The sequence below is a fragment of the Apium graveolens genome, chromosome 11 (assembly GCF_009905375.1).
Source record: "Apium graveolens cultivar Ventura chromosome 11, ASM990537v1, whole genome shotgun sequence".
In the NCBI taxonomy this organism is placed as follows: Eukaryota; Viridiplantae; Streptophyta; class Magnoliopsida; order Apiales; family Apiaceae; genus Apium; species Apium graveolens.
In genome coordinates, this window is record NC_133657.1 from 83610083 (window position 1) to 83682171 (window position 72089).

General features: G+C 35.4%; 1 pseudogene; it reads right to left on the bottom strand.

Annotated features, from left to right (window-relative positions):
• Window positions 1–9839: 9839 nt before the first annotated feature.
• LOC141695646 (pyrophosphate-energized vacuolar membrane proton pump 1-like) lies at window positions 9840–24634 on the bottom strand (annotated as a pseudogene).
• Between the last annotated feature and the right edge of the window lie 47455 nt (window positions 24635–72089).

A 72089-nucleotide genomic window follows, 5' to 3' on the forward strand; every position in this document is an offset into this window, starting at 1 on the left:
TGATTGGGTGTCATGAATAAGCTTGAATAATGTGGATTGGAGAGGTGAATATGAACACTCTTTGGTTAGCATCCAGGAAGGAATGTATGTATCTCCCCCTATGTTCATGCTGTCATCCTCATCATCCCCACCATCATCCCCAAAAGAGTCTTCAGCCAGTTCAAACTCACTGCTAGTTCTAGATGGAATAGCAGTGATTGCATCATTTGCCCTTTGTAGAGAAGCAGTTGTATGCACTAAGTTCAACATCTTCTCAGCATCCTCATTGCCCTGTTCAGCTAGAGTTTGATAAGCTGAAACAGGATGAGTAAATGTCTCAGCATCCAGGGAGATAGAATTTATGACAGCTTGATATTCTTGCTAAAATAGTCTCTTCCTTTCTGTATCATTGACATTCATTGGCTCACTAGCAATGGTGTCCACCCTTATAACTCTTGTACCTGTATTTCTCTCATGATCTCTCTTTTGTTGCATCAAGGGCTCCCCTTGGCTCACCACCCTAACACCCTCACCTTCACCTTCTAAGGTGGGACTCCTCTCACTCACTTTTGCCAGGCTGGAAGAAATAACCTGTATGAGTTCACTCTCTTCCTCTCCTTTTGCCTGGAAGCAACCCATCCTCTCACTCATTTCACTCCCTTCCCTCAGTCCTAAGAGTGATTGTACAACTACTAACTCATCTACACTAGTCACAGTTGTTGAATTTTCAGTGTACGTAGAAAGGATAGTAGTTAGGCTTGCCGACGGATGACTGCTGTTAGGCACATCCGTCAGGATACAATCACTAACCGATGGATGAACAATATCATTCAGAATTGAAGAAATTAATGAGTTTAGAGTGGAGACTATTGTAGACTCTGTGCAGATTGATGAAAATTTAGGCACATATGTCTCAATAGATCCTGAAAGAATTGGCAAGTGAGCCAACAAATCATCTAAAAGATGATGCTCACTTGTACTAGATTTTGGCTTCCCCAACAAAGTTAAAGAAGGGGAATCAGGAATTGATGTGTTAATCATATCCACATCCAGAGAATTTATGGGAGAGTTTGGTGTTTGAGGTGCTTCTATCACTAAAGATTTTGGCTGTGACTCCACATTTATTGGAGCCATATCAAACTGAATTTGAGATGATGCAGTGGCCGAGTCTTTTGCTCCAGTTTGCACTTTATGTGTTCCCTGTGCATCCCCTAGGGTTTTAGATATTTTCTTTCTGGTATAGGTTTGAGGTGAACTTGTGTCCCTTGCCCTCTTGGCCTGTGCTCCTGGTTGGAAGCTTGTTTCAATAGTGACATCCTTTTAAGAGGATAAAACTAGAGTTGTGCTAATTTTCTTATTAATCACCATAGTTTGTTGGGAAACTGTGGTGTGGCTAGGCTTGGGTGCACTCACCTCTCCAACCTTATCCTTAGGATTTATTTGATTTTCATCCTGTCCCTCACCCAACTCACTACCTTGCACACTCCCCTCTTTAGGTTTGGTAGATTTTGCAACTGGTTTCTTTTGAGAGAAACTAGAGGGGGCTTGCTTTGTTTTGGATATTGAAGATTTTGTTTTGGTAGCTTGGGTAGGCATCTGTTAGGTCATTGACACAGATGCCATGGCTACACTTAGAGGCAAAGAAATTTGTGAGGTTGGAAGAGTAGAGACAGTGGTGTTTACCTCACTTACCTGAGGGCCCTCCATGATTGGAAAGTAGCAGAGGGGCACCTCTTTGTGGTGACTTGTGCTGTTGAGATCTGTAATGATTCTCCTTTCTTGAACCCAACAATTCAGTTTGTTGGTTGGGTTCTCAATAGAAATGTTCTCAATAAGATGGTTAGCAAGCATCATAAAGAATCTAGCATAATGGACACTTTTACCTCTCTTATTAACTTCCACTAACTTATAACCTAACTCAAACATAATCACGTCACTGAAATTAAAGAACTTATCAATAACTAGCATATAAAGCATGTTAAGCATGGCAATATTAACAGAATCAAAATTACTCACTTTACCAGAAAACACTTTGGTAACTACATCACACAAATAACTCCACTCTTTCTAAGACCTAACCTCCTAATCTCACTTAACTTAGAGGTAGGGAGAGCATAACCAATAGAATTAAGCATGGTAACTAAATTAGCATCTCTGGGTGGAACAGTAGTAGTGTTATCTGGAATTTTAAAGCATGCTTTGATAATGTCACTATTAATGCAAAACTGCTGACCTTTAAGAGTGAAAGTTATGGTCTTTTCAGTAGAATGATACACAACTGTTGTTCATATCTCTCCTCCACAACTTTACAGTAGATTGTGGGTGATTCCAACATAGTATAACTGAGTTTGCATTCCTTCACTAAGTTCATCATTTTGTGAAAATCTGCAGATTGTGGAATCTCCTTATTCACAAGTGCTACGAAGTTGTTCTTTTCATAGATGAATCCAGACTGAGACATGATTTTGACAACTGGTGCCATTGTTGAAGTAGGGAAATTTGCAGAGAGAAAGAAAGTATTTGCTTTGGAGAAGAATAGAGTTAGAGCAATTGATTCGAGAATGATAAAAGAAAAGAATGAAAATGAATTTTGCTTTTATACTATCTCAGAAATAAACTGTCAAAAGTAATAAAGTGATATAAAGTGACCAATCAAAATAGCCCAAAATAGCCATTTAAAATAAATAAACTGTCAAAATTCTGTCAATTATCTATCGTGTTATACTTACAGACTGTAAGTATATCCGATGGATAATGTTCAGAGTTCCAACGGCTAAGATTGAGAAAATTCGATGGATGAGAATAAAACAATTATCTGTTAGGTATAAAGTAATCCAAAAAAGTAATTGATTTTTATTAAGAAATTCTATTCCGACGGATGATCAATCTCGATGGATAATGAGCATCTATCGGGATGTAAATTTTGACTTAGCCAAAATTTCATCTAATCAGAAAAATTAATTAAGTTTCTGGTTGCATAATAACTTGCAAAAAAATATCTGAAATGATCTAAGAATAATTAAGCATACCTAACTCACTTACTAACCTAGAAAAGGTGGATTCATCAAGTGGCTTGGTAAAGATATCTACAAGCTGCTTTTCACTTGGAACAAAATGAAGTTCCACAGTACCATTCATCACATGTTCCCTAATGAAGTGGTACTTGATGTCTATGTGTGTTCTTGAATGTTGTACTGGATTTTCAATGATGGTAATTGCACTTGTGTTATCACGGAAACTAGGAATTTTATCCACTTGTAGACCATAGTCCAACAATTGGTTTTTCATCCATAAATCTGTGCACAACAACTACCAGCAGCAATGTATTCAGCTTCAGCTATAGAAGTAGAAACTGAATTTTGCTTTTTATTGAACCAGGATACAAGCTTGTTTCCTAGAAATTGACAGGTTCCTGTTGTACTTTTTCTATTAATTTTACATCTTGCATAATCTGCATCTGAATAACTAGTTAGATCAAAGCAAGAATCTCTAGGGTACCAAATGCCAAGTTTTGGTGTTCTCTTGAGATATCTGAAAATTCTCTTAATAGCTACTAAGTGAGATTCTCTAGGATCAGCCTGAAATCTAGCACAAAGACAAGTAGCAAACATTATATCTGGCCTACTAGTTGTTAAGTACAGAAGTGAACCAACCATGCCCCTATAGCTTGAAATACCCACAGACTTTTCAGTAGTGTTTAATTCAAGTTTAGTTGCAGTGGCCATGGGAGTTTTTGCAGATGTGCAATCCATTAGATCAAACTTCTTTAAGAGATCATATATCTATTTGGTTTGACTAATGAATATTTCATCACGAACTTGCTTAACTTGTAAACCAAGAAAGTAATTTAGTTCCTTCATCATGCTCATTTCATACTTACTTTGCATCAATTTGGCAAACTTTTTGCAAACTTTTTCATCTGTAGAGCCAAATATAATATCATCTACATAAATTTAAACAAGTATACTAGAGCCATTAAATTTCTAAAGAATAAATTTTTATCAACAGTACCTATTGTGAAGTGATTTTCCAAAAGAAACTTTGATAAAGTGTCATACCAGGCTCTAGGTGCTTGCTTCAATCCATAAAGTTCTTTCAAAAGATACTAGACATGTTCTGGAAAATTTGGATCTTCAAAACCAGGAGGCTGACTAACATAGACTTCCTCCTCCAAATCTCCATTCATAAAGGCATCTTCGACATCCATTTGATAGACCTTGAAATTGGTATGGGCTGTATAGGCTAACAAAATTCCGATGACTTCAAGTCTTGCAACAGGAGCAAAAGTTTCATCAAAATCTATTCCTTCTTGTTGACAGTAGCCCTTAGCAACCAATATAGCTTTGTTCTTGACCACTATGCCATTTTCATCCATCTTGTTTCTAAATACCCACTTGGTGTCAATTGGATTCTTTCCTTTAGGTTTGGGTACTAGCTTCTATACCTTGTTTCTTTCAAATTGGTTTAGCTCATCTTGCATAGATAAGACCCAATCAGGATCCAACAAAGCTTCTTCTACCCTCTTTGGTTCTTCCTTAGAAAGAAAGCTGTTATATAGACATTCTTCTTGAGTTTCTTTCCTTGTTTGAACTCTAGAAGATGCATCACCAATGATGAGCTCAAAAGGGTGATCTCTAGTCCATTTTCTTTGTTGAGGTAGAATAACTCTAGATGAAGATGCCTCATTGTTGTCTTAATATGTGAATGAGTTTTGATTGTGAGAAACTCCCCCTGAGTTTATGAATTTTTGATTTGAGAAAGGAGTACTTTCTGTACATGATCTATTCTGACTCTTAGCTTCTCTCATTATTTCAACGTATGATGCACTTTGTATTCTGACAGATGAAGTTGATTGTCTCCCGACGGATGAGGCAGATTGTCTACTGACGGATGAAGCATTTTGTAACTCGACAGATGTTGAATTATGTGTTTCATTAGTTGTAGATTTTTCTGCATTATCCTTAGCCAATGTCTCTTGATCACTTTCATCATCACTGTCATCACTAACCATCTCCACATTATCAAACTTGAGGCTTTCATAGAAATCTCCATCTTCAATCCTTCAATCTTTTTATCATCAAAGACAACATGTATAGATTCCATAACAATGTTGGTTCATATGTAGACTCTATATGCTTTTCCAACAGCATATCCAACAAAGATTCCTTCATCTGCTTTAGCATCAAACTTTCCATATTGGTCAGTTTGATTCCTTAAAATACAACATTTGCAACCAAAGACATGAAGAAAATTCAGAGTTGGCTTCCTGTTCTTGAACAATTGGTAGGGTGTCATGCACTTTGCTTGATTAACCAAAGAGATATTCTGAGTGTAGCAGGCAGTATTCATAGCTTCAGCCCAGAAATATGTTGGTAACTTTGATTCTTCAACCATAGTCCTTGCAGCTTCAATAAGAGATCTGTTCTTCCTTTCCACTACTCTATTTTTTTGTGGAGTTCTTGCTGCAGAAAACTCATGCATAATCCCACTTTCTTCATAAAATGATCTCATCATAGAATTCTTGAACTCAGTTCCATTGTCACTTCTGATTCTTCTAACCTTGAAGTCAAGATGATTATTGACTTGCCTTATATGATTGATGATAATTTCACTAGCTTCATTTTTGGACTTTAGAAAATATGTCCAAGAGAACTTTGAGAAATCATCCACAATTACGAGGCAAAATCTTTTTTTTGAAATAGACAATACATTAACTGGTCCAAACAAATCCATATGCAACAGTTGCAAAGGTTCTTCAATTGTTGAATCAAGCTTCTTTCTGAATAATGCTTTGATCTGCTTTCCTTTCTGGCAGGCATCACACAATCCATCCTTAGTAAACTCCACTTGAGGAATACTTCTAACCAAATGTTTCTTGACAAGCTCATTCATGGTCTTGAAGTTTAGATGGGACAGCTTCTTGTGCCATAGCCAACTTTCATCTTGACTTGCTTTACTAAGAAGACAAGTGACAGATTCAGCATTTGATGAGTTGAAGTCAACTAAGTACACATTTCCTTTTCTCACTCCAGTGAGAACCACTTTGTTGCTCTTTGTGTTAGTCACAACACATGCTTCTGAATTGAAAGTAACTGAGTTGCCCTTATCACAAAACTAGTTGATACTCAACAGATTATGCTTGAGACCATCCACTAGGGCAACCTCTTCAATGATGATATTGTCCTTTGAATCAAGCCATATCCCACAATATAATCCTTGCTGTCATCTCCAAAAGTAATACTTCGGCCAACTCTTTCCTTGAACTCAGTGAGCAGGGTAGAATCTCCAGTCATGTACCTTGAGCAACCACTCACTACTAGAAATATGGGATCAGACATCGGTTCAGAACCGATGTTAAAAAAAATCTGAACCGATGTCTTCGCGTGTGATGTTAAATGTCATTAGTCTTTGACATCGGTTAACAGCTGATGTCTATTACAGTGCTATATATCGGTTAGATTAGTTGACCGATGTGAAATGTTTGATCAAACATCGGTTAGATTAGTTGACCGATGTGAAGTGTTTGATCAGACATCGGTTAAATTAGCCCCCCGATGTGAAATGATAGATAAGACATGGGTGTTCTTCACGAAACCGATGTTAAATCTTTTTGTTTAACATCGGCCAATTTCTCAGAACCGATGTCAAATGATTATTTCACATCGGTTTTTTTAGTTCTTTTTTGTTTAATATTATTTTACATGATGTCTTTTGTACATTTTTTACATCGGTTTACATTTACCATTGTGATGTTAATGTGGTATAAATTACATGCCATCTTGGACAGCCACATGAACCAATTGCATTTACACAACCAAAAAAATACCAAACATTGAAACATCCAACCAAAAACATCCAACAGAAACATAAAGCTACATTGATACCAAATATCTTAACATATAATATTCCAACAGTCAATTCGGACATACATTCCAAGTCTAAAATAAACATCCCAACCAATAACAAAAATATAACTTAGTTATCCAAACTCTTTTAACTAAGGACTTGTCAAGAGTTTATACATTGGCGGTCATCGTCAAATCCTTTCCACGCATCACAAAAAGCATTTCATCAACTGGATCACCTTCACACATAGCATTCAACAATTGTTCATCCATGCTTGCACACATTGGCGCCTACAATCCAGGATTGAGGGTCAGGGGAGCCAAAATACAAGCACTGTAAAATATTTGGCAACTTCATATAATTTCATTATCTAGTTCAGATCTATATTTTTTTTATATTTCAACATTATGTAATCCAATTCTGCAGCATAGTATAGTATTCAAATAAAATGCAGTTATCTAAAAATCAGGCCACGCGGTAAGTACTGAATAGCACCGCCTTTGTCTAGGCTAGAAAATGTTTTGCATCCAAAGAGACCGTGCCAACAGAAATGTAAATATAGTACTAGCAGGAGACATAAGATATGCAACACAAATGTATCAAATGAAAACATAAATGAGACCTTCTCAGAGACCTCGTCAATGCTACCATGTAGAAGCTCTGGGGCCATCCAAGGAAGTGTTCCCCGCATCCGACCTGAGATCAGTGTCTGCCTTTTAAACTTGGAGAGCCCTAAATCACCAACCTGATAAAAACTAAAATGAGGAACAACGAACTATTTACATTGAAGAATTATGCATGTTAAAGTCATTATTCTAACCAACACAGTATCTCCCAAAATAACACAAGGACTGGTCTAATAATATCAATGTTTCATGACATTAATGTCCACTGGCGTATACCAGTTCATAAGATCACCAACAATGCTCGTTACAAGGAGAAGTTAGCTTTTAGGTTCCTTCTGAAATACTCTCAGTAAACTAAACTACCATTGAAGTACTTGAATTGAACAAGCAACACACAGACAAAAAGAAAGAGTTCCATTTGACGTTATTAAAGATGTAAATTTTAAGGTCAAGAAAAATTTGATGCAGAAATATCATAACTTAAAGGTGTATCTTTTCTAAAAGACTGACCTGCATAATCTAGTACATCTATGATCTATCTAGACCATATCAGACAATAACTAGGGAAACTGTCTTCTATATATGTATTAACTAAAAGGTACATGTCAATACAAACATGTCTATAATGAATTAATATGATTCAGTAAATTAAATTTATATCACGATTCTGTTCAATGAACCTAAGAATCAGTTTTTGATACCTAAAATGCTCTACGACTGATCATTGATAAAAGGCCCATGGCCCCTAATTGTCAATTCTTTTTGATAAAATTCTTAGATGCTCCCATGCAAGTCAGTATATAAGCGACAATACAAGAAATAATCACTATGCACTAGTGTGTCATCTTCGAAAGAAGCTGTGGTAAACAAAAGTGAGAGCACTAGGACTGAAGCACATATTTTCTATGAAAATTTATAAAATTAAACTTAACTCGAAGATAAATCAAGTCACGTAAAGTAGCACTTCCTAATACTGTGTAAAGATGTTTTCCAAATGACAAATGCATTTAATTAATGAACAATGCACAAAATTGATTGTGGAAGTTTCATGTAAGTAACTTTGCATATAGGCCGCTGTGGATTAAGAAGATTGACAAGCAAGTTGTCACTTTTCAAGTCGAAATGTACAATATTCTTTCCATGCAAGTACTCCATTCCATATGCAATATCCTTAGCAATCAAGAGACGCTTTCCCATATCAAGGTTCCTGAAATAGAGGTTCAGATGTTAAGTTTAGCATGTCTATCTTGCAAAAAGTGAAGTAATTGAAAGGGCTTAGAATACTAGCTGGACACGTTACTTGTACTCTTTCTGAAGCACAGTTTTTAAAGAACCATTAACCATGAATTATGTCACAGTTGCCCAAGAACCGCTGGTATCATCACGTGCTACCCCATAAAGCGCCACTACATTTGGATGATGCAGGTCTGCAAGCTTAATTACCTCATTCCAGAAGTCAGCTCTCTACATATATGTTACCAACAGTTGGAGGGAACTTCAGAAATAAAATATCTAAATCTTATCAAATACAAAGGAAGAAATCATACCATCCTTTCTTGCTCTGAAGGTTTTCCAGCAAAGCACCTATCATTAATCCGTTTGATGGCAATATCGGAACCTCTCCATTTACCATAGTAGACAGTGCCAACAGTACCGGAATCTAGTTCTTGAAGCTCTTCGAGATCACTATATTCTATTTTCTAACACATGGACACATAAAAAAGATAATTGTTAGCTTGCTAGATGAAAAGTGATGTAAAATGAGGGCTAAAAAAGTCTCCAACTTGCAAGCCACCAACTTTATCTAATACAGGAATTTCAGACTTCACCCTCTCTGGCAGTTTTAATTTCAAATCCTGGATATTAATTAGCTCCAAAAATGTAAGTACTATAGAATACATGCAGCACCTCATCATTATTCTGAAATTTTCTATTCTAAACACAATAGCTATCTGTTGGCAAAAAGTTTAAGTAATGAACTACAATTTCTAGTGTCCGGATTTGAAAAACAGACTCATAGTGATCTAGCAAGAAAATCTACGGATCCAGCATTCCAAAGGGTTAAAAATAAAATAATTTTTGGACATGCAGATAATTCATTCTATCCTAATTCTGGCTAGTAAAAATTACCTGAACACCGGAAACAAGAGAACCAGCAAGAACACCAGAAAAGGTCTCCACTCCAAATAGGATTCCAACAATGAGGGGTGTAAGCATCATAAGGGCACCAGGAGAAATCATTTCCTTGAGAGACGCATCAGTTGAAATAGAAAATAGAAAACTAGATCAATGCATGGGTAAGAAGAGATTGTAGTGCTCTCACATAGAAATAGAAAATTTAATAATCTAACGATTACAGCATGCATTGTAATAAAAATATGGCAGAACTTACAACACTCTGTCTAATTGCATATGTCTAGAGATAAGAAGTAAAGTCACTATGTAGGAAGAGAGGATCATTGTACCTTTCCAATGGCAGCGGTTGTGTTCCCGGCAGCATCAAGGGCATCAGTTCTTTCACGAATCCTGTGACTCATGCCTGCCATCTCAGCTATGCCTCCAGCATTATCACTGATAGGACCATATGCATCAATAGCCAGTCCAGTGGCAATTGTACTCAGCATACCAAGTGCAGCCACGACAATACCATACATGGCAACAAAGCTAAAACTAACAAAAATACTGACTGCAATGGCAAAAATGGGAATAATGACAGATTTGTATCCTAGTGCAAGGCCAAAAATAACATTTGTTGCAGCTCCAGTCCTGCAGGAATCAGCTACATCTTGCATAGGGCTGCCATGAGAAGAAAAAATCAATTCAGATATACAAGGAAATGATAGCAAATTTGACATATAAATTTGCATAACATTATTTTATCAATAATTGGACAATTACCTGTAAGCATTGCTCGTGTAGTACTCAGTAACAAAACCAATAATAAGCCATGCCCAGAGCCCAACGCACACACATAAAAACAACTGCCTGAAAACACAAGTTAAAAAAATTATCAAGTTTTAGCTAGTATCGATTGTATATGAGAAACTTTAACGACAAGATTTATAATGATATCACAATCTCAATAACGGAGGATAAAAGCAAATCTCGATATCATACACATGATGAACAACACCTGTAAAAAACTAGTAACCTATGATCATCCTCGCAGCAATAACCAAACAACATGACCAGATTCAGATGCCTTAGCTCACCTAGAAAATTCACAGTATATGAAACAAACCAAAAGTCAATTACATCACAATACATAATAATTAGACTAACAACAAGTAATATGAATTTGAAGACTCACAAGCCACTCACAATGACCCTGGAGCCCTTCCTTATAAGAATCTTAAACGCAACTGGAAGATATTTGAAACCAACTCTAAGATTCTCATCAATATTTCCCTTGTAAACAGTACCAAAACCGTCTTGTCCAAGTATATAATCCGACCGAAAACTCCCAAAAACCACCCAAAAAAACCGAACATAAAACCCAAAAAAAAATGTTTCTTATATACATGCACAAAAGAGGGAGATAGAAGAATATACCTCAAAGTTCCAAACCTCCAAACTGTGAACCTCCAGATGCTCCAAAACCTGAAAGTTCCAAAGCATCAATATGTGAACCTCTGGATGCTCCAAAGCTTCTACTAGTTTATAATCTTACTAGTCTGAAGCTCAATTTGAAACTCCAAAGCTTAAATTTGAATTGGGGCTGAAATTAGGGTTTCGCCAAAAAGAGAAAAAGAGATGATAGATGAGCGGGAGTTTCAAGGTAAGAGAAAAAGAGGAGAGAGATGAGAGAGAGATGAGAGGTGAGAGAGACAAGAAAAAGACGGTGAGAGAGACGAGGGTCTCGGGAGAGACGAGGGAAGCCGGTGAGGTATATTTTGGAAAAGGGGGAATAAGAATAAAGTGAATATTTGTCAAAATTAAAGGGGGGGAATTACTGAAACCGGGGGAAAAAGATAAGTGAAATTTTAATTTTTTTTTAACATGGTCATAGACAACGGTTAACAAAATCAGCCGATGTCAAAATTAAAAATATATATTTGGCCTTTTTAATTTTTGAATATAGATAACGGCTACTATATGAAACCGATGTCAGCATTTATAATCAACATCGCTTATTTTTAAACTGATGTTAAACAGACTTTTAACATCGGGTGCATTACATGCCGATGTCTAAACACCGATGTTGTATCTACTATTTCTAGTAGTGACTATCCGGATACCAGAGACTTTTTCTGTTTCCCTACACACATCAAAATCAAATTAAGTTGATTTTGGTACCCAAGTTTCCTTGGGTCCTGCCTTGTTAGCTTTCTGCTTTGGTTTCTTAGGTTTGATCTCATTTGACTTGGGAATTTCTGATTCATCCTTAGTCATTAGAGTTAGACCTTTGAAACCAGTCATTAAAATAAAATTATCATGCACATTTTGATTAACAGGAAAATTCATGCTATTTACGAACATGTTATTTCAGTAAAGCATGCTAAATGGCATTTGAGGCATACTAAATGCAGCATAATAAGGATTATGTGCAAATGGCATATTAGAAAATTGTGCATTCATATTCTGAGTAGACATAGCATTCATAGGCATGGTAGTAATGTTGGGAAAAGAAGAGGATGCAGACATGAGAGTAGGAATGACAAGCTTGCAATTAACAGACAAATGATTAACACCACCACACTTAACACATATTTTTCTTGGTGCATATTTATCAGGTGTGTAGTTGTTATGTTTGTTAATTCCTACTTTCCCATTTCTATTATTTTTCTTTTTAGTTTCTATTTTAACCTCAATCTTTTCTAATATGTCATTCAATTGCTTGATAGACAGATGACCAACATTTACTTTCTTTTCTTTTCTAGCTTGACTTGATTCCCCTGTAATAAAGTTCTTAGAAACTGATCCATATTTTTTATTAAGCTTAGATAGCTTAGCTTTGCTAACTGGTTTACTCACAGCCGACGGATGTGGCTCCTTGTCACTCGACGGATAATCCTTTTGATTATCCGATGGATGATTTTCATCATCCTTCGAGTCCACATCTATAAATAATCCTTCAACCAAATTGGACTCAAGCTTCTCTTTACTCTTCTTCCAGGATGCATCACAAAAGGACTCAATATCTTGAACTTTAGTGATTTGAGCATGAACATCTCTAGATGATTTCCATGCCTTAATCACTTCCTGTTCTCATTCAAGCTGCTTCTTTAAAATCTCTTCTTTCTTCAAGGACTCGGTTAATTCATCCTTAGCAATCTTACACTCAATTCTCAATTTCTCAAATTCAATAAATTGAGATTCTAGCACATTATTCCTCTCACTTAAAAATATATTGTTTTATTTAATTTTAGCATTTTCCTTAGTGAGGGACTTAAGTGTAACACGCAAGTGATATAATTCCGTGGACATGTTATTTATTGCATCATTACACTCAGCATTAGATAAATGTGCTAGGTTAATGGTGATTACATGATTGCTTGAAGAACTTGTTTCTGTTTCATCAGATTTGGCCATTAGGGCTAGATTGACATAGCTTGTTTCTTCATCTTCATCAAATCCATCTGTAGCCCAGTCATTCTCCTGTGTGATGAAAGCCCTTTCCTTTTGTTTGAGAAACTCAAAGTATTTATGTTTATAATCAACAGGCTCAAACTTCTTTTTGCTGGAATCATACTTTCTACATTCACTAGCAAAATGACCCGCCAAGCCACATTTGAAACACTTGAATTTTGACTTATTAACCATGTTTTTGTTTGGCTTAGCTGCTAAAAAATTCTTCTTGAATTTGAGCTTGGCAAATCTTCTGGATAAAAATTCTAGATATTCATCAATATCATCCATATCATCTTGGCTCAATTGATCTTTATTTTCAGCTACCAGCCCTTTACCCTTGCTCTCACAAACTTTTGATGTAGACTCAACAGTTTCTACCTTCATCTCTTTCTCCTTCTCTAACTCAGCAACCAGTGTTATGGACCCTCCTTTCTTCCTTCCTTTCTCCATCCTTTCATCTTGCTCTATTTCAAGATCATAGTTTTTTAGGATTCCATACAGTCTCTCCAAGGTGAACTCCTTGTAATCCTGTGAATTTCTCAATAAGATTGTCATTGGCTTCCACTCATTTGGAAGAGATCTAAGGAACTTGAGGTTAGAGTCTTTTGTTTGATAGACTCTTTCATGCAACTTTAGAGCATTTAGTAGCTTTTGAAATCTACTAAATATATCAGTAAGAGACTCACTTTCTTTACAGTGGAAATGCTCATATTACTGAATCAGTAGCTGCATCTTGTTCTCCCTTACTTGCTCAGTACCATCACATATAATTTGTATTGTGTCCCAAACCTATTTGGCTATTTTACAAGTAATGATGTTATCAAACATATCACCATCAACTCCATTGAACAATATATTCATGTCCTTCTTATCCTTCCTGACTTGCTCAATATCAGGGTCTGGCCATTCATGCCTAGGTTTTGGAACAGATGGCTCATTGCCAGTTGCAGCTCTCATTGGTACATGTGGACCTCTCTCTATGCAGTCCACATAGGCCTCATCTTGGGAAAGAAGATGTAGGTGCATCTTCCCTTCCAGTGGTGATAATTGTCTTTGTCCAGAAATGGAATTTTAACTCCAACATCCTTTTTGTTCATCTTGTTGTTTGTTGTGATCTTTACAATCTTTGTACTTTAAGAGCTTACTCTGATACCAATTGTTACTCCATAAAAATACAACAAGAATTACAGAAGGGGGGTTGAATGTAATTCTGGCTACTTTTTCTTGATTTTAAAATGTTCTAACTTAATACATATAACAATATTTGATTGGCAATGGTGCGGAATAAAAGAGTGATATAAATCAAAACACTAAGTAATAAAAACACAAGCTTTTAAAACTTTCTGATGGATTTGAAAGTATCCACTAGATATATATATATATATATCAGTTTGAGAACTCTATGAAGCTTTGAATGGCTCACAACTGCTTTTATAAGTTGAACAAACAAACTACAACGAAATGCTTACAGAATACACCTTGATATGTTTCTCTGGAAAAAAGTATTTGCTTAGTTAATTATTCTACTTGTTACACTTGGTTTATATATCACCAAGTTTACATGACAGTAAGACAAGATAATAAAACAAAACATATCTAGTCTAACCATATACTGCTTCACTACTCTATTCCAGCATCTTTGAATATCTTCATATTTGCATAAAAATGGTAATGCTTATTTGTTCTAAAAGTCCTGCTTAACATGATGCCACATTCCCTTTGCAAACACCCAACGCATGTGACTGTGTTGTCACTGTCAACAGCTATTTTGAATTTGATCATCCGTCGAGACTATGTTTGTCATCCATCGGGAACTTTGTTGATCATCCATCGGGAGTCTTGTAGATCATCCATCGGGAGACTTGTAGATCATCCATCAGGAGTCTATTTGCCACTTGACTCTATTTCACTTATACGGAATTACAAGACATCTCATATTTACAATTAGTCAAGCTATTCTGCATATCAATCTAGTAGTCAACATGACTTATACACTCCTACAGAATCTACACATTGTTGCTTGCAGAAATGCGCTACAATCTTATTGTTACATAAGCTACACTCTTGATGGATGTCAAATTATCATCCGTCGGGACTATAAAGTTCATCCGTCGGGACTATATTAGATCATCCGTCGAGAGCTACAAAATTTCGCTAATGTGACACCCCCAAATCCGGGGTCAGGATTGGGTGTTACTACACAACTTTAAATAATAAAAACTTGTATATTAAAATAAATATACAGATTACCCCTCATTATTTACATTGTCTAAATAAAATTTCATTACCTCATTACTAATTTCCTTGTATTGATACTCTAACACCTCCAAATTTCTTCAGCTAGAATCTCACCACTTTTGTTGTCTATTAAAAGCTATTCACTTTTGTCCTCCTTTGATACTGAAAGAAATAAGAGTTCACAGAGCAAGAGTGAGCCAAAAATGCCTAGCAAGTATCATAAATAGTTTCCAGGTATCGGATCAGAAAAACTCCTGGAAATGATTGTTCAATGATTTTAAAAATATCTTTACATATTTAAATAGTTGAGCGAACAAAACTTCGGCCCTCATTGGCCTTTATTCACAAATCACATTTGATTCTGTAATTATGAACTATTCAAGAAGGAATGCCGTTAATGGCGATCAACAATAAATTAGACTGGACACTAGAAACCAACATATGCACTATAACCTGCTGATCAGTCAGGAGATAGTACGGATCTATACCCAACTGCATAGACCCAACCAACATATGGGGTACCCAGGCAACTATGGCCTAAGGGTCTGGTCCATCTCCGGCTCATAGGATCCAGCTCATCACTGGTCCTCATAATAATCATCTAGCCCGTAGAGTATTTTGATGTCAAATCATTTTGATTTCAAAACATCCTAAATCAGGGTTCACAAATAACCCGAACGAATGGGTATTTTCTCAAGAGAGCAATCGATAATATAGGAACAATAATAAAAAGAACTGGCATAATAAGAGTAATTGCAGTGAAATATAAAACAGTTAACTATTCTGAACTTAGAATAGGAGAGAATAAATATTTGCAGTATTTTAGGAGAAAGGTTAGGAATACTTGCCTCAATTGATAAATCTCTGATCTTTAACTATCTGCCATCTCACTAAGTCTTGTTGCTTCTGCATTTCCCTTGACAGGCTACTTGACCTTTCTTATCATTTACCCTCTTAGGATTACCTTTATTCTGAATCCACTCGTTTCATTACTACATGCAATCAGGCTTTACTTCTACAATCTCTATCTGACTTTGAACGTCTCGCACTATACGGATCTATCACAAATAATACTATTCAATTAACTGATAATATATAATGGTCTAGTCTATACGCTTATCTTTACCGTCTACCCACCCAATAATAACAGATAAGGATCATTTTTAATCATATAAAATTTAGTCGACACGTGGACTCATAGTCCACATAACACACATAAACACACAAGGCATGTATCACATATTTCATATAACATATAGTCATATAATTCATATAGCACATGAGTTGAATCGTCAAAAGATAGGTCTCGATATGTTTAGAATTGAAATCGGGTCAAAAGAATATTTTATTTATCAATAATTAACTTAAAATGATTCATAAAACAAATGACTCTTCAATACAAAAGAATTTAGGTCTCGAAAGTATTTTTAGTGAAAGCAGAATATTTTTCTGAGTCTAGAGGCGTTCGTTCCATATTAAACGGACGAACGATTGATTTATTATGAATAAAATAAGAAGAATTTAATTAATAATAATATTAATTGAATTTTATAAATACCTTTATATAAATTTTAAAAGCTCAAAATGATTTTTAAATCATTATTTGGCTTATTTATATATAATTACATTTTATTTAACCGTTTATAGATAAAATTAATTAATTAAATGAATTAATTAATTAATTAAATCCATAAATAATTAATTAAAATAAATTATAAATAATTAAATTAAATTTTGATTTTTGAAAATAATAAAGAAAATAATTTTCTGAAATTAATATAATTTAGTTAATTATTTAAAATAGTTAACTGAATTAAAAAAATGAATAAAATAAAAAAAATAAATTTTGGAATTAAAAATCCGAATTTTTGAATTTAATATAAAAAGAAATGCAGAAACAGTTTATGTGGATTGGAATTGGGGCTAATAAGATCGAAACCGGTTTATAAAATAACGAAAACTTGTCGTCTGTTGGGTCACCGGGTCAGTCAAGAACTGCCGGATAATTCTGCAGAATCCGGTGACCTGCAGAATTTCCGGTCAGTTCCCGGCGAACATCCGGCAACCCTAAACTCGTCTAAAACTCCTGATTCGAACTCTGTTTTCAGTCAAAATTATTCTACAAGATTCCAGCAATTTAGACCTTGCCAAAACAATCAACAACGAACCAGATTCGTCAGTTTCCGGCTAACACAACCATTAAAACCGGCGGGGCTTCTAAAATCCGGCCAAAAGTCAAACCCACTGATTTCTATACCAAATTGAACACTTAATATCACAAAATAAAACCTTAATCACATACAATCTAATCATAGGATCATAATCAACCAATAATCAATAATAAGCTCAAAAAATTGAATAAAAAAAACTAAAATTTTAAGAAATCGGTTTGATACTTCCAGGAATTGTTTGGTATAAGTAGCTATATAAATCGATTGCAAATCACCCCGTGAAGTTATTCCAATCATTCAAATCAATCAATAACCTTAAATCAAAAATTCCCAAATCCAATTAAGAACGTTCATACTTATAAACCCTAATTCATTAATTCGATAATCAAACCCAAATTTTTATATGTTATTGAACCCGGTTTTTGACATATAATATACCAAATTGACCAGAAAAATATTATCTACACGATGGAATCATCAAATCATATCAACAACATCAAGAACAATTTTTCATACTTTTAATTCATAAATAATTCAAAATAAAATAATTAAATCAGAAGAATACCTTGATTTCTGCATAAAAACGGATGGTGGATTAAGGTAGAGTTTTTTGAGAGCTTTGTTTTGATATGTTGCACGCTTGAATCGGAGTTCGGTAACGTCCTCGTTCGTGCGTTTGATTCTCGGGAACGTATTGTTTTTAAGGGTTTTTCTCTGTAATTACTATATATTTACTAGTTATAAATGAATAAACGAATAAAATGAAATAAGAAATATGCTATTTATATTTACGAAATATTGGTTCGTTCTGGATCGTTTTGGATCATTAAATTAGTTGCTTAGCCACTAAGTAACTGCAATAACGATCCGATTTGATATCAGTTTTGGATAATTATCCCAACCAGGCTTTTTATAAAACAGTTTTATACGGAAATAATGTAATAATATCCCGTCTTTCGAGAATACGGGTTTTGTTGATTTATCGAGATAATTATCGTATCGAAAATCTTGCGTCGGGCCACACACGGGTCAAACCGTAATCCGGATCGAAAAAGTCAAAACACGGAAAATATCTGGAATTACCAGATTAGGTTAGGAAGGAGTTTTCGGAAGAGTTTCGGGTTGTAAAAATGTAAAAACGGTTGAAGACGGACGATTCCCGGCTTTATAAAATAATTTTGTAATTATTCAGAAAATAATTAATAAATTCATAAATCATTATAAAATCATATAACACTCCGTAAATTTCCAAAAAAATACCTTAATTATCTATATTTTACTATGGACATATTAAAATTAACATACTCACATTTTATTATATACAAACATCCAAATATTATTATCAATCATCAGATAATTCACCAAACTTCATATAATATTCATATAATAATTTATTGATACAAATAATTACACGATATTTCCCGGGTGTTACATCCTTCCCCCCTTAAAAGGATTCTGTCCTCAGAATCACACTAAGGAATAATACTGATACTTTTCAAGTGTATCACTTTCATTTTCTCAGGTGAATCTCTCAACCTTACAACTTTTATAACTTCAACGTATAATATCAATCATCCCCTAATAGCCTCTCGCTAACATCATTAACTATTTGATGCTTGTATAATTCAAATTTCCAACTTTTATATATAATAGAGCTAACTTACTCTTTCTCGCTATATGGGTAGCGGTGAAGCCAACTCACTTCTATTTATCCTGCCTATTTTACTATCTAGGAGGGACCAACATAACACATCCTAATCCTCTTTTTCTTTCTAATTCTAATAACTCATGTTTATGAGCGTTTCCAACTATTACTCAGTGTTGACCCTCGTCCCCATATGTTTCTTAGTTCAAATAACCAAATTTGTAATCGTTTCCCATCGCATTCGAGGCTCTTTAATCATTTCCGTAATCTTTTTCTTCTTTTGTAAATGATGCACTGAGACCATGGCGTATTTGATTTCTGACGTTGACTATGATATTTTCCAAGTACCTTTCTTATAATTTCTCAGGTCTCATCACTTTAATCACAACTCAACGGTCTCTTACCGACATTAAATCTATCAGTTACTCACGTAACCTGAATCAACCTTCATTGTATACATAGGGAGCTAAATTACTCTTCTTAGTCATATACATTTGAACATCTTATGAACTCGTCATGCCTGTAACCATAAGGCCAACTCATTCGTAATCGTTCTATCTATCTCATTGTTTCAATAGACTAACTTAATTTATATTAATCTGCTTCTCTTTCTAATTCTAATAATTTATGTTTATGAACCTTCCATTTTCCCTGAATGTTCTACTTTACTTCCCGCATCTCCTTCTGTTTGGTTAGTCTGGCCTATGATCATTTTCAATATATTTGAGAACCTTTAGCTGGTCTCTTGTACTTTTCATCTGTGTGCGCCCGATATACTGAACCCATGGCGTCTGATGCTTTGAAATGTTCTAAATCTATTCAAAACTAAAAATTAAAGGAAAATCTCGACAATTGCATTTAACTCACCACTTTGTAGTATTTTTCAATTTCTTTTCAATCACTAAAAAGTATATTCATCGAGCGAACTCTTTTACTATCTGAAAGGAAATATTAATTTGGAATAGAATGAACCATAACTTTATTCAAAACCGAACTCTTGGTACTAATACTAATTTTGTTGTCATATCAAATTAGATATCAATATGAACTTTGATGCTCACAACATTCCATACTAAAGTCAACATCAATCATCCATATTAATACCACCTTTGATACTAACAACAAAGTAAGTATCAGTATAATCCAGAAGTTGGATCAAAACCTGTTCTTAATTTCTAACTTTTCTAATTTCTTTATCTACTCCCCAGCAATCTTAATGATATTCACTCTTTATTTTCTACTCAAGACATCTGTCTCTGAATGGATCTTGCTTGGTTGGTAATTAACCATACTTCCGTAGCTCATAATTAATTATAACCAGAGTTCATACCTTTGAAGCTTAGAACGCAGTTGCAAACTATTCACCTTTCACATATCTTCAGGTGTTTAACTTGGTCTTCCTTAGTTTCTGAATGGGCGAGAATGTTATTAATAAATACAATTACACTATCCAATTACTCCTTATACACTATGTTCATTTAATCTTCAGACTTACAATTTCTGATAACTGATGCATGACTTCATACCTCCCTTCTCTTTTCTCCATAATCACTTTTGTGTATAGCGCGAAGTACTCTTTATTTCATTATTCTATCATTCCACATTTTTGAAGTTTTCCTTCACTCAATATCTCATTCCTACTGGGTTATACGATACAGGGCTTTTGACACCAGCTCGACTCTGTGCAGTAACCAATGAGAAATTCTTATCTCATTTCCCGAGGTAACATTGGTAAATCATTCGTTAGAACCTTCGGGGCTTTGCTTTAATTCTAAAGAATTCCGATATGAGATTCATTGTAACGTTCTTCTTTAACAGTTCACCACTAATATCTTGGTTTAATCTCCCATGTTTACACGCATTCTTTGAATGAAATTTTCTATCTTCAATTATCGGCGTTTCACTTCATTCTCCTATTAATTCTGACACAGCCGACGTTCACAACTTGCTTATATCATGGACTATTTTATAAAATTTCTTTATCATCCTTTTGATTCCACTTCTTTTCTTATTTAGTTCTTCATTCTCATTACTCATTAACTCTTTTTAACATAAGGAATGTCTTTTTCTTGATAATATTAATATGTGCATTATTAGCTAAGCCATTTCTGAAGTTAATAAAAGGCTTTTATTTATAATATTTAAGTTTTTATTGACAGAATTATCAAATTCATCGATGATTACTTTCTTAGCCTCACTTAAATCACCATTGGTCGCATATTTGGCTTTTTTCCAATTGATCAACATTTATTCTTCCCAAATTCACATGTGTACTTCGTTAGTCTTCGTCTTACATCGGATACTTGGATTTGCGAGCTTTTGAAAACTTTTAGTCAATCGCCATTCGATATGGGTATACTTTCAAGTCCTTCCTGGAATGCTATTACAGATGATAGAATCTCTTTGCTTTATCTTGAACCTTCAGTTCTTGAAAATTTTCTTCTTACTAGCATGTACCAATTACTTTCTGTTCCTCTTGTTTATCGAGAAGAGTGTATTCATCTAGATAAAGTCTCGCACATGTTTGTGGTAACACCCTGCTAATTCTACTAAACTTTCGATTCCTGCTAATGCCATCACTTCCTTCAACTGGCTAACCGCTTTGATTTTGGATCTGAAAATCATGTTAGAGCTTGACTCAATCTAATTAGAATCGATCTCTATTTAGCCAACCATTAGTTGGTAAAGTTGATCAATTAACTCTTTTAACCGATCACTTAAACCAAGTGAAGACTAGCTAACTAGAATTAAAGACCAATTACATAAAGTCAGTTTGATCATAACATTCTTTCTCAAGAACCGAAATCCCAACCATTTGGAGTACAACTGGGAGGGAGAATATACTTCTTTATCCTTACATGTAGGGTAATTTCTAAAAATTTGGGCTGCACCTCCCCTATACCATCGACTACCAGTCGAACTCAAGCCGACACCATCAATCTACCAAACCAAATCGTCTACAATCACATTCATCCACTTCCATCAACCAAATTCATCCATCCACCCTAGTTCGAACTATATCATTCTGATTAGTATAGGTATGATTAATTGGCATAGCATATATCTTTTAAGGTCTTAAATCAATAAGGATTAATATAACCACTCCCTTCCCAGTTCTTTCAGAATATTATAAAATTTTATCAGTAAGCTTTAAAATTTATCTCGTGTCTCAAAATTTTATTTTGCGAGTATTTTAACTTATTTATTGTCGTTACTAATTGTGTATAGTTACCTTTAAAAAAAATTATGCCGCATTCTCAACGAACTACACCAAGACTCCTTCTTTGACAATACACACTCAATTTCATTGGTGAGTCTGTTGATCTTGTAATAACCACGCAGGGTCTTGATTATCATCATCACAATCGAGTGGAAACTCTATCCTCAGTTCGTCATTTCTTATAAGGTCTCGCAGTCGAATCACCATTACTTTATTTCCACTTATGTTCCCGTATCGAACTTTCGTCACTGACCCGGTTATGGGTATTAAATTCACCATGACTTATTTACTCAAGGTAGAGAACTTCACAATTTCTTGAAGAACACGCTCAAAATTTGTTTGCGATTAAGATTTCTTTGATCTTGAATCTTCACGACAAATATCTTTCCACGACGAAGAGATGCTTCACGTATTAATTACTTGTCTGAGTCAGTGTTCAGAATTCCCTCGATCTCTGATTGTGGTTCTGACACTCGTTCGCTTTGCATACAGCCTTACTTCCTTATTTTATAACTAACTTATTTGTTACAGTTCGCTAACCATTCATTTCATGTCAAAATCCTCTAATTTGAAGCACGTCATGTTAACGCAATCTATCGTACTGATGAGATCATCATAACATGAAGAACTGTCTGACTTGATGCCTTCGTCACGTCCATGTTATCGATGAATTCCTTCTTCCTTACCCGCAGATGTCCACCATTTATCGGTTTACAGTCATATCTATGTTTGTTGTATGATTCTACGTGCCACACTATTTCATTTCTTTTGAAATCATCCGAGAACAGACTCTACGCAAGAGGAGAATTTGCGAATATGACTTTGATTGAAAGCTGAATAAGGAATAACAATGCCACAAATGATTGGGAGAATTTATAATTCAGTAAATTGAAGGAAGAAAAATGAGTGAAGATTTAGATGTGAATGAGACAACCATATTCGTACTCAAGATGACCAGTCTTTCATACTATATGGCATATAACACATGATTAGGTGGCATCCCACCCGACTCTTCATCATTTCGATAAAGCGTCATATCACAACACTGTTTGTCTCAATCAGGAATCAGTAATTTGAGAAGAGAAACAATTCAGAAGGAATACAATAAATTTTTTTTCATCTTCGCCTCATATTATTTATCCACAGAAGAAACTCATATGTATTCCAGAATCAAGAAGGACATATGTTATCGTATTAAGAGAAATAATGTCGATGTTGATCACCTTCCACGCTTCATCTACGTATGCCTTTAGAAACCAGTCGAATGAGAGATTCACAGTTTAAGTCACATTATAACTTCAAAATATCGTCTGGAATTGCCTCCACATTAAATGCTTTAATGATTTAATTGTAATCGCGTCCCTACGAAATTTATAATTATTACTTCCGACTTCTTCTATGCCACGTAGAATAACATTCGATCCCGCAATGCTTCAATTTTGTCGATTAGGAATATTATCCTTTGCCAATCGTCTAAAAGAGTCTTCTATTTTCTTCAATCATCCTTTGTCCATTCGAATTACAAATCTTGTTAAATTTTAATAATTTCATAAATTGGGAAAATAATATTTTAACATGTTCATTCAATTAAAAAGATTACTTTTGTCTTTCACAAAAACTTTAAAATTTCTCCCTGCTGGGGGGGTCTACTTAGTCCTTCGAACTAACAACACTGAGTCGATATCCATTCTTCTTTTTAGGTCGTTTTCTGTTAATAATAACAAGAACTTAAATAGTAATTCAACAACCAAATTGTAAAACTCATTTCATGCAAAAATCTTCTAAAAGTTGATTAAGAAAAACTTCCCCGAAACCTCATTTTAAAATTTTGAAAATCAAATATTTGGTCGTTATTACTATATAAGTTACTTGCTATTCTCTTGATCCGGTAATGAAATATTTAATTAAAGGAATTCCCATATAAGGGTCTCTCCATTTTGATATATCTTCTATTTTCCTTGGGTTCCGTTCGCATTTATTAGCCGACGAACTTTTCCTCTTCTATTGTATATCATTTTATTCGTAATTCTACCACAACGATGACGTCTGGTACTGTCTTTGATATTCTCATCGTCGTTCTGGATGTTATGCTTACAACCACACATGTAATTCGACATTCTGCTTGTAAATAAGGTCGCACCTTCTTGCTAGTCTTACCTATACCTAGTAAGGTAGATATCATTCCTCCCGCAGGTCCCGGTATGTGGTAAGAATCTTCTCGCAATGGTGGTGCCTTTGCAGCTTGTAACTTTGGCTTTTCATCAGCTTCCATCAACTCGTTGCCTCCGGCGTGGAGCTCATCCTCCCTTTCACAAGTTTTCACAAGAATCAATCGCATTTTCTTCAAAACCACATGAAAAGTAGGGTGACCTGCCCAGTCTTCATCGATCTATCGATTCCTCATTACTGTAATATTGGAGAACTCAATCTACCTATAGCGTTGCGATATTCGCCTTACGCTTGCCCCAACAATCTTGGCTTACCAATTCCGTATCGGACCTGCCAACACTCATTCACACTCAATTTGAACTTAAAATGAGTATGCCTAGGGTCTTTCCTATCTCATATGACCTATCACTCCTATCTTACCCTCACCTATTCTTATTTCAGTGACCAATAACCTGTAGCTCTGATACTAACTGTGACACCCCCAAATCCGGGGTCAGGATTGAGTGTCACTATACAACTTTAAATAATAAAAACCTGTATATTAAAATAAATATATAGATTACCCCTCATTATTCAGGATCACTTACAGGTTATAGTATGAAACAAGAATCTAACCTTCTAAAATTTACATTGTCTAAATACAATTTCATTACCTCATTACTAATTTCCTTGTATTGATACTCTGACACCTCCAAATTTCTTCAGCTGGAATCTCACCACTTTTGTTGTCTATTAGAAGTTATTCACTTTCATCCTCATTTGATACTAAAAGAAATAAGAGTTCACAAAGCAAGAGTGAACCAAAAATGCCCAGCAAGTATCATAAATAGTTTCCAGGTATCGAATCAGAAAAACTCCTGGAAATGATTGTTTAATGATTTTAAAAATTTCTTTACATATTTAAATAGTTGAGCGAACAAAACTTCGGCCCTCATTGGCCTTTATTCACAAATCACATTTGATTCTGTAATTATGAACTATTCAAGAAAGAATGCCATTAATGGCGATCAATAATAAATTAGATTGGACACTAGAAACCAACATATGTACTATAACCTGCTGATCAGTCAGGAGATAGTACGGATCTATACCCAACTGCATAGACCCAACCAACATATGGGGTACCCAGGCAACTATGGCCTAAGGGTCCGGTCCATCTCCAGCCCATAGGATCCTGCTCATCACTGGTCCTCCTAATAATCGTCAAGACCATAGAGTATTTTGATGTCAAATCATTTTGATTTCAAAACATCCCAAATCAGGGTTCACAAATAACCCGAACGAATGGGTATTTGCTCAAGAGAGCAATCGATAATATAGGAACAATAATGAAAAGAACTGGCATAATAAGAGTAATTGTAGCGAAATATAAAACAATTAACTATTCTGAACTTAGAATAGGAGCGAATAAATATTTGCAGTATTTTAGGAGAAAGGTTAGGAATACTTACATCAATTGATAAATCTCTGATCTTTAACTATCTGCCATCTCACTAAGTCCTGTTGCTTCTGTATTTCCCTTGATAGGCTACTTGACCTTTCTTATCATTTACCCTCTTAGGTTTATCTTTCTTCTGAATCCACTCGTTTCATTACTACACGCAATTAGGCTTTACTTCTACAATCTCTATCTAACTTTGAACGTCTCACACTATGCGGATCTATCACAAATAATACTATTCAATTAACTGATAATATGTAATGGTCTAGTCTATACGTTTATCCTTATTGTCTACCCGCCCGATAATAACAGATAAGGATCATCTTTAATCATATAAAGTTTAGTCGACACGTGGACTCATAGTTCACATAGCACACATAAACACACAAGGCACGTATCACATATTTCATATAACATATAGTCACATAATTCATGTAGCACATGAGTTGAATCGTCAAAAGTTAGGTCTCGATAGGTTTAGAATTGAAATCGGGTCAAAAGAGTATTTTATTTATCAATAATCGACTTAGAATGATTCATAAAATAAATGACTCTTAAATACAAAAGAATTTGGGTCTCGAAAGTATTTTTAGGGAAAGCAGAATATTTTTCTGAGTCTAGAGGCGTTCGTTTCGTATTAAACGGACGAACGGTTGATTTATTATGAATAAAATAAGAAGAATTTAATTAATAATAATAATATTTCAATTTTTAAATACCTTTATGTAAATTTTAAAAGCTCAAAATGATTTTTAAATCATTATTTGGCTTAATTATAAATAATTACATTTTATTTAACTATTTATAGATAAAATTAATTAATTAAATCCATAAATAATTAATTAAAATAAATTATAAATAATTAAATCAAATTTTGATTTTTGAAAATAATAAAGAAAATAATTTTCTGTAATTAATATAATTTAGTTAATTATTTAAAATAGTTAATTGAATTAAAAAAATGAATAAAATAAAAAAAATAAATTTTAGAATTAAAAATCTGAATTTTTGAATTAAATATAAATAAAATGCAGAAACAGTTTATGTAGATTGGAATTGGGGCTAATAAGATCGAAACCGGGTCATAAAATAACGAAAACGGGTCGTCTGTTGGGTCACCGGGTCAGTCAAGAACTGCCGGGTAATTATGCAGAATCCGGTGACCTGCAGAATTTCCTGTCAGTTCCCCGCGAACATCCGGCATCCCTAAACTCGTCTAAAACTCCCGATTCGAACTCTGTTTTTTAGTCAAAATTATTCTACAAGATTCCAGCAATTTAGACCTTGCCAAAACAATCAACAACGAACCAGATTCGTCAGTTTCCGGCTAACACAGCCATTAAAACCGGTGGGGCTTCTAAAATCCGGCCAAAAGTCAAACCCACTGATTTCTATACCAAATTGAACACTTAATATCACAAAATAAAGCCTTAATCACATACAATCTAATCATAGGATCATAATCAACCAATAATCAATAATAAGCTCAGAAAATCGAATAAAAAAAACTAAAATTTTAAGAACTCGATTGGATACTTGCAGGAATCGTTTGGTGCAAGTAGCTATGTAAATCGATTGCAAATCACCCCGTGAAGTTATTCCAATCATTCAAATTAATCAATAACCCTTAAATTAAAAATTCCCAAATCCAGTTAAGAACATTCATACTTATAAACCCTAATTCATTAATTCGATAATCAAACCCAAATTTTTATATGTTATTGAACTCGGTTTTTGACATATAATATACCAAATTGACCAGAAAAATATTATCTACACGATGGAATCATCAAATCATATCAACAACATCAAGAACAATTTTTCATACTTTTAATTCATAAATAATTCAAAATAAAATAATTAAATCAGAAGAATACCTTGATTTTTGCATAAAAACGGATGGTGGATTAATGTAGAGTTTTTCGAGAGCTTCGTTTTGATATGTTGCACGCTTGAATCGGAGTTCTGTAACGTCCTCGTTTGTGCGTTTGATTCTCGGGAACGTATCGTTTTTAAGGGTTTTTCTCTGTAATTACTATATTTTTACTGGTTATAAATGAATAAACGAATAAAATGAAATAAGAAATATGCTATTTATATTTACGGAATATTGGTTCATTCTGGATCGTTTTGGATCATTAAATTAGTTGCTTAGCCGCTAAGTAACTGCAATAACGATCCGATTTGATATCAGTTTTGGATAATTATCCCAACTGGGCTTTTTATAAAACAGTTTTATACGGAAATAATGTAATAATATCCTGTCTTTCGAGAATACGGGTTTTGTTGATTTATCGAGATAATTATCATATCGAAAATCTTGCGCCGGGCCGCGCACAGGTCAAACCGTAATCCGGATCGAAAAAGTCAAAACACGGAAAATGTCCGGAATTACCAGATTAGGTTAGGAAGGAGTTTTCGGAAGAGTTTCGGGTTGTAAAAACGTAAAAACGGTTGAAGTCGGATGATTCCCAGCTTTATAAAATAATTTTATAATTATTCAGAAAATAATTAATAAATTCATAAATCATTATAAAATCATATAACACTCCATAAATTACCAGAAAAATACCTTAATTATCTATATTTTATTATGGACATATTAAAATTAACATACTCACATTTTATTATATACAAACATCCAAATGTTATTATCAATCATAAGATAATTCACCAAACTTCATATAATATTCATATAATAATTTATTGATACAAATAATTACACGATATTTCACGATATAGTAAGATAAGATAATAAAACAAAACCTATCAAGTCTAATACTATGCTACTTCATTACTCTGTTCCAGCATCTTTGAATATCTTCATAATAGCATGGAAATGGCAATGCTTCTTTGTTCTCAAAAACCCAGTTGAATAGGCTTCCACATTCCTTTTGCATACACTCAACGCATGTGACTGTGTTGTCACTGTCAATAGATGTTTGAATTGATTATCCGTCGGGTTGCCTTGTTGATCATCCGTCGAGTAGCATTGTTGATTATCCGTCGGGTAGCTATTTGGCACTTGACTTCATTTCATTTATGCAGAATTACAAGACATCGTCTATGTACAAATAATCAACATATTCTGCATATCTAATTAAAGTCAACATGACTTATATGCTACTACAGAATCTAAACAAAGGTTTTTGCAGAAATATGCTTCATGACTTATTATTACACAAGCTACTCACTCGATGGATAACAAATCATCATCCGTCGGGACTATATTGAGTCATCCGTCAGGACTATATTCCTTATCCGTTGAGTGCTACATTTTTCACTAAGTAAAATTTACTAAGGTGTTTTGTTAATGAAATCATCAAGTCCACAACATATTCACAACAATCTCCCCTAATTTATATCTACTAGAATTGTAGCCATAAATTAAGAGAAACTTGATGATAACAAAACACCCTAAAAATACAAATTTAAATGGAAGTAGATAAAACTGTAAAGTGCTTCAATTAACAAAATGTACAAAGATTTGCTCACAGTCATTTTCAAGGTGCTCCTCTAGCCTGAGCAGATTAATATATTTCTTTGAAGGTCTGGATCTCTTTCCAAGCTTTCTGTTGTTTTCTTCTATCTGATTTTGGAGCTGTCTGTGGAATTCCAGTTCATCAGATTCTGAGAGATTTAACTTTTCTTGCATTTCCAAAAGAGTCTCATTGCTAGAGATGCTCAATTGGTCTTCTAATCTGAAGAATCTTCTAACTCCTTTATCATCCATGAATTCCATCAGCCAGTAGGGCCTTAAATGCACTCTACTTCCTGTGTAAGGAATAGTTGGAGTCTTTGGGAGTGCATCTTTGGCTCTAATACTCCTCAGTTCTTCAATCTTCTTTAGAACAAGTCTTCTAGCTGCCACATTGAATCCAAAGTTCTTCTTAAAGGATGAATAAACCTTTATCAGCACATATTGGCTTTCTTGAAGGATCATGTGAAGTGGCCACTGTATATCTTTTCCTCCCTTATACTTGAATACTAACCTTTCAGGTAGATTCCTGTAAGCATCAATCCCTCTGAATTCTTCCAGTTCACCTAGATAGAGGTTTAAATCTGAGAATTCCTTGATGTCACAGATGTACATGATGTCTCCCTTGTTGACTTTGGTTTGAGCTTTGGTTAGGGACTTGCATCTGAGAGTTGAGGGCTTCACTTTCTTGACTGCTCTGGTCTTTGTCTTCTTTGGCTTCATGAATTGAGATAGATTGAGTTCGAGTATTGGTAGACTATTCCACTCCATTGGTTCATCCTTTGGAATGATAGGTTCACCATGAAAGTTCTTGGATGGATCTATCTTGAATACTCCATGTGCCATAGAGGGCATGGATGTTTGAGTTGTTGCAGATGTAGACTCTTTGGGAAAGTACCCTTCCATCTCCTCATCACTGAAGTCCAATTTTCTCTTGATTCTTTTCTTGTACCTTGGCTTCTTTTTCTGTGGAGGTGCATTTTGCATTTCTTGATCTTGAGATTCAACAATTTCAGATGGTTGTGCAGAAATTTGTTGTGAGGGTTTCACAGCTTGTAACTTGGCCAAGATAGCAGCTTGCTCCTTCTTTTGTTTGACCTTTTTAGCATCTAGAGCAGCTTGCTTCTTTTCTTGCTTCAATCTTGTCTTTTCTTCTCTCTTTGCTTCAGAAAATTGAGGGTGTCCAACCACCACACAAATTTCCTTACCATTCCTGGAAACTTTAGCAATTCTTCTTTTCAATGATGAATAAGCTAGATCCTTATAGAATGCTATAGACCTGGCCAACAGCTTCTTTTCATCAAGATTTGGTGTCTCATACACTGTGTCCAAGGGGTTCTTTAGTGAAGATTTTGGATAGTTCACCCTTGGCTTCAAAATTAGCTTAGCCTTTGGAGATTTGATGCAGGATGGCTGTCCTCTTTCGAGATTATTTATGCTTATTTCATTCATAGAGATTTGCCTAACTTGAGAGTGATGAATGGCTGATTTTTCTGGCTTCTTTGCAAGCCCAAACTTCTTTTGTATATCCTCATCAATTTTCTCCCAGTTGATTGGACTCAACTACTTTTTTTCAGTTGCTCTCAATGTGGCTGCTGCTTCATTAATCAGATCAATGTTGTCTGTAGTTGGTGGCTTGGTGAAAGAAATTGTAGGCACAATTACTTTGCTAACTTGAATATTGAGTTGTTTCTCCCCTCACTTGATCCTTTCTCCCCCTTTTTGTTATCATCAAGTTGTGTGGGAGGGAGTTGAGCAGCCACCAACTGTTGGAGTAGTGCAGTCTGAGCTTCTTGATTGTTAAGTATCTTGGCCATTGACTTCTCTACAGCAGATAGTCTTGAGTCCATGGCCTCAACTTTCCTATTGAGATCAGCCTCCTTCCTTAGCTTTTGAGTAATTTCAGTCATGGTGGTTGCAGGGAGCCTAGCATCCATCCTTTCTATAACATCTTGCTTGACTTCAGAAATTTCCTGCTTGATTGCATCCACACTCTGACTATATTAAAGGGCTTGAATTTTATGTAGCTGGAGTGCTTCAAGATGTGCTGTGAGTAGCTTCTTTGTGCTAGCATTGGTAGATGCCTGAATGGCTGCTTGGGTGTCATGAATTAGCTTGAACAAAGTTGATTGGAGATGTGAGTATGAACATTCTTTTGTAAGCATCCAGGCTAGAACAGCTGTATCTCCCCCTATGTCCATGTTGTCTTCCTCATCATCCCCATCAGCATCCCTAAAAGAAGCTTCATCCAGTTCAAAATCACTGCCAATATTGGAAGGCATAGCAGTGATTGCATCCTTTGCTCTTTGTAAAGATTGTGTAGTGTGCACCAAGTTCAGCAATCTTTCAGCCTCCTCATTGCCCTGTATAACTAGAGTTTGGTAAGCTGTCACAGGGTGAGTAAATGTCTCAGCATCCAGGAAAATGGAATACATAACAGCTTGATATTCTTACTGAAATAGCCTTTCCCTTTCTGCATCATTGACATTCATTGACTCACTTGCAATGGTTTCCATCCTTATCACTCATGTACATGTATTTTTCTCTTGATCTCTCTTTTGTTGCATCAAGGTCTCACTTTGGCTCCCCGCCCTCACACCCTCACCTTCACCATCTAAGGTGGGACTCCTCACACTCACTTTTGTCAATCCTGAAGAAATGGATTGCATATGTTCACTCTTTTCCTCTCCTTTTTCCTGGGAGCAACCCAGACTCTCACTCATTTCAATCCTTTCCCTCAATCCTAGGAGTGATTGCACTACCACTAAGTCTTCTACACTTGTAATAATTGATGAAATTTGAAGCTGTGCAGAGACACTCGACAGATAAGGGATATCCGTCGGGTTAGCAGTTTGACTATCTGATGGATAACTGCTGTTAAGCTTATCCGTCGGGATACAATCACTACTCGACGGATGAACAATATCCATCGAGTGAGTAGAAATGAATGAGTTTGGAGTGGAAACTATTGTGGACTCTGTGCAGATTGATGAGAATTTTGGCACAGATGTCTCAACAGTTTCAGAAAGAAATGGCAAGTGAGCCAACAAATCATCTAGAAGATGATGCTCACTTGCTTAAGTTTTTGGCTTCTCCAAGAGAGTAAAAGATGGAGAATTTGGAAGTGATGTGTTTATCATGTCAACATCCAAAGAGTGTGTGGAAGAGTTTGGTGTTTCAGGGGCTTCAATTGTTAGAGATTTTGGCTTTGACTCCACATTTATTGGAGCCACATCAACCTGACTTTGAGAAGGTGCAGTGACTGTGTCTTTAGCACCAGTTTGCACAGTGTGTGAACCCTGTGCATCCCAAGGGTCTTTGATTTCTTCTTTCTAGTGTAAATTTGGGGTGAGCTTGTGTCCCTTACCCTTTTGGCCTGTGCTCTTGGCTGAGAGCTTTGTTCAATAGCCACATCCTTTTGGGAGGATGCAACTAGTAATGAGCTTATATCCATATTAAGCACTGCAGTTTGTTGGGAAACTGCGGTGTGGCTAGGCTGGGAAATACTCACCTCTCCAACCTTATCCTTAGGGTTTCTTTGATGTTCACCCTGTCCCTTATCTTTCTTACCCACCTTCACACTCCCCTCTTTTGGTTTGGTAGATTTTACAACTGGCATCTTTTGAGAGACACCAGAGGGGGGCTTTCTTTGACTTTGATTTTGAAATTTTGGGTTTGGTAGCTTGGATAGGCAACTGTTGGGTCAATGACACAGTTGACATGGCTACACTGGAATGCAAAGAAGTTTGTGAGGTTGGAAGAGTAGAGACAGTTGAACTTACCTCACTTACCTGAGGTGCCTCCATAACTGGAAAGTAGAAGAGTGGCACCTCTTTGTGATGGTTTTCCCTATTTAAATCTGCAATGATTCTCCTTTCTTAAACCCAATAATCTAATTTGTTGGTTGGGTTCTCAAGCACAATATCCTCAGAGAGGTGGTTAGCAAGCATCATTAAAAATCTAGCATAGTAAACATTTTTACCCCTCTTATTTAGCTCCCCTAACTTAAACCCCAACTCAAATATGACAAGATCATTAAAGTTGAAAAATTTATCAGTAACTAGCATGTAAAGCATGTTAAGCATAGAGATATTGACCGTATCAAAATTACTGATTTTACCATAGAATACCTTAGTAACTACATCACATAGATAACTCAATTCCTTCCTAAGACCCAACCTCCTAATTTATAGCCCATGGAGTTAAGCATATTAACAATGTCAGTGTCTGTGTGTGGTGAAGTTACAGTATTATCAGGAATTTTGAAACATGCTTTAACAATATCACTATTAACACAGAATTCCTTACCTTTAATAGTGAAAGTGATAGTCTTATTAGTTGAGTTGTATGTTGCAGTCGTCCACATCTCTTCAACAACTTCACAGTAGATGGTTGGTGATTCTAGCATGACATAGTTGAGTTTGCAGTTCTTCACAAAATCCAACATTTTGTGGTAGTCGCCAGACTGTTGAATCCCCTTGTTCACAAGAGCAGTGAAGTTGTTCTTCTCATTGATATATCCAGTTTGAGACATGATCTTGACAACCGGTGCCATTGTTAGAAAGTAAAAACTTGCAGAGAGGGAGAGTAAGTGCTTTTGAGGAAGAGAGAAGTTAGAGCAGATGATTTGAGAAAGTAAAAGAAAAGCAATGAAAGTGAATTATGCTTTTATACTATCTTAAAAATAACTGTCAAAAATAATAAAGTAAAGTAAAGTGACCAATAAAAATTGCCCAAAATAGCCATTTTAAAATATAAAATGTAAAAATTCCATCAATTATCTGTCGTGTTATGCTTACAAATTGTAAGTATACTCGATGGATAATATTCAGAGAATCAACGGCTAAAAATAAGACAATTCGACGGATGAGGATAAATCAGTTATCCGTCGAGTCATAAAATATTCCAGAAAAATATATGATTTTATTAACAAAGTATACCGATGGATGATCAAACTCGATGGATAATGATCATTCGTCGAGATGTAAATTTTGACTTAGCCAAAATTTCATCCAAGACTGAAAAATCAATTAGATTTCTAGCTACATTACAACTTGCAAATTATCTGTAAAGATTCAAGAGTAATTAAGCATACCTAACTCACTTACCAACCTTGAAAAGGTGGATTCATCCAGTGGCTTGGTAAATATATCTGCAAGCTGTTTTTCACTTGGAACAAAATGTAGTTCCACAGTACCATTCATTACATGTTCCCTTATGAAGTGGTACTTGATGTCTATATGCTTTGTTCTTGAATGTTGTACTGGATTTTCAGTGATGGTAATTGCACTTGTGTTAACACAGAAAATAGGAATCCTTTCCACTTGCAGACCATAGTCTAGCAATTGTTTTTTCATCCACAAAACATGTGCACAGCAACTGCCAGCAACAATATATTCAGCTTCAGCTGTAGAAGTAGAGACTGAATTTTGCTTTTTACTGAACCAGGACACAAGCTTGTTTCCTAGAAATTGACAGGTTCCTGTTGTACTTTTTCTATCCATTCTACAACTTGCATAATCTGTATCTGAATAACCAGTTAGATCAAAACCAGAATCTCTAGAGTACCAAATGCCAAGTTTTGGTGTTCCCTTGAGATATCTGAAAATTCTCTTAATAGCTACTAAATGAGATTCTCTAGGATCAGCCTGAAATCTAGCACAAAGACATGTAGCAAACATTATATCTAGCCTACTAGCTGTTAAGTACAGAAGTAAGCCAACCATGCCCCTATAAATTGAAATATCCACAGACTTTTCAGTAGTGTTTAATTCAAGCTTAGTTGCAGTGGCCATTGGAGTTTTTGCAGATGTGCAATCCATTAGATCAAACTTCTCTAAAAGATCATAAATGTATTTAGTTTGACTAATGAATATTCCATCACTAACTTGCTTAACTTGCAAACCAAGAAATTAGGTTAGTTCTCCCATCATGCTCATTTCATACTTACTTTGCATCAATTTGGCAAACTTTTTGCAAAGTTTTTCATCTGTAGAGCCAAAAATAATGTCATTTACATAAATTTGAACAAGTATGCTAGAGCCATTAACATTTCTAAAGAATAAAGTTTTGTCAACAGTACCTCTTGTGAAATGATTCTCTAAAAGGAACTTTGATAAAGTGTCATACCAGGCTCTAGGTGCTTGCTTGAGTCCATAAAGTGCTTTCAATAGATAGTAAACATATTCTGGAAAATTTGGATCTTCAAAACCAGGAGGCTAACTAACATAGACTTCCTCCTCCAAATCTCCATTCAGAAAGGCACTTTTGACATCCATTTGATAGACCTTGAAATTGGCATGGGCTGCATAGGCTAAGAAGATTCTGATGGCTTCAAGTCTTGCAACAGGAGCAAATGTTTCATCAAAATCTATTCCTTCTTGTTGACAATAGCCCTTAGCAACCAATTTAGCTTTGTTCCTGACTACTATGCCATTTTCATCCATCTTGTTTCTGAATACCCATTTGGTGTCTATTGGATTCTTTCCTTTAGGCTTGGGTACTAGCTTCCAAACCTTATTCCTTTCAAATTGGTTTAGCTCCTCCTGCATAGCTAAAATCCAATCAGGATCCAACAAAGCTTCTTCTACCTTCTTTGGTTCTTCCTTAGATAGGAAACTGCTATATAGACATTCTTCCTGAGTTGCTCTCCTTGTTTGAACTCTATAAGATACATCACCAATGATGAGCTCAAAGGGGTGATCCTTTGTCCATTTCCTTTGTTGAGGTAGATTAGCTCTAGATGAAGAGGCCTTATTGTTGTCTTGATGTGTGATTGAGTTTTAATTATTAGAAACTCCCCCTGAATTAATGGATCTTTGATTTGAGAAAGGGGAACTTTCTGTAAGTGATCTATTCTGACTTCCAGCTTCTTTTGATGACCCGGCGGATGGTGAATTTTGAATACCGACGAATGAAGCTAGTTGTCTCCCGACGGATAAAGCAGATTGTCTCCCGACGGATGAAGCATATTGCAACTCGACAAATGTTGAATTTTGTGCTTCATTGGTAGTGGATTTTTCTGCATTATCCTTTGATACTGTTTCTTGATCACTTTCATCATCACTAACCATCTCCACATTGTCAAATTTGAGGCTCTCATGGTAATCTCCATCTTGCAGTCCTTCAATCTTTTTATCATCAAACACAACATGTATTGATTCCACAACAATGTTGGTTCTCAGATTGTAGACTCTATATGCTTTACCAACAACATATCCAACAAAAATTCCTTCATCTGCTTTAGCATTAAACTTCCCATTCTGATCAGTATGATTTCTCAAGATATAATATTTGCAGCCAAAGACATGAATAAAATTTAGAGTTGGCTTCTTGTTCTTGAACAATCGATAGGGAGTCATGCATTTTGCTTGATTAACCAGATAAATATTCTGAGTGTAGCATGCAGTATTTACAGCTTTAGCCCAGAAATATGTTGGTAACTTAGACTCTTCAAGCATTGTCCTTGCAGCTTTAATAAGTTATCTATTCTTTCTTTCCACTACTCCATTTTGTTATGGAGTTCTTGCTGCTGAAAACTCATGCAAAATCCCATTCTCTTCATAAAATACTCTCATGATAGAATTCTTAAACTCAGTTCCATTGTCACCCCTGATTCTTCTAACTTTGAAATCAGGATGATTGTTGACTTGCCTTATATGATTGATAATGATTTCACTAACCTCATCTTTGGACTTAAGGAAATATGTCCAAGAGAACTTTGAGAAATCATCTATAATTACTAGGCAAAATCTTTTTTTTGAGATGGACAACACATTGACTGGTCCAAACAAATCCATGTGTAGTAGTTACAAAGGTTCTTCAATTGTTGAATCAAGCTTCTTTCTGAATGATGCTTTAATTTGCTTTCCCTTTTGGCAAGCATCACACAGTCCATCCTTAGAAAACTCCACTTGGGGAATGACTTTAACCAGTTCTTTCTTTACAAGTTCATTCATGGTCTTGAAGTTTAGATGGGATAGCTTTTTGTGCCATAGCCAACTTTCATCTTGACTTGCTTTACTGAGAAGACAAGTAACAGATTCTGCATTTGATGATTTGAAGTCAGCTAAGTACACATTTCCTTTTCTCACTCCAGTGAGAACCACTTTGTTGCTCCTCTTGTTTGTCATAACACAGGCTTATGAGTTGAAGGTTACTGAATTGCCTTTGTCACACAGCTGGCTGATGCTCAACAAATTGTGCTTGAGACCATCCACTAAAGTAACCTCCTCAATGATGACATTGTCTTTTGAAATCAAGTCATATCCCACAGTATAACCCTTGCTGTCATCTCCAAAAGTAATACTTGGGCCAACTCTTTCCTTGAACTCTGTGAGCAGGGTAGAATCACCAGTCATGTGTCTTGAACAGCCACTATCCAAGTACCACAGATTCTTTCTATTTCCCTGCAAACATTAAAATCAAATCAAGTTTATTTTGGTACCCAAGTTTCCTTGGGTCCTGCCTTGTTAGCTTTCTTTTTCTGTTTCTTAGGTTTGATCTCATTTGACTTGGGGATATCAGAACCATCCTTAGTCATTTGAGTTGGACCTTTGAAACCATTCATTACAACAAAATTATCATGCATATTTTGATTAACAGGAAATGGCATGCTGTTAGTAAACATGTTATTCCAGTATGGCATGCTAAATGGCATTTGAGGCATACTAAATGCAACATAATAAGGATTAGGTGCAAATGGCATATTAGCAACTTGTGCATTCATATTCTGTGTAGACATAGCATTCATAGGCATAGAAGGCATGGCATTCTTGTTGGGAAAAGAAGGTGGCACATATATGAAAGTAGGCATGATAGTTTTGCAATTAACAGACAGATGATTTACACTACCACACTTAACACAAATTTTTCTTGGAGCATACTTTTCAGGTGTGTAGTTGTTATGCTTATTAATCCCTACTTTACCATTTCTATTATTTTTCCTTTTAGCCTCTGTTTTAACCTTAATCTTTTCTAGTCTGTCATTCAATTGCTTGATAGACAGATGACCAACATTCACTTTCTTCTCCTTCCTCGCTTGACTATATTCTCCTGAAATGAAGTTTTTGGAAACTGATCCATACTTTTCATTTAACTTGGCAAGTTTGGATTTACTCACAGGTTTGCTCACAGCCGACGAATGAGGGTTTATATCACTCGACGGATTAGCCTTTTGATTATCCGACGGATGACTCTCTTCATCCGTCGAGTCCACATATATTAGCACTCCTTCAACCAAATTAGATTCCAGCTTCTCCTTATTCTTCTTCCAGGTTGCATCACAAAAGGACTCAATACCTTAAACTTTGGTAATTTGAGCATGAACATCTCTAGATGTTTTCAAGCCTTAATCACCTCATATTCTCGTTCAAGCTGCTTCTTCAAGATCTCTTCTTTCTTCAAGGACTCAGTTAATTCATCCTTAGCAATTTTACACTCAATTCTCAATTTTTCAAATTCAATAAATTGAGACTCTAGCACATTATTCCTCTCACTTAAAAACCAATTATTTTCTTTGATTTTAGCATTTTCCCTAGTAAGAGACTTAAGTGTAACACGCAAATGATATAATTATGTAGACTTGTCATTTATTGCATCATTACACTCAGCTTTAGATAAATATGCAAGGTTAGTGATGATTACCTGGTTACTTGAAGAACTTGTCTCTGTTTCATCAGACTTGGCCATTAGGGCTAGATTGACATAGCTGACATCCTCATCCTCATCCAGACCATATGCTGCCCAGTCATTTTCTTGTGTAATGAAAGCCCTTTCCTTTTGTTTGAGCAACTCAAAATATTTCTGTTTAAAATCTACAGGCTCAAACTTCTTCTTGCTGGAATCTGACTTTTTACACTCACTGGCAAAGTTCCCTGCCAAGCCACATTTGAAATATTTGAATTTTGATTTATCTACCATGTTTCTATTTGGCTTAGCTGCTCCACAGCTCTTCTTGAAATTGATCTTGGAAAATCTTCTGGAAAGCTAAATGTTCATCAATATCCTCCATGTCATCTTGGCTCAAAGAATCTTCATTTTCTGCTACCAGCTCCTTGTCCCTGTTTTCACAGACCTTTGAAGTAGACTCAACAGCTTCTATCTTCATCTCCTTCTCTTTCTCTAACCCAGCAACCAGTGCAATGGACCCTCCTTTCTTCCTCCCTTTCTCCATTCTTTCATCTTGCTCTATTTCAAACTCATAAGTCTTTAGAATACCATACAGTCTCTCTAGTGTAAATTCCTTGTATTCTTGTGAATTTCTCAAGGAGACTGTCATTGGTTTCCATTCTTTTGGTAGGGATCTCAGAAACTTGAGGTTAGAATCTTTGGTTTGGTAGACTCTTCCATGCATCTTTAGAGCATTTAGTAGATTTTGAAATCTACTAAAGATATTAGTGAGAGTTTCACCTTCTTCAAAGTGGAAATGCTCATATTGTTGAATTAGTAACTGCATCTTGTTTTCCCTAACTTGTTCAGTGCCATCACAGATAATCTGAATAGTATCCCAAACTTCCTTAGCAGTTTTGTAATTGATGATGTTGTCAAACATATCACCATCAACTCCATTTGAACAGAATATTCATGGCCTTCTTGTCTTTCCTGACTTGTTCAATATCAGGATCTGACCATTCATGCCTTGGCTTGGGCAATGATGGCTCGTTTCCAGTTGCAGCTCTTATTGGTACATGAGGGCCTCTCTCTATGCAATCCACATAGGCCTCATCTTGAGAAAGTAAATGGAGATGCATCTTTACCTTCCAGTGATGGTAATTATCTTGTCCAGAAAAGGAATCTTGACTCCAACATCCTTCTTGTTCATCTTGTTGTTTGTTGTGATCTTTAAACTCTTTGTTCTTTAAGAGCTTGCTCTGATACCAACTGTTAGTCCCTCACAATATAACAAGAATTACAGAAGGGGGCTTGAATGGAATTCTTGAAACTTTTTCTGAATTATAAAATGTTCTAACTTAAGATATATATATGATAGTGTTTTGATTTGCAAAGTGCGGAATAACAAGTTAATTCTGAATCAAAACACAAAGTAATAAAAACACAAGTCTTTAAAACTTTCTGGTGGATTATATCAAGAAAACTCTGTGAAGCTTGAATAGCTCACAGATGCTTACAAATAAGAACAACTAAACTTACAGAGAAATGCTAATGATATAGCTTACAAATGTTTCTCTGAGAAAATTTTTGCTTAGTCTTCTATTGTTCTAATTGCTACTCTTGGTTTATATATCACCAAGATTACACAGTAATAAGACAAGATAATAAAACAAAACCTATCAAGTCTAATACTATGCTACTTCATTACTCTGTTTCAGCATCTTAAAATGTCTTCATAATAGTATGGAAATGGCAATGCTTCTTTGTTCTCAAAAACCCAGTTGAATAGGCTTCCACATTCCTTTTGCATACACTCGACGCATGTGACTGTGTTGTCACTGTCAACAGATGTTTGAATTGATTATCCGTCGGGTACATGATCATCCGTCGGGTTGCCTTGTTGATCATCCGTCGAGTAGCATTGTTGATTATCCGTCGGGTTGCTATTTGGCACTTGACTTCATTTCATTTATGCAGAATTACAAGACATCATCTATGTACAATTAATCAACCTATTCTACATATCTAATTAAAGTCAACATGACTTATATGCTACTACAGAATCTAAACAAAGGTTTTTGCAGAATTGTGCTTCATGACTTACTATTACACATGCTACTCACTCGATGGATAACAAATCATCATCCGTCGGGACTATATTGAGTCATCCGTCGGGACTATATTCCTTATCCGTCGAGTGCTACATTTTTCACTAAGTTAAATTTACTAAGGTGTTTTGTTAATGAAATCATCAAGTCCACAACATATTCACAATAATATCTTTGGGAGAAGTCAGAATTTACTTCAAGGATGGCACCTTTAATTTGTTGAACAAAGAAGTTATTTAGAACTACTCAACTGCAGAACTTGAGAGGGTAATTAGTTTGATAAATGCAAGGGATGCTTTTACAAGAATGAGGAAGGCAGAGTCAGCTGAGAGGGTGAGAGAGAGAAATGAAAGACATGCAAGAGAAAAAGCTTTGAGGGAAGAAAACGAAAGGAAACGTACTCAGGAAATTGAGATGTTTGAGCAAAGGTCAAATGAATTAAAGGCTAAGGGATTGAGCAGAGTGTCTCCAAATGGTGTTTTTTGTACATCAAGACTCACAAGCTATCAAGGTACATAATAAATCATCTTGATAGTTACTCCTTAAGTGAATGGCTCAAGCTGGTAGAAGCTCTAAGAGAAACTGAAATTACTAAAGAACTTGAGTGCCTAGTCAGACTCAAAGATCTAATTACAGAACAACTAGGCTACGAGAAATTCAGATAATCATGTAATTCAATTCTGTATGTAATTGCAAGAATGTGTAAAAGTTGTACTTTGTAAATCTTTTAGTCTTATTTTCTTTAATTTTAGCTTGAGGTTAGTCTTGTTATCAAGCATGAATTTGTGACAAGTAATATTCTCACAAATTGGAGGAGATTGTTGTACAAAACATGGCTGTATATAACAAGACTAAGTCATCTTGAGAACCCTAAGGATAAGTTGTATGATAATCTAATTGTGTTCTGTAATTGTATTTCTTGAGTCTGTAAAAATGTTAAGTAGATTAGACTGGAGGATTTTTCCAATGAACAGGCCATCAAGCTAAGGAATAAACTCTGGAAGAAGATCAATCATGATAATGCCTCAGAGAGAAGTATAAAAGCTTGGAGTTGAATAAAGTTGTTCTAGGAAAATAGTCTAAGTCAGATATCGACAAGTCACGTATCAAGGAATATCGAGAAGTATGTCGAAAAGTCTTTATGACTTGTAGAGAAGTCCATAGAGATATCGATAAGCTAATCTGCATGTAGAGAACTGAAGATATCGACAAGTCAAAAAGTTCATATAGAGAATTGGAGATATCGACAAGTCAATTCCTCATGTAGAGAACTAGAGATATCGACAAGTCATTCTACTTGTAGAGAAATGGAGACCTTAACAAGTCAAAAGCCATGTAGAGAACTTGAGATATTGATAAGTCATTTTACTTATTGATATGTGACATCTCTACACAACAAAATACATCTCAACAAACAACCTCGTAATTCAAAATACAGACAACTTACAGATTTAAGATTATCAGTCAACAAATAATTCTATCACTGAATTGGAAAGCCTACAATTGTAGCTTGAAGAATACAAGATCAAGGGCCAAGATGAACTAGACAAAGAAGGGTCACATACCTGGTAGAGTCTGCACAGATATACTAATACTAGAAATGGAAATAGATAAAGTAGCTTTAGAAAATTTTGTTAGTCTATTTTAGTACAAGTCATGTAAACTGTGCATGTTGATCTATAAAACATGTCACAGGTCCTTTGTTTAGTTGTAACAAACAGATCTAAGAAATCTTGTATTCTCTCAAGAGAAGCAGCTGAGTTCTTATTTTCAAGCACACAGATTTGTAGAAAGAAAATTTTGATTCAATATAAATCAAGTGAGTTTTTGATAATCTGCTTGTGTGTTTGCATTTAGTATTTTATCTCTATAAATTCATACAATTGTTTTGTTCCAAAAGCCAAAAGCTAATTCAAAATCAAGAAAATACATTCCCCCCCCCCTCCCCCGCGTTGCATTTCATACCTAACATAATTCAATTTCCAAAATATCGAGTCAAGATGGAAATAGTTGCATAATCAAAAGTAAACTTTTTTAATTTATTTAAAATATTTAACTATTCTAAAAGTAGAATAGTGGATGAATACTTGCATCTGGTCACTAGCAATTACGGACACTCCGAATAACATATTGTCTCATTTCCTCATTTCACGATATACCCAGCTTCTATTTCAATAATTCTTTAATCTACTGCTCATGCAGTTGCCTGATATACAATAAAGTCCAACTTTACTCTTGATCAATGTCTTGCCCTGACCAAATGGTAATTACTTGACGTACTACTCGTCTAAACTGTATCGCCTACCCAAACGATAACTCACACATAAAGAAAACAACGACACACACAAATCAGGAACCATGTAGTCATATAGTTCACATAGCACGTACTCACATAAAGCATGCAACACGTAATTCAAATCGTCACAACATTTGGCTCGATATGTTTAAAACTGAAATCGGGTCAAAATATGACTTTTCAATAAATAAATGACTTATAATGGTTTATAGAATAACAGACCTTTCAATACAAAATAATTTATATCTAGAAAGTATTTTAATAGAAGCAGTATAATTTTCTGAGTCTAAACACGTTCGTTCCGTATTGAATAGACAAACAGTCTATTTATTACGAATAAAATATGAATAATTTAATTAATAATAATGTAAATTGACTATTCAATACTCTATAAATTTTAAAATCTCAAAATAATTTTTTTAAATATTATTTAGCTTAATTATAAATAATTATATTTTATTTAACTATTTATAAAAAAAATTAATTGATTAAATGAATTAATTGTTTAATTAAATAAATAAATAGATAATTATATAAAATATTTTATAAATAATTAAATCAAATCTGATTTTTTGAAAATAATAAATAATATAATTTTTTGAAATTAAAATAATTTAGTTAATTATCAAAATAATTAACCAAATTAGATTTTAAAAATAAAATCAATTTTTGGAATTAAAACTAATTTTTTAATTTGTTTTTAAAAATACGTATGCATAAACAGAATTTTGGTCTTTGAGTTTAGCAAAACAGATTAAAGGGTATTGGTCCGGGGAAGATGACTGGAAGATATTAAGAACTCGCTGGAAATTTTGCAAAATCCGGCGAGCTATACCAGATTCCTGCCAACTACGGTGAGGTCAAAAACAGGTCCAATCCGTCCAGTTTCTTGCATATTATATGCCGAACCACTCCATGTAACTAAGCATTCTAGAAGACCTCGCAACAATATTTAACAAAATCGGAAATTTTAAATTCGGCCAAGAAGCCATTGAAATCGGCGACGAAACTCACAAAATTTGTTGAAACATAAACTCTTTTATTTTTTGACGAAATTCAACACTTCACATATGAAAACGAAGCTAAGAACGTGTACAAACTATTCATGTTATCCATATCAATAACTAAAACATATATAATCGGGAAAATTTAAAAATAAAAACGGTTAAAACTAAAAACCCGACCAACATCAAATCGAACATGAACACTCAAGATATGTACACGAATCATTTGTAAATAACCTAATAAAGCTATTTATAACAATTAAAATGCGGACTAATCAACCATGAACAAAACCCCATTCTCGTTGAAATTAAGAAAAACTGAAATAATTTGAAAGATTACGTAATCCAAAAATAGATACCGGAACATGAAAGAGCTTGTTTTAAGCTTCGATTTGAATACTCATGGGTGAAATTCTGACATCAGAATCATAATCAAAATTGAGTTTGATTATGTAAATGCCTAAGAACGAGAGAGATGAGAGATGGGGAAGGGGAAGAGAGGATAAGACATAAAGAAACGGGGGTTTTGTTTTCGCGACAGGCGACTAGGAAATTTTTATTTCAAAAAAAAATTTGATAATTTTTTTTCTTTTTGTTTTGGCAAAAACAAATAAAACTACTATTTCAAAATATAAAATGAATGGGGAACAATTCGGAAAATATAAATTTAATTTTTAAATTATTAATTATGAAATTATCTTTCTCCCCAAAATGTTAAAATAATTTGTCACTGTCTAAATAATTTATACGGGATTTATAAGATAATGGTTGGTAAATCGAATAATAAGTATTAAAATCATTCTAAAATGCTTACTACAATTTTTAAAAGTCCAAATAAGTATTGTAGAGATTATAAAAAAATTCTTATAATTTTAGCATAACCTAATACGTTTATAAAAATATTTAGAGGCATTAAAACTCTATTTTCAACATAATAATTCATTTTAATTTTTTTAAAACAAAATGCAGAAACACGTAAAAGCCACATAATAACGTAATCACCATATTCACATAATTTTATATCCAAAAATCATGTAACACATATTTTTTAAATAACGTATGTTTTATAATATTAATAAACACGTAACAAAACCGTCAAAAAATAATATTTTTGAAATAGATATTCCAACCACGTAAACTTGGAAAAAATACCAAATATAATTTTAACGTGGATAAACTATCCACCTGATCACTAAAATTTTAAACGAACTAAATTTACCGATACATTAAAAATGATCGGCTTTTAAATGAAAAAATTGAAAGTAGAAAAAGTAAGTAAGTATTTTCACAAAACCGACAAGGATTGATACAGATAAAATGATCGGCTTTTAAATCAAAATTAGCATGTTAGTCCATTTAATTACACAAACGCGTCAAAATGGAATAAAATATCTACATTTTATTCCTTCCATATTAGAAGTTCACATAAAATATTTAAATAATAATAATAAATTCTGAAAATTCAGAATATTACAGTTAGTATAGGGAACAAGGGTTGCCCCTTGATTCTATTCTCTGATTTAATTTAGGATGTGAAGTCGAAAATCTTCATTTTAGATGTACCTTTAAGAATTTTAACCATAACAAGGGAATATGAAGATGTTTTAAACAATACTTCATCCAATTATCTTTAAGTAAGAACTATATCAGAAAATCTATCCATAAAGAAGTATCTGCAACTATTTATGGCTCTAAATAATTTAGATAAGAAGTTATCATGGAACCATTTTCTACGGATAAAAAAGTTTCATTCAGAGTTTGAGTAAAATTTCTTCTGAGGGTAATCCGAATTAGGGATTTTTTACTTTGAGTGTAGAAAATTATTTTTTAAAGGCATTTAGGGGTCGTAGCCTCACAATCATCTTGGAATATTTCTGATTGAAACAAAAGTAATATTTATAAGAAATCACTTTTATCATAACCTATATACGATTATGATGAATAAATAATCAATTCATGCGGCAGCCTTAAACATGGTTGCATATCTTGAACATTTATGTTAATCGATTAAATGGGGAATTTTGTCCATGTCCCAGATATGGCTACTTTCATTGGTTTTTGATGGGAGAGATCATATATTCCTTTCCGCCTTTAGTCTAAGTAGGACTAAACATGCTGGCTTTTTAAGAGAGCAATAAATATCCTTATATGCATGAAGGTAGGAAATAAAATTTGAGCAAATATTTTTCAAAAACCAGCGATTAAAATTAGGCCTTTTTATTCAGGCAACTTTACATGAGCTAGGTTTTTTCTAAACTTTCCCCACACCTTTACATACTGCCTTTATTCAGGAAACTTTACATGAGCTAGATTTTTTCTGAACTTTTCACAAACTTTTTCATACTGGTCTTTTATACACACATTGATCTTTCGTACACATTACTCTTATCTACTCTTCTTACTCTTCTTACTCCCTCCTTTTGAAACTTGGGAACTTTTAGGTTGCCACAAGAGAGGACCGGAGGGAAACATTAACATCTTAGGGAAACTATTTTTTAAGATGAGAAATGACGTAAGTACCTGGAGGTAGGACTTTGTGGATGAGATAAGGTCTTTCCCATGTGGGATCCAACTTCTTGGTGTGTGTAGGATTCAAAGCAGCCATAGACCATAGCACCATGTCTCCATTGGAAAATTGCCTGGTGTGTATATGCATATACAGCTTGCTTTATGAGTTATAAAATCAATTTTAGGGCGATCTTCAGGGGAAAGAGAAATTTGATTACACCCAGAGAAAACATCAAGAAAGCTGAATAATACATGTCCTGCAGTTGCGTTGATGAGCTGATCAATAGTGGGAAGAGGATAATAGTCTTTAGGAGTTGCTTTGTTGAGATCGGTGTAATCAATATAAACTCTCTATTTGACATTGGATTACATAACTAACACAAAATTGGCTATCCATTCAGGAAACTGAATTTCGTAGATAAAGTTGGCCTTCAGAAGCTTGTTAATTTCTTCATCTACGGCCTGTTGTCGTTGATGGGTGAAATTCCTTCACTTTTGTTTGACAGTTTTCATGGTGGGATCGATGTGCAGCTTATGAATGGCCACATCTTCATCCAATCACGGCATATCTTCAAGCTTCCACGTGAACACATCATAATAATTTCAGAGTAAAGTGATCATTTCTCCTTTTAAGGGCTCTTCGAGTTCACTTCCTATAAATATTATTCTTGAGGGGTCACCTTCTATTATCTCAACAGACTCTGTCACTTCTCCAGGGACAAACTTGGAAATATGAGAGGGCTTGGAAATGTCTTCGTTGATGAGGGAAGTATTATCAGAACATTTGATCATCAAGACTTTAGGATTGTCAGTTTTAGAAACTTTGGGAGCATCAGAAGAAGATATGGAGTGTTTGTTTTCTCCATAAGTTTCCTTTTTTAGGTTGAGTTTAAGCCAGACCGAGGAAGGTGGAGTAACAGAATTGAGCAGCTTCATTGTCAGACACCAGTTCTTCATGGTCCATATCTGTAAGAAAATTTACTTTCATATGGGGAGTGGAAATAATAGCCCCCAAAGTGAACAAAGAAGGTCGTCCGATAATGATGTTGTAGAAGAAGCAATATCCACAATATGGTATCTGACAAGAGCTGTTACTTCTTGAGCAGAAGTGCCAAAAGTGGTAGGAAGATTGATAAACCCCTGTGTGGGTATGGCGTGATTTCCAAAATCGTAAACCGGCATTTGCCAATTATCAATATCTGACCGTTCTTTCTAGTTTTCCAATGTCATTCTTCTGGGAGCATGTCGGAAGATGATATCAACAAAGTAGCCATTATCAACAAGTACTTTCTTGACATCTTGATTTGCTATGTCTAACCGGACGGTTAAATGTCCATTTTGCAAGACTTTCCTTGAGGGTAATCTTCGTCGGAAAAAATGATAAGAAAGTCATATCAATTTGCATAATTTCTTCACTTGTATAATCCCCTCCGATTATCATGTCGACGACATGACGAGGCCCGAGATGTTTTGCTGGTGGGTCTTGTTTTGGTTGTTCTTCTTTTCTTTTTGGGCCAACATAATTATCTAACAAACCTCTCTTCACTGACCTTTCGAAGAAGTATTTCAAAGAGGTACATTCCTCAGTGGCATGACTGATGCTAGGGTAATAATCATAAAATTGTGAACAAGCTCTTTTTTTAGCAGGGTTTTTCATAGGAGTAGGCAACATAAAGAAACCTTTAGAACAGATTTCTTTTAAAGTATCATAATTGCTTTTATTCAAAGGAGTGAAATGAGGTTCTTCCTTCTACGGCCGAAGGGAAATTTTTGATCCATAGGGAATCTGCAATTCGAAGGGAACCTTTCAGGGCCCTTCCCCCTAAAATAATCCCTACCATCCACTTGCATGTTGTGTCTCTAGGACCCTGAGGCTTCATCCCTGAAAATGGGATAGTACGACTGTATCCTTTCATCTGTAGCGATGTACGTAGATGCAATACTATAAGCCTCGTACGAATCTATAGGCTCTTTGTTACAAAGTTCCTTACAGCAATCTTTGCATTCACTATAATTCATGTTATTAATGAAAGAATCTACTGCATTAGTAGATCGTAATTCTCTTACCTTCTAAGAATCCGTCTTGAATTTTTTTATGTAATTTCTTAAGGATTCTCCGGGAACTTGCTTAACATTTTCCAGAGATATAGTATGTACAGCATGAGGGGTGTTGACTCAGAATTTGTCTAAGAATACTGTTTGAATTCTTCCCATGATCCCACACTCCGACAAGGCAAGATGGAAAACCATATGTGGGCATAAGCCTTGAAAGTGGAGATAAATGTTGGAAAATATGGGTATAAGTCCCATATTGGTAAGTCATATTTTTGAGTATTATGACTAAAAGATATGTGAGATATGATGATATTCTCTTAATAATGGAAATTATTATTTTCCATTAGAATTTGGCTCAAATATTATGGCATAAATTAATTTGATTTTGTTTCAGATTAATTGATACGGTGTATGTCTTGATATATTTAATCTGATTCTGTTTCAGATTATTTATGGAATAGAGTAGCTTGCAAGTATTACACCGATTCCATAATTAATGATATTTAATTATGGAAAAGAGTAGCGCACAAGTTTATCTACACCTATATAAACACCTCTAAGGCGTTAGGGTTAGACACACCAAAAACATATTCGCCTTTAAACACAAAACTCTCTCTCTCTCGGTGATAATTTTGTACCCGTTCAAGCTCGCTGAAGGTGCTCGTTATCCGTAACGCCGCCGCTACCTCGTTTTATCCTGGGAGGCTATCGACTCGCACATACGGTGAGAGGCGAAATAACTTTAAGGAGACAGTTTCAACTGGACTCGAGGATCTCTCTTCTGTTTATATCTTTTCTTCCTCCGTTTAATTTCGTTTACTCACGCACACATTTGTTTGATTATATGTATTAATCGCAGATTGACTTCACAATCTTAAAGCTATTTATTTTATATACATCTGTGACTGATACATCTGTATCTGCTTGTTTTGTTGAGTACGATCGATGGAGAACCAAACTGTGAACGATTCGATGAACATGACGGCTGATCCCAACGCACAGATCACTAGATCTTATGGGGTTCACCAGCAGCCGATTAACCCTAACGCACGGATCGTACGATCTGATGGGGGTCAAACGCCTGTTGGACATGTGCCTTCGGGACATGTGCCTGTGGGACACAATGTCATTGGACAGTTTAGTGTTCCTCTTGGACAGATATCGGCAGGATTCACTCCTCCGATCATACCTGCGGTGCCTACTGGTGTGCATACACATGTAGTACAGACGCACGTACCATCTGTTCCACCTGTGGTGCATGCTGCACCTGTTATGCAAACTGTGCCTGCTGCACTACTGAAAAACCTGAGAAGTTCAGCGGAACGAACTTCAAACGTTGCCAACAAAAGATGCACTTTTATCTGACCACGTTGCATATGGATCGCTTCCTTAAGGAAGAACCACCGTTGCTCACTGCTGAGAGTAACATGCAGACTGTGTATGTTGCTGATGCTTGGAAGCACTCCGACTACATCTGTCGGAACTATGTGTTAAATTGTTTGTCTGACTCGTTGTATAACGTATACAGCGCTAAGCCAACAGCTAAGGTCTTATGAGAGTCACTTGACCATAAGTATAAAATCGAGGACGCTGGGGCAAATAAGTGGATTGTTGGCCGCTTTCTTGATTATAAGATGGCAGACTCTAAGACTGTGGTTAGTCAGGTGCAGGAACTGCAGGTGATCATTCATGACATTCATGCTGAGGGAATGGTCATAAGTGAGTCTTTTCAAGTTGCTGCTGTTATTGAAAAGCTTCCACATGGATGGAAAGATTTCAAGAACTACCTTAAGCACAAGCGAAAGGAGATGTCTATGGAGGATCTTATTGTTAGACTTCGTATTGAAGAAGACAACAGAGGGTCCGAGAAGAAAGTTAATGTTGCCACTGAGAAGGCAAACATGGTGGAGTATGCTCAAAGCTCCAAGCCCAAGAAGACTAATTCTAGTAAAGGGGCAAAGCTGGCACCCAAAGGAGGGATTTCGAAGTTGAAATTTCAGGGGAAGTGCTACAACTGTGATAAAGTTGGTCATAGGTCTTCTGACTGCAAGAAGCCCAAGAAGCCCAACAAGAAGAAAGAAGCAAATATGGTAGAGAATATCTCCAAGGATATGGGTGATATAGACCTCTGTGCTATGGTCTCTGAAGTGAACCTGGTCGGTTCTAATCCACGTGAATGGTGGATTGATACTGGTGCTACTAGGCATGTTTGCTCAGACAAGGCGATTTTCTCTAGCCTCAAAGCTTCTGATGTTGGTGAGAAGCTCTACATGGGGAATTCAGCAACTTCTACCATTGAGGGTGAAGGCACGGTGATCCTGAAGATGACCTCTGGGAAGAATTTGACTTTGAAGAATGTACTTTATGTGCATGATATTCGCAAGAACCTTGTGTCTGGTTCTCTGTTGAGTAAGCATGGCTTTCGCATTGTAATAGAGTCAGATAAAGTAATTTTGTCTAAGAGTGGTATGCTTTTAGGCAAGGGTTATTTAACCGATGGGCTTTTAAAGCTCAATGTAATGTCCGTTAAGGACGATAATGAAATGAAGAATTCTTCTGCTTACTTGCTTGAGTCTCCTAATTTATGGCATGCTAGATTAGGACATGTAAATTATGACACTTTACGACGTTTAAGTGCAAAAGAATACATACCTAAACTTACTATCGATTCAAAACATAAGTGTGAGACTTGTGTTGAGGCAAAATTAACGAGATCATCATTTAAACGTGTGGAAAGGAACACCAAAGTGCTAGACCTAATACATAGCGACATATGTGATTTAAAATTCGCTCCAACAAGAGGAGGAAACAAGTATTTTATTACATTCATTGATGATTGTACAAAATACTGCTATGTATATTTGTTGAAAAGTAAAGACGAAGCTATAGATAAATTTAAAATCTATAAGGAAGAAGTTGAGACACAACAGACTGAGAAAATCAAAGCGATACGAAGTGATCGTGGAGATGAATATGTTGAACCATTTGGAGAATTCTGTTCACAACATGGTATAATCCATGAGGTCACTACACCATACTCCCCTCAGTCAAATGGTGTGGTTGAAAGGAAGAATCGCACTCTGAAAGAAATGATGAATGCGATGTTGTTAAGCTCTGGGCTTCCACAATCGATGTGGGGAGAAGCCATCCTAAGCGCAAATAATATTTTAAATATTACGATGCGCAAGAATAAGGATGTAAGTCCATATGAAATGTGGAAGAAAAAGAAACCAAGTTACCAACACCTGAAAGTGTGGGGGTGCCTTGCAAAGGTACTAATCCCTACACCGAAGAAGGTGAAGATAGGTCCTAACACTGTGGATTGTATCTTCATCAGATATCCTCCACACAGTACTGCATATCGGTTTGTTGTTCATGAATCAAAGATTCCTGATATTCAAAAGAATACCATTATGGAATCAAGGAATGCCTCATTCTTTGAGACGATGTTTCCCTGTAATCCAGGAAACCAACAACCTACGACGTCTAAACGATCTCATGAGTCTGTAGATGACGATAATGAGAGTGACGAAAATGAAGACGAAAATGTGGGGGTAGTGAGAAGGAGCAAAAGACAACGAACGGAGAAATCCTATGGGTCTGATTTTATGACCTATTTGCTCGAAGAAGGTGACCCAAAAACTTATAAGGAGGCGGTTACCTCACCTGATGGGCCTATGTGGAAAGAGGCCATCAAGAATGAAGTTGATTCAATTATGCAAAATCATACTTGGGAATTAGTGGACTTGCCAACTGGTTGCAAACCATTAGGTAGCAAGTGGGTTTTCAAGAAGAAGTTGAAAACTGATGGCACTATTGATAAGTATAAGGCCAGACTTGTAATTAAAGGATACAAGCAACAAAAAGGCCTTGATTACTTTGATACATATTCTCCTGTAACGAGAATAACGTCCATAAGGATGATGTTTGCTATTGCTTCAATGCGTAATCTAACTATACATCAAATGGATGTGAAAACAGCCTTCCTAAATGGGGACATAGATGAGGAAATCTATATGGAACAACCCGAAGGGTTTGTTGTCCCAGGACAAGAAAGGAAAGTTTATAGATTGGTGAAATCATTGTATGGTTTGAAACAAGCGCCTATGAAATGGCATGAAAAATTTGATGAGGTCGTGCTGGCCAATGGCTTCAAAATCAATGAATGTGATAGCTGTGCCTATTACAAGGATAACGAGAACAGCTATGTCAAGGAGAATGATAATGGCTATGTCATGATGACGCTATATGTAGATGATCTACTTATTGCCGGAAGCAATGATAAAATGATCAAATCTACCAAGGACATGTTGAAATCAAGATTCGACATGAAAGACATGGGACTAGCAAATGTAATTCTGGGAATTCAAATTTCTAGAACATCAGAGGGTCTTGCATTAAGTCAACCACATTATGTTGACAAGATCCTTGAGAAGTTTCTTAAGGATGACTTTGAGAAAGCTAGGACACCTGTGGATATGACTTTGCACCTATCCAAGAACAAAGGTGTAGTTGTTTCCCAATTGGAATACTCGAGGATAATTGGTAGTCTGATGTACCTCATGAGTTGTACAAGACCAGACATTGCATACTCAATTAGCAAGTTGAGTAGGTTTACGAGTAATCCGGGAGATGATCACTGGAAAGCGATCATAAGGGTACTAAGGTACTTGAGGGGAACTCGAGACTATGGACTGCACTATGGCAGATACCCAGCAGTATTAGAAGGATATATTGACGCAAATTGGATATCTAGCAAGAAAGCACTTAAGTCTACGAGTGGCTATGTGTTTACATTAGCTGGAGCGGCAATATCATGGAAATCCTCAAAACAAACGGTGATAACTCATTCCACGATGGAAGCTGAGTTTGTGGCACTAGATAAATGCGCCGAAGAGGCTGAATATCTACGTCAGTTTCTGGAGGATATTCCAAGATGGCCAAAGCCTGTAACTGCAATAGGGATTCACTGTGATAGTCAATCCGCTATTGGCAGAGCACAGAGCACGATGTATAATGGAAAGTCTCGTCATATACGACGACGACACAGTTCCATTAGACAATTGATCTCAACCGGAATTATCACTGTTGACTATATACCGTCAAAAGATAATATCGCGGATCCAATAACCAAAGGGTTATCAAGAGAAGTGGTTGAGAAATCATCGAGAGGGATGGGCCTTAAGCCTATTGCTTAACGGCATCATGGTGGACATCCAACCATTGCTGACTGGAGATCCCAAGAACTTGGTTCAATGGGACAACTAAATCATGATGACCAAATCACTGTGGGGGTAACCCCTGGCCTGTTCCTATGATGAGGAAACAGTGAGACCCGTAAGGTACGAGGTTAAGCTTTGAGCTTTTAATAATCTTTGATGAATACATGGAGCTCAGGAGTGAACGCATGGAATTCAGTTGAGTAAACGCAGGTTACTCTATAAGATAAAGATCACCTATGTGGGAGAGAAGTGGGGCCACTTCAAAGGAGAATTGCGAGGCACAATTTTTTAGAAACTTCTGCAGAACCAGGACGATGTTCCATGGCCAAAATGGACATACTCATGAGAGCTAAATGAGTCAGAAATGATATAGTGATAAGTATATCATCGTTTACACAAACGGTCGAACAGTTCAAGGACAAGCACGTCTACTGTCTACCAGTAAAGTCGGTATGCTTACTCGAGCGAAGGTTCAAGGAGCATTCTCTACCTATCGTATGCTATATCTGATCGAAGAAACTATCACCAAGTCAAACTCCGTGTCTGTCTGTGTGTCTGGTGTGTGCTACTAAGATCACCAATCTCACCCATGTGGGGGATTGTTGGAAAATATGGGTATAAGTCCCATATTGGTAAGTCATATTTTTGAGCATTATGACTAAAAGATGTGTGAGATATGATGATATTCTCTTAATAATGGAAATTATTATTTTCCATTAGAATTTGGCTCAAATATTATGGCATAAATTAATTTGATTTTGTTTCAGATTAATTGATATGGTGTATGTGTTGATATATTTAATCTGATTCTGTTTCAGATTATTTATGGAATAGAGTAGCTTGCAAGTATTACACCGATTCCATAATTAATGATATTTAATTATGGAAAAGAGTAGCGCACAAGTCTATCTACACCTATATAAACACCTCTAAGGCGTTAGGGTTAGACACACCAAAAACATATTCGCCTTTAAACACAAAACTCTCTCTCTCTCTCGGTGATAGTTTCGTACCCGTTCAAGCTCGCTGAAGGTGCTCGTTATCCGTAACGCCGCCGCTACCTCGTTTTATCCTGGGAGGCTATGGACTCGCACATACGGTGAGAGGCGAAATAGCTTTAAGGAGACAGTTTCAACTGGACTCGAGGATCTCTATTCTGTTTATATCTTTTCTTCCTCCGTTTGATTTCGTTTACTCACGCACACATTTGTTTGATTATATGTATTAATCGCAGATTGAATTCACAATAAATAATCTGCATTTGGTTATATCATTGTATTAGTGGCAGATCATAAGATTCTCGTTGTAGCTCAAATGATCATTGGGTTCCATAGTACCATCGAAGGATTTTAAATTGGTGATCTTTACACCTTGATCTACATGTTAGGTATCTAACTCTTGAGAAAAAGAGAATCTTTCAGTATTGATATCCAACACTGTCCCAGTCATCATCTCTTCCAACCTGGTTAACCATTTTCCTCCCCCGTCATGTTCCATGGGTTGGGGAGTTTGAGCATTTTGATGGATGATTATAGGAGAGGTCACTCTTTGGGGGCCAGGAGATCTAAACCTTCTTCTTCTACCGTAGACTGAATTTCTTTCTCTATAAGGTCTTCTGTCACGGGACCTTTCTCGTTCATAAAGGTGAGAAAATACGGATCCATTAGAGCTGGAACATGAATGAGTTGGGTGTCTATAAACACTCCGGCCAGAGTTGTAACTGGGAGTTTGTCTTTCATAGGAGGAGTTATGAGTGTGGTAAGAATCATCTTGTTGAGGGAACTGAGTAGATATAGAATTCTCTCAATCTTGGGAATCATAAGGAGGAACATACAGGGGTTCATACCGTGGGATGTATTGGTGGTGATAGTTGCCAACCATCTGGGTTGTTAAGTTATCCATCTGTTCCTGCATATATCTTTGTTGTGCTCGTATGTTGGAAAACTGATCATGAATCGGGGAATAAGGTGGGGTAGCGGAAGAAGATTGATAAGAATTAGAACGATTGGTGGATTCTTCACAATTATCGGTATCTTATTTGTTTCGTAGTTTTCTAGTTTTTGGTGGTATCAAATATGTTTTTGTGTAACTGTTGATGGTTTGTTGTTTAATCGGTCCTCGGAGGTGGCGCCAAATAATGGTCGTGAAATTCTTGCATAATTAATCTTGGCGGATTGTAGTCATTATCAGAAGATTTTTCTCCATCTCTTTTTTCGATCCCCTTTTTCTTTTCTTTCTCGTAGTTTTTTATCCCCTTCAACAATTTCCGCAGGAAAGTGGGCCGAAAGCCGTAGATCTTGTGGCAGCAGGCAGTAGGGAATTGTATAAGACCTTTAATTATATTATTTTATTTTCTTCAATATTTATTAATATAAATATCTACTTCCTATATACGACTTGAATTTGAAACTATTTATCTAAATTTCTAATTGAGATAATCCAAATAAATAAAGTTTATTGGACAAAATATAGTAATATGCCTTGTTTGCTTAATGGTTTTTAACGTTACAGAGGAAGCACGGATCCATGTGACGACGTTGCAATTTTACAAATCTTAGGTTTAGTAAGAGTATGCATTTGATTTATCACTAAGCAACAATATGGATGGTTAGATTATTTTCCCCGAGATTAAAAATGATGGTGAATCCATAATGTAGTAGATGAAAATGAATATAACTTTACCAAAATGAATATAACTTTACCATCGTAGTCAATTTTTGTATTATATTTAGTAAAATTCTTGTTACCTTCACAATATTTGCAGTTAATATCACCGGTTCCAAAACAACACTCTTAAATACGACATTATTTCAACAAAATCATGCCACCCAAATAAGAGATACAAACGTGCGATATTACTACTTATTTATATTCCCAATCCCCATACATCCATTTCTACGTATCCTCTAAATAGGAAGCTGGCACATCCTTGAAGATGTCTCGAAAATCACTTTTGCCCAGATTTATATAGCAAATTTACATTTAAACAAAGAACTAAATAAGAAAATCGGAGCATTTTGGTCCACATATGTTCTTTCATATAGTAAAGTGCACTTTGTGTGCGTGTAATATGTGTCGCCTGATATTTGAAAACTTGTACTTAATATGTTGTTACAATGTGTGTCCGTCGAGAAACTCAACCAAACTCTGTTACTTTTTAGGAGGATATTTCGATATTTTTATATTCATCTTCTTCCTCAAACCCATTTCCCTTAATGTTGAATCTTTTGATGAATTAAAATTCGAGTATAGTATCCATTTGTTAACAGATCAAGTCATTCAAGCAACCGACTTGAAGCTCTCGAGTTGTACTCTCTAGTTATGCTATCAATTTATGTGAAGGGTAATTTTCTGGAAAATTTTATTTTTGGATTTTTAAATTAGTTTAGGGTTTTAATCTTGATTTTTATCCATATATTTTGTTAATGTATGATTATAGATCGTGTAATTTAGGATTGATATATTTTTGTTTCGTGATTTTTTGTTAAATTTTTAATATATCCCTGGACAACGCCGCTATTATCGCGTTTCTTTTATTTTCGGTCGAATCATAGCTTGTTTGTGGATTAATTTATCGGGCTAAACATGTGTGTGCATAAATGTTAGGTCCTTAATACAACTGTAGGGGGGAGTGAATACAGTTTATGCAAAAAAATCGAATTAATCGAACTAAGTACTCAACAAAATAAACATTTTGTATTGAATTCTATAAACTTATTACAAAACTACTCTCTCAAAGGATGAAAAATAATCCTTGAGAGCTGCTAGGTTATATGAAAGATAGAATAATTCGTAACACATAAAGTGTAAACCTAATATGTGCTTATATATTACACAGTTACACAATCAATAAGGAATCATATTCAATTACAATAGGGAATCTTAAAATATATCTTGTTAGGTCACACACACTGTAGAAGGGGGTTGAATACAGTGTATAGCACAATCAAATCGAATTCAAAGAACACAAGTAACAGAAAACAAACTTTATTAAACTCTGTTACAATGTAGAACTGTCCTCTCTCAGTGATGAACAAATATCACGAGAGCTGCTAGGGTTACAATAAATAATATACTCGATAATGATAACACATATAGTGTAAACCCTATGTCTGTGTTTATATATCACACAGTTACAAGATAATCGCTAATTGATATGGAATATAATTCTGCTTCCTAAAATATATCAATCAGATATATTTTCTTCCAAGTATTCCATTCTTCACAGAATTCCTTCTTCATGCATATCTCTTCTTACGTTTGTCTTGATCTTCTTTCCTTTCAATCAGCCGCCTTCCTTATCTGAAAGTTTCCTTTAAGTCCTGATATTATCTCCTGATAAATATCTCTTGATAAATATCTCCTGAACCTTAAGTACTGATAACTTAAGTTCTGACTTCAATATAAGTGTTGATTTCAGTTAAGTACTGATTTGTCCTGTTTAAGTAAGATCTGCAAACTTAACACAAATCATATTAGACATGACATTATCAAATATATCTAACAATCTCCCCTAACTTGTAAATTAGCATAATATACAAGTTTAACAGATATTTGATGATGTCAAAAACATTAAGTACAAATGCATGAGAATTTGACTAGATAACTACAACTTACAATCCTTAAAGCTTTACCAACTTTAACTTCTGATAACAACTTCAGTCTGTATACATATCAGAATTTGAGCAGTTGTAGATCTTGACTTGGCTTCACTTTTTGATCTCTTCGATGTCAGGAGTTGTTCTGAGATAGTTCTTTAACAAACATCTCTAAGCATATCTGAGTTCATCAATCATCCTCCTTTTAGCATCTTTGAGTTCTGCAGTATCTTCACCAGTTTGAAAGATAGCATATCTGAGATCATTAATTTTTGCTTTTATCAACTCCTGATCTAGTCTTATGACATAGGCTTTGTTAGACTCTAGATTGAATTCAAGTCCCTTAATACCAAGATATGTTCTGATCTTTGCATTATTAGGCTTCATATCAACAATATCACCCTTGTGATCTCTGTACTTGGGACAATATGTGCTGTCAGATTTTACAGAATAAAGCCTATTCTGTCTCTGAATTTGAGTCTTCAAATAATTTGCAGCACTTTCTGTTATTCTGTCATTCACTTGAAGTAAGAATAAAACATGTTCTAGTTCCTAAAAATACTTCAGTGGTATAGCATTTTCCCTTATGTGGTAAACCCTTCCATCTATCATGAAATATAACAAGATGTGTTCTTTCAAGAAAGTATGGTAGACCATCTGTACAGATTCTAGTTGATTCAATCTTTCAGGAATTGCTCCAACACCTGGTTCACTTAAGGAAGTTGGATCATTGGTTGTGTTTTGCACTCTTCTTTCATCAGCACTACCCAATCCAAATTTATCTCTTGCTTCCTTTCCAGTAACCACTCTTGCTTCAAAACCACTTGCTGCAGTCTTCAAAGGTTGAGTCTGTTTGGCTTTAGTGAATCCTGGTAGGAGTAACTTTGAGGATTTAACATGAGCAATGTCAGAGGTTTCCTTTGACTTATATTTTGATATCAAGTCAACTTGAGCTATGTCAGAGGTTGCTTGCTTCATTGTTATATCAGAATTAACTATATCTTGACTCTAAACAACATGAGCCATGTCAGAGGTTGTTTTAGAAATCTTCCTTGAAGTCAGAGTAAGATCAGCATCTTCAATAGAAATTTCTTCATCCATAGGAGGCACATAAACCTTTACAGGTTCACCAACTTTTTCTTTGCCCTTGGACCTTGGATCTATCTGCAATTGTGATTTGGCCTTGGTTGCCACAGGATTTGTCCTTTCTTTTATCACAATGCCTTTAGCCGTAGGTAGTTTCTTTTTAACAATAGAAGCTTCAGATTTGGAGTTGACCTTTTCTAACTTAAGTCTAGCTTCTTCTTCCATTAGACTCTCAAAGTCCATTCCTGGATTTTCTTTCAAAAATAACTGTCTTGAAATTTCTTCATCAAGTCCCAAAAGTTCATCAGAACTTATCCTTTTACCAGTATCAGAAGTTATTCTTCTCCCAGTATCAGAACTTGTTCTATGACTTATAGTTCCAGCTCTACTTGATGAGAGACCTCCACCTCCACCTTGACCACGACCTCCACCCATTCCAGAGTTTCCCGGATCATTACCATCATCCTTTTTCTTCAGTGTCTTATCAGGTTTGCATTTGGACTTAATTACTTTCTCCCCCTTTTTGGCATCAGCACGTAAAAGAAGAGAGAGAAGCAATTCCACTGAGGATTGGATCTCATTGAGTTGATTTTGATGAGAAGCTTGATTCTTCAAAATTTCATCAATCTGAGACTGTTGCTTCTCTTGGGTTTTCTCAATGTAGGCAATTCTGTCAAAGGTAGGTTAGAAAAACCTTTTCTTTTCAAGTTTCAGATTCATATCTTGCTGGATCAAGTTTTCTTGAATTTTATTCACCTTGTTATGAGTTATTGAGTGTTGACCTTGAAGGTGCCTTGTACTCAATGCAGTAACTCTCAGTTGTGTCTTGAAATCATCATTGATCAGCATTTCATCAGCTTTTGCAAGATGCTCAGCAAGAATCTTGTCAGAAGGAACAAAGGTAACTATGTTCCACTCCTTAGTCCACTCCTGTCCTCTAGGAGTTTCACTCCAAGGTACTGGTGCTTCCCCTGTAACAAACTTCTTGACTATCTCAGCTTTATGAACACTTTGTTGAGGTGCATGTCCTGATGGACCAGCTGCATCAGCATCTACATTTGTAACAGCATTACCAGTAGCATCAACATGTGCAGCATCAGAACTTACAGAGTCAACAGCTTCATCATCTTCTGATAAAAGAACAGTGTGAGAAGCTATGGATGCTTCAACATCATCCTCTAAGGGCTGATCTCCAATTAAGTTCTGATCAACATCCATATTCTGATGCTCACCTAAAATCTGATCTTCAGTATCTAGATGCAGAGAAGGTGTTGTAGGCAATCCTGGATTAAAATCAGCATCAGGAATTGGAGTTGCTGGTGGAGTGACTTGTGTTGTTAGAGCTTCCAAATGCAAAACTTGAGGCACTTCCAAGTTATGAATGTCAATTTCATCACTTGGCCCCTGGGTATCATCATTTACTGGAGATACTGGAGGTGTAGGAATGTGAGTAGATTCTGGCTCATGTAGAGGTGAGTGATGAGTGGCATGAGGGTCTGAATCAGCACTGGGAGAATTGTGAGCTTCAACAGGGTCTTGTGAGATCAGGGATTCCTGATCTCCTTCCTTAACTGATGCTTCCATTCCTTTACCAGAATCTTCAGGCCTTTTTGCCAATGTTTTGAATCTTTTAGCTTTTAAGGTGACTTTAGGAGCTGTATCATCAGTATTATGCTTTCTAAGCCTTTTTAGAGGCCTAGAAATCCCAATATCATCATCCTTCTGAGAAGAGACCTTCACAGCTTCTTTAACAACAGGTTTTGATTCAGGAACCTGTTCCTCAGCATCTGATTCATCTCGCAGAATGAATCTCCTTCTCTTCTGTTGTGTCTGAGGGAATTTCTTAGTCCTCTTAGGTTTGGAAGATGAAGGCTGCACTGTAGGTTCTGATGGTTGAGGTTGAGAAGTTTGTGGTGGTTGAGTAGAGGTGGTAGGTGCTGATGGATGAGGTTCAGATGGTTGAACATCAGGATATAATGCAGTGTATTTAACATAATCATAGGTTATTAAGGCTTGTTTGACTGATAAAGGAATTAAGAGGGGTCTTAACACAGCCTTCTTATTATCAGTAGATAATAAGTCAATAAAAGCTCTTTTAGCTATTCTGAATGATGAAATTAATTCACCATTACCTTAGGGCTTATTATCACAACAGAAGCTATAAATAAGCTGATAGAATCTAGAAAAATAAATAGTAGATCTATCTTCATTCATTCTGTCCCTAATAAAACCTAAAATAGTACATGCATAGTCAAAATCAATTCGATTTATAAAAGCATACCTGATTTGTTGGCTGAATATGGGAATTGCATCAAAATTGGAACATTTGTTTGCAAAAGCTTTAATTATGCAATCAAAGAAGAAACTCCATTCCCTCCTTATGAAAGATCTCTTCAACTGGCCCAGCTTTTCCAATGTTCTTTCATATCCCAGACTGGCCATCATGTTTTGAAGAACTGGCTCGTCAACAGTAGAATAGACACAGTTCTCAGGTAGCTGCAGTGCTTGTCGAACCGTAGACAACGTCACAACATACTCATCCTCCCTAGATGAAAAAATAATACTTGGGGACCCTTGAGCACCACCATCATCATACACACCGCTTCTCCAGAACTCCAGTACTTGAGTACCAGAATCTGCTTCGGGTTCGGTCAGAGCATACCCAATATCAGAACTAGCAAGAAAGTCCTGAATGAAGTGAAGTTCAGAGGGTGTTTCTGACTTGCTAAGAATAGCAGAGAAGTTATTAGGAACAAACGTTGCTCCATCGAATATTATGTCCTTGGGTGCCATGAAAATTCATGAGAAAGAAAATTGCCTGTAAGGTGTTTGAGAAAATGTCTGTATGAAAAATCGTCAGTAGATGAGAGAGAATAGAAGTAAAGAGAGAGAGAGAGAGAGATAAAATATGAAAGTAAATAAAAGATTTTACAATCTTTTCTCTCTTTTACTTATACACGGTAGAAAAAGTAATCGTTGAGACACCTGTCAGACATGCAGCAGTAAAAGATATTTAATGGGCACAGGTTTTCAGTAATCATTACTTATCACATGCAGTTTTTCAAGGAAAAACCGTTCCACTTACCAAGTAATCCCATTAATCAAGGTAGTTCAGTTTTATTTTAAAATTTAAAACTGTTCCCACTTAATAAATTTTTTTATCACTGCGTGACCAATATTCTGTAAAAATAACCAATGAGAGAATGACCATTAATAAACCAAGGAAACAAAAACTTCCACGTCAGAATCAGAACTTGATTTGTATCAGAGCTAAAGGTCATCAGAATATGGTTAGTATCAGGATTTAAAATGTTATCAGAATATCAAACGACTTAGAGACAAAATCTTGCATAAATATAAAATTTCATTAATATATTGAGCAAATAAATTTCATGAAATTTAAATTACATGCGTAAAAGTACAAGATTGTCCTAAGCTACAAATCCTGACATCAACAACTTTTATCCTAAGCTAAGATGCCAGACAAAGCTGACGGTGAAGAGAAACAAGGAGTATACATTATTTCTTCTTCCTACTCTCAACAAAAAGAACAGCAAGACGAATAATACACTCCTGCTGTCAGAGAGCTTCCAGCCGTTCCTCTTCCAGTCGCTCAAGATGGCGATGGTAGTCCATGTAGAAGAACAAGAGGTCTGTGAGGACCTCTTAGGGAACTGAGTCCCAAATTTCATCAGGAATGGCAGTGAATGCCATTCCTGCTGCCATTCTGTACACCTCATATTGATAGTGAAGGTGTCATAGTTCAGAACTAAGTTGTAATGAACCATGGTTGTGATGAGTGAAAAAGAAATGAGTTTGAGAGTTTAAGAGAAAATGAGAGATGTGTTGGCTGGAATGAGGTGTTGGTTTATATATCCAATAGAATGCCAAAAGATACAAGGAAAATTGAATGGTTATAGGTAGAAATAATTCTACCTCGTCTCCCTAGACTGATGAGAATAAAAACAGCCATTGGAAGTGTAAAACAGGATTTAATGCGCACATGAAACAAGTAAAAATTACTGTGCATAGACGTGTACCACTAACCCAAATTATATTGACTGTTAATATCTCACCCAAACATATTCTGATTTTAAATAAGACTGTTTCATATTTTAACCACAAATAAGTCAAGTACAGAATCAGAGTTTAATATCAGAACTTAGACTTATATCAGAACTTAACAGTCATTAGAACATGATTTCTTAACTCGAAAGTGAATGCCTATTTCTGTAATTCTTCACACAAATTCTGATTTCGTTTCTTCAGAACTTAATCATCAGAACTTCTATCATAACTTGTCCTCAGAATTTATGTAACGGACACTTAAATGTTCATCTAAAACAACATTTATCACCACAGTAATTTTCATCATTCATATGGAGTGTATGTGTGTGCAGTAAGCTAAATATCAGATAAAGATTAAAGTATGATTCACTTCAGTACATCTTAGAAATAAGGCATAACTAAGAACTTTGCTTAAAATTTGTCATGATTCTGAAGTCTACTTTAGAATGAGTTCATGCATGAGTCCACCTCAACTGTTTTGTGCTTATTTTATGCATCTTTTGAAATTCCACTTTACAGTGGCTTCTCAGTGTAAGTGAGTCACGACTGCTTATCAGAATTTATGCTATTATCAGAGTATTTCTCCAGTAATCATAGAGTGTGAAAAGTCACCAAGAAAAATATTTATTTTTTCTTTTCTGATGCATATTACTTAATACTAGCAATGCACTTGGGTCTTCCCTTCCACAGTTTTTACTCTAGATCTCAAAGGAGTACCTGATTTTTATTTCTTTTTCTTTTCCTTTTCTTTTGATAAGTGACGCTTATCAGCACTTAGTACATTCACCAGATTTACTAACATCAGAACTTAACAGATGAGAAGCATTATTCTAGTTTTTCACTTAGTGATAAGATAGACAAAGTAAACTTAACTAAGCTCAATATCAGAATTTGCTTGTGTCAACAGATTTCCACATAAACAATTACTTCAAACATGGGATTTTTTAGTATATTAAAGACTACTAGGTCAGCATCTAGCATATTTATCCTCATTGGATTGAATAATCACAGAAACATTCATATCACTATCAGAGTTTAGAAATTCACATCAGACAACAATCAGTACTTAAGCAATTTTCAATTAAGCACAGACTACACAAAGATGATAATATCTGTAAATACTGATCATAAAGTCTGATGCATCAGAACAAAAATTAAGTAGATTTAGAGAAAGAACCTGAAACCATTCCAAGTTCATTTACCAATCTTGTAAAAGTAGCTTCACACAGTGGTTTTGTGAAGATATCTGCTAGTTGTTGATCTGTTGGAACAAAGTGCAATTCCACTGTACCTTCATCCACATGTTCCCTTATGAAGTGGTACCTTATGCTGATGTGCTTTGTCCTTGAGTGTTGAACTGGATTACCTGTCATAGCAATAGCACTTTGATTATCACAGTAAATAGGGATTTTAAAATATGTTAACCCATAATCCAGTAACTGATTTTTCATCCAAAGAATCTGTGCACAACAGCTTCCTGCAGCATTGTACTCTGCTTTTGTAGTTGATGTGGAAATTAACTTTTGTTTCTTGCTAAACCAAGAAACCAATCTGCCTCCAAGAAATTGGCAGCTTCCACTTGTGTTTTTCCTGTCAATTTTGCAACCTGCAAAATCTGCATCTGAGTAACCTATTAGCTTAAAGTCTGATTCTCTAGGATACCACAATCTCGGATCAGCTGTTCCCTTAAGATACTTGAAAATTCTTTTCAGAGCTGTTAAGTGTGGTTCTCTTGGATCTGCTTGAAATCTTGCACAAAGACAGGTAGCATATATGATATCAGGTCTACTAGCAGTTAGATAGAGTAGAGAGCCAATCATACCTCTGTAATCAGTAATATCTACTGATTTACCAGTATCCTTATCCAATTTTATTGCAGTGGCCATGAGAGTGGATGCACTTGAACAATCTTGCATTTCAAATTTCTTCAGCAAATTTATGGTGTACTTGGTTTGACAAATAAAAGTTCCTTCTTCATTCTGCTTGACTTGAAGGCCCAGAAAAAAGCTAAGTTCCCCCATCATACTCATTTGATATCTTGACTGCATCAGTTTCGCAAACTTCTTGCAAAGTCTATCATTTGTAGAACCAAAGATGATATCATCAACATATATCTGCACCAAAAGTAAGTCCTTTCCATGGTTGAGGTAGAACAGAGTTTTGTCAATAGTTCCTCTATTAAATCCACTTTCCAGAAGAAACTGAGCTAAAGTCTCATACCATGCTCTTGGAGCTTGCTTAAGGCCATAAAGTGCTTTATCAAGCCTATAGACATGATTTGGAAATTTGGAATCTACAAAGCCTGGAGGTTGTTCAACATATACTTCATCTTCCAATTCTCCATTGAGAAAAGCACTTTTTACATCCATTTGAAAGACAGTAAACTTTTTGTGAGCAGCATAAGCCAAAAATATCCTTATGGCTTCCAATCTAGCAACTGGTGCAAATGTTTCATCATAATCAATTCCCTCCTGTTGAGAATATCCTTTTACAACCAGCCTTGCTTTATTCCTTGTAATTATGCCATCACTATCAGTTTTGTTTCTGAACACCCACTTTGTACCAACAACATATTTATTCTTTGGTGTTGGCACTAGGGTCCAGACTTTGTTTCTTTCAAATTCATCTAACTCTTCCTGCATTGCTTGCACCCAATCAGCATCTTAAAGAGCTTCTTCCACTTTCTTTGGTTCAGTCTGAGAAAGAAAATAATTATAGAGACATTCACTTGAAGTAGCTGTTCTAGTTCTGACACCTGCATCAGGATTTCCAATAATTAAGTCAGGTGTATGTGATTTAGTCCACTTCTTTGCAGATGGAAAGGTTTCTCTAGAACTGGATGCTCCCCCATGATCCATGCTATCTTCATCAACATTTTCTGATGCTCCCCCTGAAACTATGCTCTCTGAGTTGGATCCTTCAGAAATTGAGTTTTCAGAATTATCAGAACTTGGCTTATCAGAACTTGATAAATCAGAACTTGAAGACCCAGTTGAATGTTCTGTGGTTGTATCTTCAATATGCTCCCCCTGCACAGGTGCTAACTTTCTTTAAAGAAGGTTTTATTTGATAATAATCATAGTACAAACTATGATATTCCTTACAAGTATAAATATAATGCCATAAACTACCACAATGAAAACAAGGATTTTATGGTCTATATCTAACAGACTGACTCTTAACTCTTGACTTTGAAGGTAAGGAGTTTATGTTCTTATTCTTCCTGCAAAAAGAAGCCAGATGGTTAGAACTTCCACAGTTATGACATGTTTTTCTAGGAGCATTAGGTACAGGCTTATAATCATTGCTTTTATTCGCACCTTCCTTTCTATTCCTATTTTTCCTAGGTGACTTTACCTTGTTTACATTCTCAACATCTTTCAGCTTATGCTTAAGCTGCTTCTTTGTCATTAAGCCTAAGTTTACTTCAGTTGTCTTTTCCTGTTTTAGTTTGTCAGAAATTAATTCCTCTTTAACTTCTGATTTCTCAGTATCAGACTTTACAGCTACAAACTTGACAGGTTTTAACTTTGGCTTTTGTTTAACAACTATAGGCTTAATTTCTACAGTTCCTTTATCATTTTTATCATCTCCATAACCTAAGCCCTCTTTCCAGTTTCCACTACTTAACAAATTCTGATTTGTTCTGCCAGAGTTAGTCCAAGTCCTGATAATCTCTCTTTCCTTTTCTAACTCAGTTTTTAGAGATTCATTCATTTTAAGTACTTCATCCCTAACATAGAAAGCATCATCTCTATCTTTCTGAGTTTGATGAAACATGACTAACTCTTTTTCTAAATAATCATTCCTCTTTTTACAGGAAAGATTTTCAGAAGTTAATCTTTCACATGTTAAAGTTTGATCTTTATAACTAATGAACATGGTTTTAAGATATCTTCTCAACTCATTAATATCATCAGTACGAAAGGCATAAGTAGTTTGAGGTACCTTTAACTCAGCGGCTTCAGAACTGCTATTCGCATTTGCCATCAAGGCATAATTCACCTCACTTTCAGAATCTGAAGTGTCTGTCCAGGTTTTCTTCTTTGTGACAAGAGCCTTGCCTTTGTCACTCTTCACTTTCTTGCAATCAGGAGATATGTGGCCTTTCTCACCACAGTTGTAGCATTTGACATTTGTATAATCTCCTCTGTCAGACTTCCCTCCTTTGCCTTCAGATTTTCTGAAATTCTTCTTATCAGAACTTGCACCTTTCCTGGAAAGCTTCTTTCTCTTCCTGAATTTTCTGTATGCAATCCTTGTGATTCCTTTCACCATAAGAGCACACAGCTTCATCATCTTTTCATCAGCATCCATCTCAGGCAAGCTTTCAGTTTCTGAATCATCATCACTATCAGAACTTGATGACTCAGTATCAGACTTTGTGATGAGCGTTTTTCCCTTGCCTTTCCTTGAGGTAACTTCCTTGGGGGATTCTTCTTCATCCTTAAGAGCAACTGTCCTTGACTTTCCTCCTTTCCTCTTGCTTCTTTGTTCCATCTCAAGTTCATGAGTCTTGAGCATCCCATAAATTTCATCAAGAGTAGTTTCTTCAAGATTATAGTTGTCTCTTATAATTGTTGCCTTCAAATCCCAACTTTCAGGAAGAGCTAACAGGAATTTAAGGTTTGAATCTTCAAGATCATACTCCTTATCAACTAGTGACAAATCATTCAAGAGTTTGACAAATCTGTCATATAAATTAGTCAATGACTCATTAGGCTTTGAGTCAAAGTGTTCATACTCTTGAGTGAGTATTGTCTTCCTGTTCTTCTTAATCGAATCAGTTCCCTGTCACCTTATTTCCTAGGCATCCCATATCTCTTTTGCAGTCTTGCAGTTAATTACCCTGTTTGACATTACATTATCAATGGAACTGTGTAGCAAGTGTCGTACCTTAGCATCCTTAGCAATTGATGCAATATCTTCAGCAGTGTAATCACTCTTCTCCTTTGGTACAGACTTTGCTGCTTCACCTGCAACTACAACAGCGAGTTTTGTTGGCTTGTGAGGTCCTTCATTGATTCTGTCAAGATATTCTGGATCTGTAGCTTCCAGAAACATAGACATCCTCACCTTCCATATGGGATATTCAGATGGTTTCAGTATGGGAACTCTAATAGCCTCATATCGACTATGGATTTGAGTCTTTGGGGGTTCTTCAGTTTTGGTGGGCTTGGTTGGAGTTTCTGCTTTAGACATGATTGTTTTTGGATTTTAAACTATTTGAGTGTTAACAGATAGGCTCTGATACCACTTGTTAGGTCATACGCACTGTAGAAGGGGGTTGAATACAGTGTATAGCACAATCAAATCGAATTCAAAGAACACAAGTAACAGAAAACAAACTTTATTAAACTCTGTTATAATGTAGAACTGTCCTCTCTCGGTGATGAACAAATATCACGAGAGCTGCTAGGGTTACAATAAATAATATACTCGATAATGATAACACATATAGTGTAAACCCTATGTCTGTGTTTATATATCACACAGTTGTAGGATTTTATCTATGACGGAAGCATGGTAAAACAATTTTACACATATAAAATCCATATAATATGCATACAGATCGTAAATAAAATCGAGGGATCGATTTCTAACCTTTAAAAGCGATCCAAGAACAACGAGCGGAGATCGTTAGCAGCTGCTCCTCAAGTGTGAAGCACTCCACCGGTATCCACCAAGAAAACGATGTAATGAAGGAGGAGGTGGAGAGAATTAGGGTTTTGTAAATCTTTTGGGTTGAGGCAAAAATAGGGTTTATAATAGTATATTTATAGGCAAAATTTTCAGCTGAAAATTTTCCCATAAAATATTATTATTATTAACCCTTTATTATTCTCACTAATAATCAAAACACCTTTTAATTATTAATCCTTTTTCTAAACACTTTAGAAATAATTCTCTCTCATGATTTAATTTCCAAAAATTAAATTCTTAATTAATAATATTAAGAACTTTTCTTAATTAATTTATAATCAATTAAATCTCATTTAATCAATTATTAAATTTTCCAATTAATTATTTATTTCATAAATAAATAATTATCAGCCATTATTAATTAATTCCTCCACCATTAAATCATTCTCTTTTATGGCGTGACCCTATAGGTTCAATATTAAACCGGTAGTAGAAATAAATAATAATAAAACTATTTTATCATTATTTATATAAATTCTCTAATTCATTAAATATGATTAATTAATTAATCATATTTATTCTACATCGTGAGGGATACTTCTCAGCATATCGCGACTATCCGGATAATACGAATTCACTACTTAGAATACCAAGAACCTATTCAGTGAATAGTTACCGTACAATTAATTTCTTCTACCCTGCAATGTCACGATTAAATACAAGGCATGGAACTTGTGTCAAGCCTATCTTATTTAATCACTTGCTTTCCCATTCACTATGCTTAGTTCTATTTAATGTAAATTAGAAACTCCTTTCTAATTTTATTCACTCTGGCCAGAGATTCCTGAACTAACATAAGTGGATCAGCATTGAACATTCTCTTCCTTCACTGGAAGGGGTAGATCCTTTATTGATCATACACTATCTTCGTGTACAAATTCCTATACCCAGTAGAGCCCTTATAATTGTCCCTTGAGACTAAGAACTAAACCAAAGCATAGTTCAGTGCACATAAGATGACTATGATGACCTCAAGTCTAAGGATACTTGTACAACTATCACTATGTGAACAACTGCTGACACGTGAGTCAACTCCATCAGTTGTTCAGCTGTGTGAGTCATGTTCAGTGAACTTATTCTATAATAAGCACCTACATACTAGCTATAGTGTCACCACACATATGTCTATGAGAACAGACATCCTTCATAATGAAGCAAGCATAGTATGTACCGATCTTTGCGGATTATTAATTACCAGTTAGTAATCCTACGACTAGGAACTATTTAAGTTTAGAGTTATCATCTTTTAACAGTTACAAGATAATCGCTAATTGATATGGAATATAATTCTGCTTCCTAAAATATAGCAATCAGATATCTTTTCTTCCAAGTATTCCATTCTTCACAGAATTCCTTCTTCATGCATATCTCTTCTTACGTTTGTCTTGATCTTCTTTCCTTTCAATCAGCCGCCTTCCTTATCTGAAAGTTTCCTTTAAGTCCTGATATTATCTCCTGATAAATATCTCCTGATAAATATCTCATGAACCTTAAGTACTGATAACTTAAGTTCTGACTTCAGTATAAGTGTTGATTTCAGTTAAGTACTGATTTGTCCAGTTTAAGTAAGATCTGAAAACCAAACACAAATCATATTAGACATGACATTATCAAATATATCTAGCATATCCATGTATTGATTGCTTCAAAGAGTAAAGTCCTACGCCAACATGTATTCTGTAATCCTTTCCTTCTTCGATATCTCTTGTCTTTTAGCTAAAGTGACTAAGTACTGATGTCAATCACTGATCAACAAATGCTGATAACAAAGACTAATGCCATCAACTTCTGCTAAACTCTGATATCAAGTACTGATAATAAACTCTAATAGTTTATAAACTGATATCATCAATTTCTTCTAACAATCTCCCCCAACTTGTGCATTATGAAAATATGGACAAGTTCTATATTGATGATGTCAAAACTATCTAAATGAAGAAATACAAATGAATATACAATCTTACAATCAGTGTTTATCAGACTTTATCATTAATTCTGAACTTCAGTACAATCAGTAGCTTCATCAAGGAATTGCTTGAGTAGTTGACCTTCAAGCACATTTATATATATTTCCATTCTCTGTTTGATATCCTTGAGCTCCTCTGTTGATTCATCATTTTGATAGACAGCAGCTCTGAGGTCATGCAAATTTGATTCTCCAAATGCTAAGTCATCCAATTCCAGAAATCTAATTTTCTTTCCATCAGGACTGAAAGTAAGAATTTCTCTTCCTAAAGACTTAACCACCTTGGCTCCTCGAATAGGCATATCAAAAGTATGTCCAAATTCATGAATATACTTGAAAATAAAATTGGACTTGTATGTCATTCCTTTCTGCTTCATGTGTACTAAGTTCTTCAAAACTTCTGACCATCTAGCAGTTGTAGAGTTAGTTACCTTAAGTAAAGTAGTGAAAAATTCTAACTCCTGCCATGGTTTCTTTTT